The following is a 72089-nucleotide window of genomic DNA, read 5'->3' as shown; positions in this document are numbered from 1 at the left end:
TTGCCGGCAACCCCTTCTCAGTGAAAAAATTCAAAAGTTGCCTCCATCTCTCTCAGGGAACTTATAAAAAAAATTGGCTAGGAAGGTTGTTGATAACTCCATGTTTAGTGAAAAAAAAATTTAGAGAGGACTTCTGAAAAAAAATTTCGCAAAGAAAGGGTTGTTGACAACCCCCTGTTCGGTGGAAAAAAATTTCACAAGTCCCCTCAAAGAAATGATGGAGGAGACTTGTGAAAAAAAAAATCATCTCAAAAAGGGGTTGCAAGCAATCCTCTTCTAAAACATGCTAGCAACCCCCTTCTTGACCCAAAAAAAGTCAAAGCAAGACTCTCTCTCTCTCTCTCTCTGATTGTCTTTATGAGCAGGTTTCCTTTGTTGGGACAGCCCTCGACTCCTTGAGCTCCATGGATGCTATGGATAGCCCTATTCATGATGACTTGGATTCCTTGTCATCTTGTACAGGTTCTTCAATTAGATGTTGTATGCTTCCATTGTGGAAAGCTTGGGCATGTTAAAAGAAAATGTTTTAGATGAATTAGAGAGCAACAGAAATAGAGACGGACTTAACATAAGCAGAGAGTCAATGATGCAATAGGTGTTACCACTCTTTCTAGTGGTGAGGTACATGTGATTACCCATGATGATGCATTAGAGCATGTACTCTTGTCATCTTGTTTCCCTACAACTTACTTGCTCTCAATGATCAAACCTATGCCTTTGATTGGCTTTTGGACTCTATGGCATCTTATCATGTTACCCCTCATAGAGCATGGTTCTCTTCTTACAGGGAGGTTGTGGATGTATTGATTTGGGCCTTGAGCAGACTTATGCTATTGTTGGTACAAGGGACATACACCTAGCTTTGCCTAATGGGACTTCCCTTATGCTCAGGGATGTTCGGCATGTTCCTAGGCTCAAGAAGAGCATGATTTCTATCAATCAGTTGCATGATGTAGGTTACTCTGTTTCTCTTTAGGATAGTTCATGGAAGATATGTCGTGGTTGCTTGGTTTTGGCCAAAGGTTCTAGAGTTGGTTCTCATTACCCAGTGCATGTCTCCCATGTGGGAGATTCTATGGTTGCAATTATTTGGATACCACATGCATTGTTATGGAATTATTGCCTAGGCCATATGCACCACAGAGAGATGGAGATCTTGTCTCGTTTAGACTCCATACTGCCTCCTTTGTCACATGCAGATCTTGATGCTTGCCCTGATTGTACTTATGGTCCTTGCAGAGCCCCTTTGGCTCATGGAGATTGTGAGAGGCATGATCCTCTAGATCTTGTCCATTGTGTAGTATATGGACCTATGCCTTCCCAATCACTTGGTGGAGCATCATACTTTATGACCTTTATGGATCATGCTACCCATTGTGTTTGGGATTTTCCCTTGGTGTACAGATTGAAGCGCATCACAAAATCTTTATCCAAATCCCACAAAATCCTCTAAAAGAACCCTAGTGAAAAGCTCAGTTGATTAGAGGGAAAGCATGAGAAGAAGCAGAATCCGGCTCGCACTTTGAAACATTTGATGAGGAGGAGACAAGTGGGTAGAGATCTGTGATTAGGTTATAGGCTAGGAAGGATATGAAGAAGCTCGAGGAGAGAATAGTGCAATCCATCAAAGAGCTCCTAATTAGAAAATAACAAGAGAGAGCAAGGATAGAAAAGGACAAAGAAAAGATTGGTGAAGGCACACAAAATGTCAAAGTAACCACACTGCAGAACCTCATAACAACCATAGAAGGATTGCAATTTGAGGTTGTGGACTTGACCAAAAGCAAAGACCATGGAAGAAACTCCTAAAAATACCAAATATGGGCAAGCTCCCAAAGATGAGCTCACCAAACCTCAAGGTCAAATACAAAAATAGTGTGATTACGTATCAAGATAGCTAAAAGCATAGTAGAAAAATGGGCAGGGCAACTTAATATAGAAGCCTTTAAGAAATCTTGTCAAGCCATAGGAGGCAAAAGTAGATATCTTACCATGAAACCATGGGAAGCCTGGCTAGGAAAATTGGAATGAAGATACCCCATCCTAGAAAATGGCAATATGGCTTGGTAGGCCTTTGTCTACTAAAGTGACATCGCAAATGTAAACCCGCTCCAGCTTATAATAAGGTCTTGGAGACCCATCGCGGCACCATTCGTTGATGTCGGTAGTTTCATCTCGGCCTTCTAGGTTTCAACTGGGGTTCCTAGCCTTGTAGGGTCATATGAGTCTGCTCCTAGGGTGGTGGGCCTTGATGTTTAGGTATCCATGGAAGCTTTGGTTTATAGGCCTCATCTTTGGCTTTTTCTTGTCTTGAGGTTTGGTAGGTTGTGATGGGTCATGGCTCCCCTCCTTAGACTTGACAGTGGGTTTCTCTACCAGTGGCTTTGCGGACTTTGAAGGAGTCGTGCAGCCCTTGCTGAAAGCGGTGACTATATGTATGTTGCCTATGGCGTGGTGAATACGCAGAGTCTTGTAGTCAACATTGCAATGAGCTTGCTTTTTGAATGTGCATCCTAACAACGATTCCATACCTATATCTTTAGTGTTTGGAAACATATAGAATATCATTGGTATGCTCTCAGACTCGATAGAGATTGCTACTTTGTACTTTCCCAAAAGTGCATATGATCGACCCCCAAATGGGCTAAGTTTGGCATTAGTGGACTATAACTGCGGTTTGCCAATTTGGGTCCAATGATCATGAGTGAGGATGCTAAAGTCAGCTCTCTCATCGATCAGTGCATTGAGAGTGGACGCGTAATTGTTGGCAGTGACTGTTATGCTTAGGTAAGCTGGGTCTATTGCTTCCTTATCCTCATCTTCAATCTCCATAATTGTGGCCACTCCTACGTTGACATGGGACTCTAGCATTGGAGGCTTATGTAATGGGTGTAGGGGAGGGTAGTACTTCTTAATGCGAGTGCCATTGAGGAAGCATATGCCCTCTCCCTCTTGGGTTTCGAGTTCCACATTACCAGTTCTGTTGATGGTGTGGACTCTGAAAGGCCCTAGCCCTCTAAACTTCATATTCTATTTATGACCCTTGACTAAGTACAAGAGTACTAAGTCTCCCTATTCAAAATCTCCCTGCTTGACATGCTTGTCAAACCAGCTTTTGTGTCTTGCCTTCTCACATATCAATGTGTGGGTGGCTAGAAGTCGAGTTTCTCATAGGCATTCAAGCTCAATTAGGTTCTCTGTTCATGCTTCCTTTCCATTTCATCTCTCTTGAAGAACTTGGCAGTGGTCTTAGTGTCATGCTTCCAAGTTGCTCATGCTTCAACCCACTTCGTGAGATAATCCATGGTGACGATGATGTAACTGGCTCGTGGATACTGTGCTACACGATTAATTGGCCTAATGAAGTCAATTCCCCACTTCTCGAAAGGCCAACTTGCAATGATAAGGGTTAGCTCCATTTGATTTTTGCAAATCAAGACCTTGGTCCATTGGCACTCGTCGCAGTGTTTTACGAATCATGTTGCATCTTGGAAGAGAGTAGGCCACCACAGTTGAGACTATAGCACCTTGCGGGTTTGAGGTGTGTTGATCGTCTCATCATCTCTTGTAGTTTGGCTAGCTCCATCTTCATCTCCGCTAGCTCCTGACTTGGGTCAGCGCCCTTTCCTTTGTCTTGAGTACTTGGGCCTGATCTTTTGCTTGACCTTGAAGCTCTCTCGGAGTTTTTAGGGTTAGGCTCTTCTCGGCTTGAGCTTCTGGAGCTTCTCTCCTTGAGATGGTCATCCACTCTGATGGCCTCTTCAAAGACCCTAATTAGCGCATCTCGCTGCAAGCTTGAGTTTCCTGCCAAGGCCTTGTAGAGTTTTTCACTCCGTATCCCATTGATGAAGACTGTGGGGACACTACTCTCTCCGTGGGTCATTCGTTCATTGGGATTCTCTTAAAGAGACTCCTCACATGGGTCACATAATCCATGATGTCTTCCTTATCTCTCCATTTCACGTTCATGAGTCGTACAATCAGGTTGTCTGGGTACCCACCAGCCTCCGAGAATCTCTTAATGAAGAGATTCTTGAGGTTATTGAAGTCATTGCGCTCTGCGGCATCTAGGCTGGTGTACCAAGTCCTTCCCTTATCGCCTATTTTTAGGTTGAAAGCTTGTGATCGCTGAGCGAGATTGGTGAGGCCATTGGCTTCACAGACCTACTCGAATTGCTCTATGAAGTTGTAGGGATAATTGTCTAGCTGGTATTTATCTAGTTACTTCTCTACTACTCTGGGACTTTAGATTAGCTCTTGGAGCCTTGGGTAATTTTTTATCATGCAAAAGCAACGAGGTTGCCATTACAGCGGCACTTTGCTCGACAAAAGTGTTGTCTAGAAGTTGCTTCATGAGAAGCTCACTCAGCATAAGATCTCCTTTCAATGCTCTTTCCCTCTCTACATCAAGGCTTGTCCTATTTCTGTTTGCTAGGGCTAGCACTCCCTGAATCTCGCGCATTTCTATGCTCTGTTGCAAGCTCCTGACTTGCTGTTCCTAATTGTAGGTCACTAGGCCATGCAAAGCTTCCCGTACTAGTCTCCTTTCCTCTTCGAGGTCTACTATGATATCCTCAGATGTCCTACAGTGGTGGTCTATCTTGGTCTATAGATCATAATTGGCGACTAGCCTCTAGATTTCTGTCGAGAGACCCCCTAGGTCGAGCTCTTCATCCTATCCATGGTTAGTGCTTGTCTCTGCCATGTAAGCGGTCTCTCTCTCCACTAGGTTGTCGATGAGATTGATTAGATCGGGTAGATCCACTTCTCCAATTGTGTCTGTCCTTGCTGTGTCTAGCTTCTCTGTTGCGTCTTCCACTTGGTCCTACGCTTGGGGTTTCGATCACCCGACTATGTTTCAGGGTCTTCTCCTACTGGTGGGTTCGTTCTAGGGTTATGTTTGAGTGCATTCCTTGTTAATTACAAACAATCCTCAATTTACAATTGTAAGTTTGATTTTTGGCTTCCGTTCTCACCGGTCCTAGGGTCTATGCTGTGTCATTCAGCTGGATCGAGATCTTTTTGGGGATCTATGACTGAGTTTGGTGCTACTAGCGGCTTGGACTGCTAGCTAGTTGGCTAGAGTCGCTTTTAAGTCCGCGTTTCACTGATTTTCCTATTTCTTGCGCTAGAAATGTGTTTTAAGCATCTTATGGCCTTCGGGGGTTCGCACGGTAGTGGTCAGGGTAAGTCTCAGGGTCTATGTGTTAAAAATTTAAAAAAATCCAAATTCGGTCCAACAGCTTCGAACTGTAGGGGCCGAATGTCTGATTCGGCACGTCCAAATGGCTAAGGGCCGAGTGAGAAAGGGCTGAATGCAATTGGTTCAAATGTCAAACTCGGCCAATCCAAATGTGGTTGTTCGGGCCGAATGGCCCAATGGCCAAGGGCCAAGTTAGGTGGGCCAAATAGTTGATTTGACCGGGCCGAGTCCTAAGCGTTCGAATGGTGGGTGACAAAATGGCTGTTCGATTGAATGGCCGAACACAAGAGAGCCGATGGCCGATTTTGGGGTTTAGCCCAGAATCGTGGTCACTTGAACGGGCCGAATGTGGCGCAATTTTGGTAGGTACGACGACGAATTGATCAAATCGCACGATTTAGGTCACGACATATAGCATGCACCTCCAAATCAAAGCTATGGATAGAGGGGAAGAGTTGTATATACCTACAATACGCAAAAGACTCCTGGGTGAAGCAATTGATCCAACATGGGCAATGGGTCTCTCTCTCTCTCTCTTTCAATGCCACAGCTACAAATGAGCTCTCCCTTGGCCTCTTGGGTTATAAACCCTTCCCTAGCTAAGGCTGTTGAGATATCGAGCTCCACTCGTGATATGCCAGGGTGACCATTGTGTATTTATGTCACCGACTTGTCAGTTGCAGACGCGGTTGGTACACTGCCCATGAATAATAGCTACATGATAGCTATCCTTATCTACTCTAGTTCGTGGCTCAGTTAGTATGCCACCTTAGTTAGTTGAGTTTGGTTTGAGACCCATATATAGGGTTCTTCTATTTCTTTGTATGAGAGTTCTTTTTGGCTTACACAACTAAGAAGAGGAAAACTGTTTTTTTGGCCTCCACCCTTGTGTGTATTCCCCCATTGTGCAAGCAAGAAAGCTTCAAGTGAGACTCCTTCCTTCTCTCCCACAATCTTGACATGGTATCAGAGCCTTGTTCGTGGTAAGGAGCTCAAGAAAGCAAGCCAAGCTCGCGGTGTTCTGGTAAGAGGAGCAGTGTTGCTTTCATTTTCTGTTTTGGGAGCAGATCTCTGCAGGTAGCACAGCTGGAAATTGCAAGAGTGCATTGTCTCAGGTTGAGACGCCCTTCGTGGTGAAGCAAGAGGGCAGTATATGCTGCGGGTAAGGGCTTCAACCCTTGGCGACCTTGTTTTTTTTATTTGAGGCCATTTCGGGGCCTGTTTTGCAGACGGAAGTTTTTTGCGCGCACTCAGGAAAAGGCTCAGTTTTATGCTGTGCAGCCACTGTTCTACAGGTCGGTGAAAAGTTATTGTAGAAATTGCATCGTATGCTTGTGCGCAGAGACATTGGGAGTTTCAGAATCATCCTTGGTTCCTGTTTATGCAAAATCGTCACTAGGAAGTGACTGTGTGGTCAAATACCACTTTCGCCAGTTTTGCAAATTTGCCCTTGTGAGGGTGAAGCTGAGTTTTTGCAGTGACAGAATTTTTCGCAGTGTTCTGTAATGGCGTCTGATTCTCTTTCACAGATTGTAACTGAAAAGCTTGACAAGAACAACTTCCAGGCATGGAAGTTTAGAATGACGAATTTCCTTATGGGAAAAGGATATTGGGAATTTGTTGCAGGAAATGAAGAAGAACCAGTTCTTCCTGATGTTCCCAATCAACAGCAAATGCAGGCATTCAAAGCATGGCATGAGAGAGCCAGGAAAGTTATGTACTGGCTGTCTATCAGCATTTCAGACTCTATGATTGTGCATATTCAGGATGCAAGTACGCCAAAGGAGGTATGGGATACTCTGTCAAAGATGTATAGCACAAATACGCAAGCCAGGAAAATGCAGCTCAAGCAAGAGTTGCACAATGTGCAAAGAGAAAATATGAGCATCAATGACTACCACATGAAGGTAAAGAAGATTGTAGATGCACTTGCTTCCATTGGGTCGCCAGTGGAAGATGATGATTTAGTTTCTGTGACCTTGAATGGTCTAGGAAAGGATTATGCACAGTTTCGGACATCCATTTCAGTTCGTGAAAGATTTCCTGATTTTGAGGAGTTGATTGCTCTTCTAATTTCTGAGGAGCAGAGAAATGGTGGTGCATCTTCTTCAGGAGGAACTTCAAAAGAAACTGTCTTCTACTCAAATGCTGGAAGAGGTAGAGGCAGAGGTAGAGGAGGCCGATTTGGAGGCCGTGGAAGAAATCAGAATATGCAGCAAACTCAAGAAAACCAGTCCTATGGAGGAGGACGTGGTAATTCTAGAGGCAGGGGGAGCCAAAGAGGTCGTGGTGGATGGCAAAGAGGCCAAAATGCAAACAGTAATGTTGAATGCTACTATTGTGGTAAAATGGGTCATATGGCTAAAGACTGCTATAAAAAGCAGAATGACATCATGAATGGAAAACTGCAACAAGGAAATTATGCATCTTCTAGTAGACAGGGTGATGACACAAATGAGCATTTGTTTATGGTGCAGCACATGAACAATTCTGTGACAAGTGCAGAAGAATGCAACGATGTGTGGTATGTTAACTCAGGTGCATCAAACCACATGATAGGTCATGCAGAATGGATGGAGGATGCAAAGAAAATGGAAAAACCAGGATTTGTGGAGACTAGTGATGATACTGCACATCCGATTGTGCAGATTGGAAAAATTCCTTTGTCTATGCAGGATGGGAAAAAGAAATACCTGTCCGATGTATTTCATGTCCTGAATATCACCAAGAATCTGGTTTCTGTTGGTCAAATGGTTGAACAGGGCTTGCAGGTCAGATTTAATCCTCATGGATGCTTTGTTGAGGATATGAAAAATAAAGGTCGCTTGATAGCAAAAGGAAAGAAGAAGGGCAGAATGTTTACGTTGGATGCAGACATGTCTGAATTGATTGGAGCAATGTTTGCACATGGGACCGATGTAGTTGCAGATATTGATATCTGGCATAAACGCATTGGTCATGTTAATGTACAGCGACTTAAATCAATGTAGGCCCAAAATATTGTTGCAGGATTGCCTAGATTCAAGGTTGCAGAAATGCATAAGGTATGTGAAGCCTGTCAGTTTGGAAAACAGGCAAGGAAACCATTTCCTAGACATGTTCAAGAGAGTAAGAAGCCATTGGAATTAATCCACTCTGATGTGTGGACTACTAAAGTTGCATCTCTTGGAGGCTGTCATTATTTTGTTACTTTTATTGATGACTATAGCAGAAAAGTTTGGGTGTATTTTATGAAAAAGAAAAGTGAAGTTTTTGGGCATTTCAAAACTCTTAAAGCTATGGTTGAAAAAGAAACAGGCCTGCAAATAAAATGCCTAAGGTCAGATGGAGGGGGAGAGTACCTCTCAAATGAGTTTGCAAGGTTCCTGCAGGAGCATGGCATAAAGCAGCAATATTCATGCAGTCATACCCCACAACAAAATGGAATTGCAGAAAGGAAAAACAGTCATATTGGAGAGGTATCTCGTGCCATGCTCAATGAAAAAGACTTGCCAGATTTTTATTGGGCTGAAGCAGTTGCTACAGCAGTCTACATAATGAACATGACTCCCACTGCAGTAATACATGGAATGACTCCAGAGGAGAGGTATACTGGTAGGAAACCAGATATTTCTCATTTGAAAATTTTTGGTTGCATTGCCTATGTACATGTGCCAGATGAGTTGAGATCCAAGTTGGATCCAAAAGCTGAGAAGTGCATCTTTATTGGTTACTCTTTGCAGCAAAAAGGGTATAAAGCTTTCCGTATCATTTGATTTAGCCTTCTTCATCTTGTTTGGTTAGTATTGCCCTTGGGCTCTTTTCACATAACCTTGGAAGTTTCCCTTACCCTGACTATTTTTGTTCCAAATGTTTGCATTCCTTATCCTTTGTTCGATCTCCTGAACTATTGGAGCTTTTGGAATCAATGCATCTTGTAAATCCGATGGCCTCATTAATTCAAGATGCTTTTCAGGGGTGGATTTAGACCACTGCAAAATTTGGATACTTGCTGTGAAACATCCATCATAGGTGCATATTTTAGAAGTGTTCTAAATTTTGGAGTAGTAGGCTTCTAGACTTAGGCTTAACTGCTTTAGATTGAATAACTCATTCATCTTCTGGGCTTGATATGTGGGAAGAAGATATAGATGCTATAACCCTTCTACTCGTAAGTTTACAGTGAGCAGAGATGTTGTTTTTGATGAGATGAGTAGCTGGTATAAACCAGTAAATGTGATTGATGATGTAGATGCACAAAATGGTAATGCTGCACAGAATTCACAGCAGCAGTCACAAAATATTAGTGGACCTGGAGCGTCCTCTAGCAGTGGTTCACATTCTTCGCCATGGACAGGCAGATTGAGATCAGGAGAATCTTCTCAAAGCAATGCAGATAGTGGTATGCAGGTATCACGAAAAGGAAAAGAGAAGGTTGATCAGCCCATGTTTGATGTGAATGCAGGTCACTCTTATGTGGATGGTGAATCCAGTGGCTCAGAACAGAGCATTGATGATGAGTTAGGTATTCCTTCTATTGTTACACCTGGAGTAAGGAAGACCAGGGATGTTTTGAGAGCACCTGGGAGTGAACCTACTTTGCGCAGGTCTACCAGAGCTAGGTATCCTGTGGATAGGCTGAAATATGATGGATTTATAGCCATTCACTATGCATATATGGTCAAAGTGATACAGGAACCAGAACCCACTTCTTTTGAGCAAGCCATGGGAAAAGAAAAATGGGAGAAAGCCATGGATGAAGAAATGGATGCCTTGGAAGCAAATGCTACATGGGAGTTAGTACCTTTGCCTAAAGGTAAGAATGCAATTGGTTGTAAGTGGGTTTATAAGGTGAAGCACAATGCAGATGGTTCTGTGAATAGATACAAGGCAAGATTAGTAGTCAAGGGGTATGCACAAACATATGGCATTGACTATGAAGAAACTTTTAGTCCGGTTGCAAGGATGGCAACCGTAAGAGCAGTCATTGCTATGGCTGCATCAAAGGGATGGTCTTTACATCAGATGGATGTAAAGAATGCCTTCTTGCATGGTGATTTGCAAGAAGAGGTCTATATGGAGCAGCCACCAGGTTATCTGCATGCTGTTCATCCTGAGTTTGTTTGCAGGTTGAAGAAAGCCTTGTATGGCTTGAAGCAAGCACCTAGAGCATGGTCTTACAAGATAGGACAGTATCTTGTCACTATTGGCTTTCAGATTTCCAAGGCAGATTTCTCACTTTATGTGAGAAAAACAGAGAAAGGTATTATGCTACTTGTCATTTATGTTGATGATTTGATTATGACAGGTGACAGTGATGAAGATATCCATCATGTGAAAATGCTACTGAAGCAGAAGTTTGAGATGAAGGATTTGGGAGAGCTGCGTTATTTCTTGGGCATTGAGGTGATTAGATCACCAAGTGGGATACAGCTCTTGCAGAGGCAGTATGGATTGGACATGCTGTCCAAATATGGGATGACAGGCTGTAAGCCTATTTCAGTTCCTTTGGAGCAGAATGTGAAGCTGAGCACAGATGCAGGTGAGCTTCTAGAAGACCCTACTATGTACAGACGCATAGTAGGAAGTTTGATTTATATGACTATTACCAGGCCAGATTTGAGCTATGCTGTTGGATTGGTAAGTCAGTTTATGCAGGCTTCAAGGAAACCACATTTGGATGCGGCTAGACGCATACTCAGGTATGTGAAGTCCACATTGCATTATGGACTATTTTATGAGACTGGGGTTTAGATACAGTTGCATGGATACACTGATGCTGATTAGGCTGGTAGTATTTCTGATAGACGATCTACCAGTGGATATGTGTTCTCTTTTGGGAGTGCTGCAGTCACTTGGAGCAGCAAGAAACAGCCTACAGTTGCCTTGTCGAGCACAGAGGCTGAGTACAGGGGTGCAGCAATGGCTGCATGTGAGGTAGCTTGGTTGCATAAGCTACTTTATGATATGCATCAGTCTACAGATGGGCCAGTTGTCATTTATTGTGACAACATGAGTAGTATACACTTGGCAAATAACCCAGTCTATCATGCTAGAACAAAGCACATTGAGGTGCATTATCACTATGTGCGAGAGAGGGTTTTACTAGGTCTTATTGATCTAGTTTATGTCAGCACAGAGGATCAGGTAGCTGACATATTCACGAAGGCATTGGGCGCAGAGAAGCTGCGCAAGTTCAGAGACCTGCTTGGTGTGCAGGAATTGGGATTGAGCTCGAGGGGGAGTGTTGAGATATCGAGCTCCACTCGTGATACGCCAGGGTGACCGTTGTGTATTTATGTCACCGACCTGTCAGTTGTAGACGCGGTTGGTACACCGCCTATGAATAATAGCTACATGATAGCTATCATTATCTACTCTAGTTCGTGGCTCAGTTAGTATGCCACCTTAGTTAGTTGAGTTTGGTTTGAGACCCATATATAGGGTTCTTCTATTTCTTTGTATGAGAGTTCTTTTTTACTTACACAACTAAGAAGAGGAAAACTATTTTTTTGGCCTCCACCCTTGTGTGTATTCCCCCATTGTGCAAGCAAGAAAGCTTCAAGTGAGACTCCTTCCTTCTCTCCCACAATCTTGACACTTGACCTCTCCAATCACTCTCTTAGAGACACAAATCCATTCAGGCACTCTTTTTTTCCCTTTTTTCTTGATTTGTGCCCTGTTTGGGCCTATTTTATAGCAGCAATCCTAAAGCTTTCCCACTTTGATTTCTCAATCCTACCTACTCTAAATGCAACAAGAATCAAAAAGTAAAGTATTGTAATGATTTCTCCTACTTGCCTAATCATCAAAACAAAAAATACTTACTTGTTGCAAGGATTAAAAACCCAAAACCTCCTATCTATCTCAAGCTTCGGTACGGGGATGAACCTTTATTTCAATGCTTGAGTTGAGGCACGCAAGCGCTCAAGCTTGAATCCATTGGTCCCAGTAATGGAACCAAAATGTAGAGGGGGCTCACCCCTCAACCGCCAAGACCCACTGGCCGCTTATCCCTTCAAGCGAGTACCTATGGCTATCTCTCACCAAGCCGACGCACCTTCGATCCTACCCGGGTGTAGTGAGCTTATCTCAATGCCTGAATGAGTTGCCTCCTCCCTCAAGCACACTGGTAGCTCCATGATTCATGATGCAAGCTCAAGCATCCTCAAGCCTCCACCTCCACCTCCAAGCTCCATCCTCTATAGCCATGCATGAGACAAGAGAAGAGAAGAGAAGAGAAAAAGAAGAGAGGAGAAGATGGAGAGCTTCACCTCCAAGATCCCTCGCCCTCACACACTCACTCCCTCACTCTCTCACTCTCCCTCTCTCAAGCACACACAAGCAAGCAAAGAAAAGAGAGGAAGAGAAGAAGACGAGTCCACTTTTGCCTCACACCAAAGAATGAGCTTCTCCTTCACTTATTAGGTTTATATACAAGCCCTAAAACTTTTGGGCACCCATTCCCTTTTTACATAACCGACCATCTTGCCAAGGTCCTCTTTTCCTATTCCCTTCTATTCCACCCTATCCCTTCACTTACGCCCGTTTAGATTTTACAATTTGCACAAGAGGGAGCATGGCGCTCTTATACAAAATTTCAGGGACACCTTGCATTTAAACATATGCCTTCCGCCTTTTGCACTTGCCTTGGATTTCTGGGGGTTATCCTTACACTTCTTCACCATTTCTTTTGTCGTGTTCGCATTTTTAGATTTTTCTTGTATTTTATCATGCCTTCTTTTTCTTTGCGTTGCGCTAGGTTTAACATCTAGAATAATTTACCAATTGAAGGTTTAGATAGTTGACTACCTAATTGTAGTACCACACATAGATCCTCACAAAGCTAGGGTAAAACAATAACCTCCAACGGACTCCGCGTCCACCATATGTTTTGAGGGCTATAAACATTTATATTATGACACATTGAGTTGGAGACCTGCATATCAAGAATTGTCCATGAAATCGATGCTTCCAAAAATGCCACTCAACCTATCTAACTATTTCAATGTCAAGTTTTTGGATTTTTGTATGCATTTTTCAGATGTAAGAAAAGCTATTTACTTTTTAGCATTGTTTTTTGGTCTACAACAATATGTCAATTTGGTTTCTAACGCAACACACCATACAACAAGAGCAAAATATTGTAACCATGGCCCTTACAATTTATTGATAATGATCTTATAACCATTAACTCCTACCATGAGGGACTAACTTATATAATATTAACAACTTTACTTATTTGAGGGGTGTAAGGCGACTTAAGTCTCTAAGTTTCAAGAGCACAATCTTAACACCCTAGAAGGAGAGTAGAGGGGTTTAAGTGACATATTGAAGAGTAAACTCAAACCTACACTTTTTTGGCTTATGGGAAGTTAGAATGTATTATCATTGAAGTAGAGATGCTAATCTTGTAATCTAGAGAACTTTGCTCTTGCTCTGAGTGAAAAGTACATTCAATGAATCTAGATCCAACAATTTTGTCATATAATATAATTGAAGGATATCCCAAGTCTAAATCGCATCATACACGACATGCTTAGAGCACTTCCAAAGCTTTACAAAATTGAAAGGTTAATGATAGTCTTTAAATCCAAGAACTTATAAAGTGCACCTCCTAAAAAGGAAGTATCGTGTTTCACCATTAGAGCTCACACTCAAGCTAGTTTTTGGATGGTGGAGGAGGATGCACATGGTGATCACACACACACACACACACACATGTTTTCATTAACCTTTCCTTCCAGATGTTCCTAGTGCTTGCCTTTTCAAATTGAGATATCCAAAGCATAGTTGACATTGCTAGGTAGATCCTTTGCTTCTTTTAGATCATTTGTCCCTTGAAATTTCTAGTTTCTTTTTAAATGTTTCCCTCAAACATTTCAATTTCTTTTCAAATGTTGCGCTCTAAATAAGGATACTTTGAAACCTTGGAGAAGAGAGGTAGGATGGGAGACGATGATTATACTCCGAAGGCATGACACCTATGTGCTTGAAAGCTCAGTTCTTGCAATCTCACATACTGTTAGCTTCACTAAAACGAGCTACCACCAGTCAAAGTGTCTAGCGATAGCTTGTGGGTATACACTTCTCTTATGAGCTAATGTCTACGATGGCCATGGCACTCCTTATGCAAGAACTCGTTGCAATAAAGTGTTTTATTGGGTGAGGGTTGGGGTGATCTTTTCTTAAGTCCCGTGTTCCCTGAGCTCCTAAATGGGGCGCATAGTGCCTATCCCTGCGAGCATAATGCTGGTCTCTTGGAGCCCTCGACGATCGAAGGGAGTGGAAATGGAGCCTAATCTGACGAAACCAGCAGCTTAAGAGCGAGCTTGCACAACCTGGTTGCCCATTCCGAACTCTCAGAGCGGTAGGATCTTCTACACTAACTTTGTAAGCTTGGAGAGGGAAGACGGAAACCAACCAAAGAGTGTAAGCAAGCTTGGACAGAAGAAGAGATAGCGATGTGATATGCTTCCAAGTAATGTTAGTATCTCTGGGCGCGGAGAGGAAAGATGGAAGCTGCATTGTTAACCCCTTCGGTCTCCCATCCCTGTGTTTTCCCTCACCGTGTTCCTGTGCCCCGCCCTTTCTGCCTCAAATTGGCCACCTCAAGAAGCTTGCTTCGCATCGTCAACAATTCCTCGGACTTCCTTCAGGTCTGATTGCCTTGCGACCCTCTGTTTTCTAATAAGCCACAATACGTTGGTTTCGTGCCATCATTCCATTGATTATCAGGTTGAAGGGGTCTGCTACCGTCCCCCAGGCACGACAGTGAATCTGCTTGACCGTGTCTCCTTTAGCCTTCCAGAGAAAAGGTTTGTAAATTTTACTTCTGATTTCACTCCTAGCCAATTGCAGTTTTTGTTTCTACAGAATCTTCCATTAGCACAAGACGTCGAAGGTTTTGGACAGCTTAATCTGGATGAGGTTTTTTACTTGTTAGGACTCGGGATAACAAACTGAATTTCCAAATCTCTGAATTCCATATATGTTTGCGTATGATGTGCAGCTTAGGCTTGATCTTTGGCCGTAGCGGGAGTGGAAAAACGACTCTGCTCCAGGTGTGCCTCTGTCCAGACTTGTTATGTGTTCGCGCACATGTGATTGTCCGCAATATATTTTTCCTAATTGGAATCTTGCACGCTTAAGCGATCATTCTAGGTAAATTCTGAACATGAAAACATTTGAATTGTTTAGGTTCTTGCGGGCTTAGCCAAGCCAAGTGAAGGGTCCATAATCATAAACAAACAAGAAGGATACATAAACAACATTGGATTGGCTCCTGGGAGCACTGGCATAGTGTTTCAATTTCCTGAAAGGTATGCTGCAGTTCTCAAATGTGCAACCTTGGCTCCTTTATCTTAAACGAGGGTACAATTCCCTTTCTTAATGAGTTTCTTTCGAAATTTTTGGTGACCTCTTAGAAGGGATGGTGTTGGGGTACTTGTATTGTGCTCTTGTAAGAGTGTTTGTAAGTTGCTGCTAGGCCTTAATCTTGTCATGAAATTAGTTTTCAATATGCCTCCTCTCTACAGCCAGCATACAACCGAATTCTCAGCCTGATAATGCGGGGGATGCCCATGCCTCTTAGAAGGGATGGTGTTGGGGTATTTGTATTGCACTCTTGTAAGAGTGTTCGTATAGTTGCTGCTAGGCCTTAATCTTGTCATGAAATTAGTTTGCAATATGCCTTCTGTCTACAGCCAGCATACAACCGAATTCTCAGCCTGATAATGCGGGGGATGGCAACATGGGAGCAAGGAAGTAGGATCGTTGGCATGCTTTTAAGCTGCCTCAGAATTAGTCTAAAGTGAATATCAGACTATGGGCTTTTTTTTTGGTGGGGGAGAACGGGGAGTTTCTCTTGTACAGCCAAAAAGAAGTGTAGATAAAACTTATTCCAAATGTGAAACTAGAAAGTTTTCTGACGGGAAAAGTGGCTTAAAAAGTTCTATAGAAAAGCATCTAGTGTGTGACCACTCTTTTCATCCTAAAGCATATCCTGCACCCTTGCATGTGCCATCAGAATCCATCTCGTTGCTAGAATAATGTGGAGCAATGGAATAAAGGAATAAGAACACATGAATTCAGAATTAAGGAACTCGAGAAATGGAATCTATATACCAAAGTACGAGAGTGTCTATAAAGGCACAAGCTGTGGTCAACTAGCAAAGTTCCCAATCTCCCTCTCTCCAGCAGGGTGTAGTGTGCATGTATCGCATGATTGTGAGACGGAGGAAAGGCAGCCTTTATATAGGCTGAAATATTATAGAGAACAATAAATAGATTGGCTAGCATTTAATGAGGCCATTAATGTAGGTTGGCCGTGTCAGAAGTGGAGCAGCGGTGGAAGCATAAACATGTGCTGAAATAAACTGCTGAAACACAAGACAAAAAGAGAAAAGAACACGATACAGATGAGAACTCAGATGTATGCACGGGAAATGGAATCCATATATCTGAACACGAGACAGTCGCATACAACAGTGAGTCACTGGCTGCGTGGGCACTGGCACTGGCACTGGTACTGGCTCCTCTCTCCACAGAGTCTGCAGATGGTGAAGATGATGATGATGATAATGACTGAGGAGGAGCACTGAGTATAAATAGGCTGAAAAAGTGGGGAGCAATAATGCTGGTCGGACAGCATTAATGCTGGCCGACTGGCGCATAAAAATGCTCCACTGGCATAAAATGCCACAACAGAAAATACCTAAAATACCTAATAAAAATGCCCAGCCCAGATCAAGCTCAGACTCACACATGAGCTGACAAATACTCTGCTAACACCCTCTCTCAGATCATGGGTGATCTGATACAATACAATAGTACAAGGAAAAGGGATTAGAAACTATACAACATAGAACCACCAAGTAGAACCATGGATACCCAAGTAGTGGGTGATCAAGCCACCACCAAGGTGCCTCGGAGAGAACCTGATGTCGATGTCGATCGTACCAAACACCTGAAAATAGAGAAGATCATAGCATGTCTCTGTGTCCGTTACCAATGTCTCGCAGTAGCATACAAGACCATCCTGTCAAAAATGCCCCTGAATATAGGTGACCATGGATTCCCCGCCTTTGGCCAGACCGCCAAAGTGTCCCCTCATGTGAGCTCTAGACGAAAGCCTCCCGCTCTGTGTCAGAGAACCAACTCATCATGAACCTGGATGTCAATCCCAGCTCTAGGATTTGATTCCGCCAGACTGAAGTCGATGCGTCAGGGACGTCCCTCTCTGGAACCTGTGCACCTGTATAAAAGTATAGATGAGGCGTAGCTGCCCCATCTGAACACCCGCTCACACTCCCTCTCTGGCACAAGAGAGTCGTGAGGGATGACCTCATCACCATCACTAGAAAGCAGCCGAGGAAGGGGCCACCAAGCCCTTCCCGCGATCCGAAGAAGAGGATCCCTTCCACGCCTTGGACTTCACCTTGGTCGGAGGATCTGAGTCGGAGTCTGATGAAGGAGAGGACTCATCGGTAGAGTCAACATCCCGCTTCTTCTTCTGCTCCTTCTTCCTGGAAGCCGCTAACGTCTTGCAGTCCTTCCACAAATGTCCCTTCTTGCCACAGTGATAACACTGGGCCTTCGACTTCTTCTTCCCGTCACCCCTCTTTGAAGCTACATAAGCCTCACCTCCATAATGTGCCGGAAGCCGCTCCTGTAATCTCAAGGATGTCTCATGCTCAAGAAGCATCGAGGTCATATGTGTAAAACTGACAGGAGTCGATGATGTCTGCACCCGCAAAGCATTGGCCACTCCATCAAACTCCGGGGGGAGCTTGTAGAGGACTGTCCTGACGAGATGCGCCTCGGGAAGAGCAGACTGCATGTGCCAAAGCTGGTCCTGTACGTGCGTAGTACGAAGAAGAAAAGACTGAATAGTATCTTTCGGCTCAAACTTCATCTGTTGGAGCTGGCCATAAAGTGTGACGGCCCGCATGGTGGAAGGTGCCTCGTACATCTGCTGCAACTTCTGCCATACTTCAGGAGATGTCCTACAGGAGGTAACCACCGGTAAGACCGCTTTAGAAATACACCGAAACAATGCCGAGTAAGCACGGGCATCGTCCGAGTCCCATGTGAGCACCGCTTCCTCATGGTTGTCCTCATCAAAGGCTTCAGGAAGAGGAAAAGGATGGAGAGGACGAGGAGTAGCTCCACAGACGATGTACCATAACCGCTTCTGCACAAACTAAGCTTTCATGACAGCACTCCATGTGAGATAATCAGGTCCATGTAACTTATCATCAGTGGAAGTGCACGGAGGAGCCATATGGAGAGGATAAGAAGAGAAGTAGAGAAGAGATGGAATTTAGAGAGGAAACACAGCCAAAACACAAGCACAGACTGCAGAAAATGAGAGTTCACATGCAATATAACCCAAAATCTGATCAATAGAAGACAAAATCTGCTGCAGAAAGTCAAAAAATCAGTCAAAAACTGCCAAAAACAGCAAAAACGGCCTGAATTAACAGTCACCCAGCCACGAGAGACGCTGATTCAGCAAAACGCAGGCTGTAAACTGGAGAAAAACAGGTAGAAAACTGTCGCCAGCAGCTGCAGATGAAAAACGTAGGCAGTAGAGGGTGCGTCGGCAGCAGACGATGGCAAAACTACAAAAAACGCAGGCTGAAAACAGCCCCAAAACAGGTTGCCTGGCTGCGACAGCAGTCGTCTGATCAGCAGGGGTACAAAACAATCCTGAAATCAGCAATAAAACACAGCAGAAACACAAATCCTGAAAACTGATACCATGTCAGAAGTGGAGCAGCGGTGGAAGCATAAACATGTGCTGAAATAAACTGCTGAAACACAAGACAAAAAGAGAAAAGAACACGATACAGATGAGAACTCAGATGTATGCACGGGAAATGGAATCCATATATCTGAACACAAGACAGTCGCATACAACAGTGAGTCACTGGCTGCGTGGGCACTGGCACTGGTACTTGCTCCTCTCTCCACAGAGTCTGCAGATGGTGAAGATGATGATGATGATAATGACTGAGGAGGAGCACTGAGTATAAATAGGCTGAAAAAGTGGGGAGCAATAATGCTGGTCGGACAGCATTAATGCTGGCCGACTGGCGCATAAAAATGCTCCACTGGCATAAAATGCCACAACAGAAAATACCTAAAATACCTAATAAAAATGCCCAGCCCAGATCAAGCTCAGACTCGCACATGAGCTGACAAATACTTTGCGAACAGGCCGACCATAATTATGGCACTTGCTCAGAAATGAAATGTACTTGAATAGTATGCCCATACAACCACATCGCCAACACCCTCTCTCAAATCATTTGTAATGAGTACAAGAAATCATACAATGACGAAAGACACACCATAGTAGTATAGTATAAACAAGAAGACCATCACTAGGGCCATAGATACCCAATTTGTGGTTGTTAAAGCCACACCAAGTTGCTTTAGAAAGACACTAATGTCGATGTCAATCATACCAATCCTTGATTATAGAGAGTAGGAATGGTTGAATCTTGATGCCTGTCATGAACTAGCTTTGCATTAAGCATATCACAACTAAGGCTTCCTTGCCTTTGGCCAAACTATCGAAGTGTCACCTCATGTGGAAAGTTGAAATAGATTGGGAGAAAAGATTACTCGTCATACCTTCTTTTTGAAGGAGGGGACAACTGCTCCTGTTCCTGGAGAAAGGAGGCTCTTGCCTCGTGCAAAAACAGCATATTCCACACAGCTGTACTTGAATCAGAAGAAAAGCCCTTGATTCTGCAGCATAACCGTACTGTCAGGGAGAGAGAGAGAGAGTAGGAAGCAAACTCAGCCCTCTGTGCATCATAGACAAGGTAGACCAGCTCTCAAGAGCTCTCCATCTGCAGCAATCCATTTCCCTTTTACAAAATGAGCCCCCCATGCATTGAAACTCGTTTTTGTGTTGTCCTCTCTCTCTCTTTTGGGAATTTATGCCCAAATTGTGACACATGGCATACATGTAACAATTTTCTTGTTTAAACATTTCGGTCTAAAATTCTCCATCCTCGGTTCAAAATTTGACCTCGGCACAGACCAGAGGATTAATCCTCGTACAAAAACGAAGTTAATGACGCGAACAGATTCTGAGGTCCAAAAATAGTAACTCCCTAAATTTTAGGAGTTGCTTCCATTGCATCCCCACTAGTCTTCTGACCATCTTTGCAGACTATGGCTACATCCAAATTTACAATGTAGCTCAACTGAAAGTGAATTTCCACTGATGACCCCACATGGACTAATCTCTTGGAGATTTGACCATCTTCACTTTGAACTAGTCTCTTCCAGGCTAGTTCTTCAACACACTTGTCCATATACACTTTCACAAGTCTCTTCCAGGCTTGTCAATCTACAGTGCCATCAGTCTCTTTCAGACTTGTACTGGACCTTAACTGTCCAGTCTTGACTCACTAGACATTCCCGTTTGTTTCACATGCTGGCCATGCAACTCAGGCGTTTAGATTTCAAAAGGGATCCTTCCAAAAAGAAAAACCAAATAAAGTATGTAATAAAGAAATCAACAAAAAGGTAATAGTTGTCACAGTCTTGTGATACTAAGAATGCCATGTTTTATGCATGTATCAAACACATAGATATTCAATACCACTTCATTCGACATGTCTTGGATAATGGTCTTGTCATACTGACTAAGGTCAAAACCCAAGATAACCCTGTAGATGTTTTCACTAAGAGTCTTGCAAAGACTCAGCATGAGCATTGCATCCGATTAGTGGGAGTTGGCTAGCTTAAATGTACCACTTCAGGCTTTAAGTGGGAGGTTGTTGGGTGTAAAGTTGCTTCGGGTGTAAAGTCCCTTAATCTCTGTGTATAAACTTACACAGATGTGAACACACTCTTATTTGTATCCCAACATATAAATACATTCTATTCTTTGTGTACCGAGATGAGTTGGTACACTCATCTTGGGATTCTCTCACTCACACTCAACACTGTTGTTGCTTCACTTCTGTCTTGCATTCTCATTGTGCACACATCCCAACACCTCTAGGTATGCAACGCATGATGCAAGGGGGGGCACATTTGGTTGATATTACAAAAGTAGATGACTGTGATGAGCATGCATTTATGAGTTGACTGTTGGATGATGATGCGCCTTCTTCCTTGGAAGAAGCTCAATAAGATGTACATTGGATGTATGCCATGCAGGATGAGTTAAACTCCATTGCCACTAACTCTACATGGGATCTTTTGGATTTACCACTTGGTAAGAAGGCCATTGGCACAAAATAGGTTTTGAAACTCAAACACAAAGCTGATTGTACTATTGATAGATACAAAGTATGATTTGTAGGAAACGCTATGTGCAAAAGAAGGGCATAGATTATGCGGAAACTTTTGCTCCTACATCTTGTATGAATACAGTGAGGTGTGATTACTATGGCTGCAAATTATGGTTGGAAAGTATATTAGTTGGACATTAAGACAACATTCTTGAATGGGGCTTTACATGAGGATGTTTATGTGTCACAACCTTCAAGGTTTGTGGTTAAAGGGAAAGAGCACATGGTATGCAAGTTGCATAAGGCTCTCTATGATCTCAAATAGGCTCCTCATGCATGGTACTCTAAAATTGATGCTTATTTGGCTAGCAAAGGGTTCAAAAATAATCCAACTGCTCCCACTCTATACATTAAGGATGAAGGGGGGGACTTGTTGATTATCATTCTTTATGTAGATGATATACTGCTATGGTAGCAAATGCTATGTGCAGAAGAAGGGCATAGATTATGAGGAAACTTTTGCTTCTACATCTTGTACGAGTACAGTGAGATGTGTGATTACTATGGCTGCAAATTATGGTTGGAAAGTATATCAGTTGGACATTAAGACATCATTCTTGAATGGGGCTTTACATGAGGATGTTTATGTGTTACAACCTCCAAGGTTTGTCGTTAAATGGAAAGAGCACATGGTATGCAAGCTGCATAAGGCTCTTTATGATCTCAAATAGGCTCCTCATGCATGATACTCTAAAATTGATGCTTATTTGGCTAGGAAAGGGTTTAAAAATAGTCCAATTGCTCCCACTCTATACATTAAGAATGAAGGGGGGGACTTGCTGATTATCATTCTTTATGTAGATATCATACTGCTCACTAGACCTATAGAGGGAGAAATTGTAGATTTTAAGGCTGAATTAAATTATGCATTTGCTGTGTCATGTAGGGGCTGTCTACACTATTATTTGGGGATTCAATTTATCCAAAATCAGCATGGTATCATCATGTCACAGTCACAGTAAGTGGATAAGCTATTACATAGGTTTAATATGCAAGATTGCAAACCTATGTGCACTCCTATGAAGCTAGGCTTAAAGTTGTCTATGCATGACGGTGAAGAGATGTTTGATGTTACAATATATAGCCAAGTTGTCGGTTGACTTATTTATCTTTGTAGCACACACCCTGACATTTAGTATGAAGTATCTTAGGTGATTAGGTATATGCACAGTCCACGGACTATATATTTGTAAGCTGTTAAGTGGATCTTCAAATATTTGAAAGGTACTTAATCACTTGCATTATTATTTCTGAGGGGGAGAGGAGACTTGCATCTGCAAGCTTATAGTGATTCAAATTAGGTTGGTGATGCAGACACTAGGCAGTCTACCAGTGGATAGATATCTTTCTAGGCCATTCATGCATTTCATGGTTGAGCAAGAAAGGGCCTACAATGCCTACCTCATGTTGCGAGGTTGAGTACAAGGTAGCCTTTACCGCAATAGTGGAATGTGTATGGATATGTAGATTGTTGGCTAATCTATAGATTTCTTTGGAGAGTCCTACATCCATTCTTTTTGATATTCAGAGTGCTATTGTAGTGGCACGGAACCGTGTGTTTCCTGCTTGCACGAAACACATTGAAGTACATTACCATTATGTTAGAGAGAGAGGCTATGCAAGAGAGATCAATTTGATATATGCCCCTACATAAGAGAATGTTACAAACATTTTCATCAAAGCACTTTCTTGTGAGAAGTTTGAGGCTTTTTAAATGTCTTTGAACTTGCTACTCTTTGGTGATTGATATTCCTATACTTGTATCACATTGGCACTAAAGGGGGGTGTTAGAATTTGCCAATTCTATAGGCAGTGCCCAATGTTTTAGTTAGTTGGTTTGTAGGGTGAACGCAACCACTTCAATAAGTTGTGCCACCACTTCTAGAGTTAAATGAACTCTAGAAAAGTTAGGGATAGATCTAACTTAAGACCTATTGTACTTTCACTCTATCATTTCAGCACTTGCATCTTTTGAGTGTGGGACTGCTGAACACTCTTGCTCATTGTCTTGTGATCTACTCTCTTTCTCTCTTCCTCCATTTCCAATAAAAAGAATAGGTATTGTCAACATTGTTAAAAGGCTGGCCATTCGACGATGAGTGTCAATCAAAGGCAAGAGGCACATAGCCAAAATCAAAGGCTTGTGCCCAATGAACACTCTTGCTCATTGTCTTGTGCTCTACTCTCTTTCTCTCTTCCTCCATTTCCAATAAAAAGAATAGGTATTGTCTGTGAGAGTGCGCAACGGAAGAAGAACACGAACACACAGGAGAGGAGAGAGAAAGCAGAGAATGAAGGAAGAAAGTCTGCACTGACTGAGATGAATGTTGAATACACTGAAATGGACAGAGCAGTCCCTGCACGCAGCCCGGAGCGTCAGTGAGGGGACCAGGACAGACTGGAAGCAATGGCAGCACCAATGCCGGAGACGGAGATGACGGAGGCAGTGCTGAACCTGCAGAGCACAATGCTGGAATGACTGGGGGGGCTGCTATATATAGCCCCCAGGCCAGAAAACTGGCCGACCTGCCAAATCTGGCCGACCTGGCCAGATTTGGCCGACCAGCCAGATCTGGCCGACTTCTGGCCGACCTGCCCAGAAAATGGGCCAACTGCAGAAAAACAGCCCAGTTTGGGCTGTATGACACCCACAGGCTGCTGGCTAACCAGGACAGCCACTAAAATGACTAACAGAGCTCCTCTGTCTCCTGTCAGACTCTGACAGGAGCTCACAACCAGGAGATGACAGACTGAGAATGATAAAGAGCAGGCTAACATTGTCAACATTGTTAAAAGGCTGGCCATTCGACGATGAATGTCAATCAAAGGCAAGAGGCACATAGCCAAAATCAAAGGCTTAGACCCTCACCCCTTAGTTGGGCAATCCCTAGCAGGGGAGGTAAGGTGGTGGCAACCAAAATCAGGGCAGTGGCGTGGTTAGACCCACATTGCCAGTGGTCAGCCATCACAATTGACTTCATTCTCACCGTGTAAGGGCTTGTTTGATTGGTTTGTTGAGGTTTCCCTTGTCTCTTCATAAACATCCAAGGATTCAAGTCTCATTCACATCTGCGATTTCTCTCTTGATGAGGTGACTATAGAGACCAAGGCCTAGTCTTCATAAGCGAGTAGTTCCTCTCCAAGCTACACATCACATGACCCCCATCTAGGATATTTTTCATCTTTGCTTGGGTGCTGTTGGTACATAAGGACTCTCTTTATTAGTTATCTCACATACGGATGGTTGACATGTCAGAGATCATAGCCTGTCTTGGAGGGCAGTCGGACCAGCAGCAGCAGTCGGACCTGCAGCAGTCGGACTGCCACGTGGCAATCCGACTGCCTGCAGCGGATTTATTCCAGGCTGCGCCCTATTTCTGGCGCCCCATTCCAGGCAGTTTTTCGGCTATATATTGCCGACGTTTCCAGCAGTTTGGCGATTTTTCTCTGTCGCAGATTACAGACCGGTGCCGTGCAGATTTCTGTCTCTGTTCGCAGATTTTAGACAGCAGACAATGCAGACTGCAGCAGACTTCGAGGTGGACAGCAGGTCGCATCGTCGAGGTGGAGACACGCAGTCCAGCGCACTGCGCCCGTGTATATCTTTGTATTCGGCATTCTTTATACAGCAGATCTTCATTGTACACTGTCTCTTTCTCTCCCTTCTCTCTCTGCGTTCTCTCTCTCTCAGTCCTACGCTTCTGCACCGCTACACTCTGACATGGTATCAGAGCAGTGTTTGAGGGCTGACTGAGCGCAGAATCAACCTGAAGAGGAGTTTCCATCGCGACACAAATTTGCGTTTTTTGCGTTTAAGGGCAGACAGGAGGGCTGCGCCTTGGAACAAGGCTGAAACGAGTGTGGGCGCACAGGAAAGGAGTACAGGTGGTGGATTTGCTGCTGTTTACTGCTGTTTGACGTGGAGAAAGTTTGAGTTTTCAACCTAAAAGTGCAGGTTTTGCTTTTTCATCGCCTTCGGCGGGTGAAGAAGCTTCGGAACGCGGAAGAGCCTTAGCAGGCTGAGTTTACTCAGTCAGAGGGGGCTGCTTTTGCGTTTGAGAAGGCATTACAGGTGAAGATGTCTACAGAGATGGACTTGGAGTTCCAGGCGATTATGGACCGGAAGGTGCCTGTCTTACCGGCTCCTCCTACAGATCAGAAGCTCGACGGCGACAACTACCGCATTTGGCGCGTTATGATGTTGGCCATTCTTGAGTCCTATGATTTGGCGGAGTTGGTACAAGAAGATATTGATCGGCCTTCGGTAAGAGATGAGTCCAAACTCTCTTCCGATGCTCGTGCGGAGTTGGCCAGGGCCCAGTCTCATTGGGACAAACTGAATGCCAGGATTCGATCCTTTCTCTTTCTATCATGCACTACAGCCGTGATCGCTCACATCGAGCACTTGACGGTGGCTCGTGAGATATGGCTGGAGCTTGATCAAATGTACAATCGGATGACCCTGATGAAGAGGGTTTCTTTGGAGGTACAGATGCGGATCTTGTCCATCAATAAGTCTTCTTCGCTAAGGGAACACATTAACAAGCTAAGGCAGCTACAGATGCAGGTTCAGAATGCGGGGAAGCCGATTCCTCCGAAGACATGGCGATTACACTATTGTCCCAGTTGCCGCCACGATTCGGTACATTTTACTCTGCCCTTATTGCTTCGGGGCGAGAGTCTACTCTTCGGTGGGAAGAGTTGGTTCCTATGGTCTTGGACCAAGAGGAACAGTTAAAGGGACAGAATGCTTCCAAGACGGAGGCGTTGACGGGTCAAGTCTCTCAGAAGAAGGGGAAGGACCAAAAGAAGAAGAAGGGGGATAACAAGTCCAAGAAGGACAAGGAGAAGGACAAGGACAAAGACTCCACATGTCATATTTGTGGAAAGACTGGCCATTGGAAGAAGGATTGCCCTGACAAAGACTCGAAGGACACCAAGAAGAAGGAAACCAAGGATTCTGGAGCGGTGGCCGCACCCTCATTAGCTGCATTTCTACATCTAGTTGTCATTGAGGACGCTTCACCGAATGCTTCTGATGCTGCGATGACGGCTCCCCAAGCTCGAGAGTGGATTGTTGATAGTGGTGCCTCACGGCACATGACTCCTTCATCAGATGGTGTTGCCCAGCTGCGCCCTTCACGTGGGCAGGTTCTCATTGGAGATAGCTCTTCAGTTTCTATTGTAGGTCGGGGTAAGATGCAGCTTATTCCGGATGGACGAGGTGGCACCCATACCTCAGAGGTTTTGCATGTACCAGGATTAGGGTACCATCTCCTTTCAGTTCATAAGATTTGCTCCCTTGGTCTTTTGGTGGAGTTTGACAGTTTTACTGTGCGAGTCCTTGATCGTGAATCGAGGAAGGTTCTATCATCTGGATATGAGGAGAACGGCATTTACAAACTGAAGTCTTCCACTGCCCTCTCTACTCTTCTTCTTGCCTCACAGTCACAGTCTGAATTATGGCATGCTAGGTTTGGTCACCTGAACTATGACTATCTTTGGAAGGCGTCACGGGGATAGCTTGTTCGAGGGTTGCCGGATATAGTGGTGAGCCAGCAGCCTTGTGTCTCCTGCATACGGGGGAAGCAGCATAGAGATGCCATTCCCCACACAGCTTCGCGGCGGTCTACTTCACCGATGGAGTTAGTGTCTACGGATCTGTGCGGCCCTATGAGGAATGAGTCCTTGCGTGGGAGCTCGTACTTCATGTTGATTGTGGATGACTATAGCAGGATGACATGGGCCTATTTTTTGGCACTAAAGTCAGAAGCTTTCTCGCACTTCAAGGATTGGCTTCTCTTTGAGGAGAACCGATCAGGCCGGAAGTTGAAGACCTTGCGATCCGACAAGGGAGGTGAATTTGTGTCTAATGAATTTGCTCGGTTTTGTGCAGATAGAGGAATTCACCAGGAGTTTGCCAATACCAATACTCCTCAAGAAAATGGTATTCTAGAACGGAAAAACCGCAGTGTGATCGAGATGGCGCGCACCATGATGGAGCACCAACAGACCCCTCAGGTTCTGTGGGCCGAGGCTGTGGCTACTGCAGTCCACATCCTTAATCGATCCCCTACTTCTGCCGTGGAAGGGATGACTCCATTTGAGGCTTATTTTGGGACGAAGCCAGATGTTTCTTACTTTCGGGTCTTTGGGTGTGATGCCTATGTTCACATTCCCAAGGCTCACCGTGACAAATTTGAAGCGGCTTCCCGCAAACAGGTATTTGTTGGCTACAGCTCCCAGTCCCAAGGCTACCGACTGTATGATCCCGTCAAGCGGGATGTATATACTAGCCGTGATGTGCGGTTTGTGGAGGTTCCGGTTACTTCAATGGGTAAGGAGCATCTCGTTCTTGGAGATCCAGGGGAGAGTTTGGCTCCTTCTACAGTTCCACTGGAGCCTGTGCCTTTTGATTATGATTCTGTTTCTGACACAGAGTCTACTGTTCCACCGGACCCTTCTGAGGAGTTACCCCCGGTGGACATTCCAGAGTCTTCTACTGATGGAGAACGACGAGGGGAGGTTCGGCCTCCTCCTCGCTGGGCCCGTGACACACTCCGTGATTCAGGGATCGAGGGGGTTCCTGAGGAGTGGGGACCGCAGGATGGTCCGCGGCGGTCCCGGCGGCACCAGGCGCATTCTTCCGAGCTTGTTTGCTCCAATTATTGTTTGATGTCCCGTGTTATGCAGGATCGAGAGCCCACCTCCGTGAAGGAGGCTTTACAGTCCGCCCCATGGAAGAAAGCTATGGAAGCTGAGTTGGAGGCTATTGAGAGGAATGACACTTGGTCACTTGTGCCACGCCCCCCGAAGAAGAAGGTGATTGGAGTCAAGTGGGTCTTCAAGACCAAATATCTCAGTGATGGTACTTTGGATAAGCACAAGGCTCGCCTTGTTGCTAAGGGTTTTGCCCAGCGCCCAGGTATTGACTGTCATGACACCTTTGCCCCTACAGCTCGTATGGCAACCATTAGAGCTGTTCTTGCTCTGGCTGGCCATAGGAGATGGCCTGTTTATCAGCTGGATGTGAAGTCGGCCTTCCTGAATGGTGATTTGAAGGAGGAGATCTACGTTGAGCAGCCTCCTGGCTTTGGTTCTTCAGATGGGACAGTCTACAGGTTGAAGAAGGCCCTGTATGGCCTCAAGCAGGCCCCGCGAGCTTGGAACGAGAAGATTGATTCGTTCCTCCAGTCTCAGTTGGGATATCGGCGGTCCAAGGCCGATCCGCAGTTGTATGTTCACACTTCCGAGGATGGTTGTGTGCTGTTTGTATTATATGTTGATGATTTGATTGTCACAGGTGATGATGCACAGCAGGTCCAGGAGACAAAGTCAGCTTTACATCAGACGTTCGAGATGACGGATTTGGGGCTACTCCATTTCTTTTTAGGACATGAGATTTATCAGTCTCAGAGGGGGATTTTTCTCTCCCAACAGAGATATGTACAGGAGCTCTTGGTGTCTTTTGAGATGGAAGATTGTCGGGCCCTCTCTATTCCTATGGATCCGAACTGGAAGGCCACTTCCCATTCAGCTTCTCCTTTGGCGGATGCGTCCCGCTATCGACAGTTGATAGGGTCTTTGATTTGGCTTCTCAACACCAGGGTTGATCTATGTTTTGCTGTTGGGCTCTTGGCAGGGTTCATGAGTGAACCTAAGACGGTGCATTGGCAGGCTGCTCAGAGGATACTTCGGTATCTGAGGGGGACGTCTGATTTGGGGATTCATTACCCCGCAGGGACAGATGGGTCAGATCTTGTACTTGCAGGTTGGAGCGACTCGGATTGGGCCGGTGACGTGGACCACAGGCGGTCTACAACAGGTTACTGCTTTACTTTGGGTGCAGGTGTTATTTCATGGAGTAGCAAGAAGCAGCCCACGGTAGCCCTTTCGTCTACTGAGGCGGAGTATCGGGCCGCGTCTTCCACCACATGCGAGGTTGTGTGGCTTCGGAGATTGTTGGAGGAGCTTGGGTGCCCCCAGACTCGTCCTACATTGCTGCGATGTGACAATGAGAGTTGCATTGCCTTGGCGAGGAACCTTGTTTTTCATGCCCGGACGAAGCACATTGAGATTCAGTACCATTTCATCCGAGAAAAGCTTCTGGATGAGACCATCACTGTGGAGTATTGCAAGACGGAGGACAATCTTGCAGATTTGTTTACGAAGGCGCTTCCTCAGGCTCTACTTCGGCAACATTCCAGATCCCTCAGGCTTCTGCCCTGTCCAGGCTCTGAGAGGGGGTGTCAGAGATCATAGCCTGTCTTGGAGGGCAGTCGGACCAGCAGCAGCAGCCGGACCAGCAGCAGTCGGACTGTGCAGTCGGACTGCCACGTGGCGATCCGACTGCCTGCAGCGGATTTATTCCAGGCTGCGCCCTATTTCTGGCGCCCCATTCCAGGCAGTTTTTCGGCTATATATTGCCGACGTTTCCAGCAGTCTGGCGATTCTTCTCTGTCGCAGATTACAGACCAGTGCCGTGCAGATTTCTGTCTCTGTTCGCAGATTGCAGACAGCAGACAGTGCAGACTGCAGCAGACTTCGAGGTGGACAGCAGGTCGCATCGTCGAGGTGGAGACACGCAGTCCAGCGCACTGCGCCCGTGTATATCTTTGTATTCAGCATTCTTTATACAGCAGATCTTCATTGTACACTGTCTCTTTCTCTCCCTTCTCTCTCTGCGTTCTCTCTCTCTCAGTCCTACGCTTCCGCACCGCTGCACTCTGACATGACAGCCTTCCATGCCTGAAACTATCTAGGGATGTTCGTAAAGCTTGTTGACTAGAAAAATAGCACCGTACTCCATTCCCTCAGTAGTCTAGGATCCAATATGGACACAAGATACGGCACAAACTATATCCATGAACATATAGGGAATGGACATCAAACTCACCTCCCAACTAGAGGCAACAAGCTCACCCCAGAGCCTAGGAGCTAGTAGGTTGTAGCATATTGGGTCACGACCATGTTCCAAGAGCTGGTGTCCCATACTAGCAGCCCACACTATTCCAGTGTACAAATGTGTCGGCCTTTGGGCCAAGAGACCAAGAGTGGTGATCACACAATAATGTGCGCAATAGTGCCTTTGAGTCCTATAAATAGGACTCAGCTTCCCTAACTTTGAAAGTTAAAGTGCTTTCAATGCATTCACACTAAGTCACTTCATGACCATTGTGCCCAATGCTACTAGTGCTTTGATGAGAGAGAGAGAGAGAGAGAGAGAGAGGTTCAAGGCTAGTCTTTGGTCACACCATGGCAGCGAGCTCTCACGTTGTCAAACACATGTATGATCACCCTCTAGTCTTACTATAACATTCCTCTAGCTCATGTCCAGCAGAACCCAAACAGCCAGTAAGAGTTCTCACTGGTCAATACATCAGACCCACTACGTGTATGTCTTCTGTAATTACAGTAAGTTGTCTCGGTTCGCATGATCCTTGGATAGCAAAACTTGCAATGCTTTTAATGCAATAAATGATGAAGAGCAAACAGCTATACAATCTAAATACTGTTCCACTTTGTGAGTTAAGCTCGTTGAGGTGCAAGGTGAAGATAGCCAGCAATTCTTGTTACACACGATTTTTATCTTTTTTTTAGTGTGCAACCTTGTGATTGCACTTAATGGTACTTAAGATAAGGCATTTAGTTTGTGCTTTTAACTGAGTAAAGTTCTCTCTCTCACATTGTGCTTTGTGTGTGCATTTAGATATTTTTTAGGTGATTCCATCTTAGAGGAGTTAACATTTGGATGGCCTACACGATCTCAAGATCCTAGCATCTCACAACAGCTATTTCTGCAGCTGCACCAAGTGGTATTTGCGGTATGGTTGTGTTTCTTAAATATTTTCTCTCACATTACAATTAATTTGACTACCTGAGATATATATACATATATGTATATATAAATAGAAGTTTTGCTTTATGTTGTGCTCTAGGAGACTGTATAATGTTGTGTGGTTAATAGTTATTCACGACATGCCCAAGTGAAAGGAGCTGCATGGGCTGCTGCCACCATGATGTGCAGTAATTGGGAGCTAAGAAGGGGAGGGTGAGGGGAAAGAAGATGGGGACTCAGATCGGTTTCTCTCTATGTACATTCTGTTATGGCTTAGGATCCAAGATTCTGGCACTTTCAATTTGAGTCAGATGGTATGGCATGATAGACCTCCTGATTGGTTATTTGCTTAGGCCTTGTAATAAATTTATTTTTGTGCTATATTTGCTATATCTTAGAAATCCTTTATAGGGCTTATCTTGTACTTTGCCTTCGGATAATTCATTCTGAGGGAGCTTTATATGTATAATTACTCTATTCTCTGAAGAAACAAAATCTCATCAGTAGGAGGGCGAATTGTCTTTTATGCCTTTTGATCCCTTGTGACACAAATTTGTCTTGAAAACCACTAAAGGCGTTATTCTCTATTTTTATGTGAGGTTGATACTGTGATTGCTTGCAAGTCTTTCATGTTACGAATTGTTGCTCTTGCTGGAACTTTTATTGCAGTTCTTTATTGAGTCTTTAATCTGTGGTGATTGCAGGTGGGTTTAACTGGAATACCATGGGATGCCAACCCTCGCTCTCTAAGTGATGGTTACAAGCGGCGCCTTGCTTTGGCAGTTCAGCTGGTAAGACTTCATGACAAGATGTTCTCAAACATCACCATAAGACTGCATGTTCTCATGTTTGCACTTTTTGGTCAGTTCTTACTGTAAGGAAAGTGTGTGGGGTCAATAGCTTATAAACCAATTGGTAAAGGTCTTTCAGGTTGAAGGAAACATCCTGAGCTTGAAGTTTGCCTGTGTCATGATCAAGCTAATAGCTCAATTGCTTAAGATGTTTGATGCTTGAAGGAAAGGTCTTGAATGCAATTGCTGCTGATAAATGTCAAAATGTTAAAAACAATCGTATATTCAAGCCTTTGTGGAGCCCCTGAATCTCAATGAGGAACTAACCCAAGTGTCATTGATCTGGCGACTCCATGACTAGTCTAAGGGAGATGTCTTCTCTAAATAGTGTAAGGGTATTTTGACCAGACACTGCCATAGGCTCTGCATCTGCATATGTAGTGCTCCTCACTCTCCACCTCCTAGTACAGTCTACAAATCCTCTCTGCTCTAGGGATGTGGGCTGCTTGCCCTGTCTTGATCTCCAGCTGGTGAGAAGAGACCCTGAGCTGGCCAATGCCTCCTTGCTTCTCTCGTGGCAGAGAGAGAGAGAGAGAGAGAGAGAGAGAGAGATCTCTTAGCAGTCCATATGGCCCCTTGTTTATCTGAACACTTTTTTAATCCAACACCCTGTGGGGAGGGAGGGAAGGGGGCCGTGGGGGGTGGGGGGGGGGGGGGGAGACAGAGAGTGTGTGTGTGTGTACATCTGGATATTTTTTCATTCAACAACCTTCACAAGGAAAAGCAAGGAAGAGAGAGAGAGTTCCTGTTGATCTTGTGTATGTTCCAGGAGCAATAATTTGTGTTGGTTTTCTTTGAGTAGGTGCGAAAGCCAAACTTGCTGCTATTAGATGAGCCTCTTGCTGGATTAGGTGAATTGTTTCTTCAATGAGCCTACCTTTTGGGTACTTTGGTTCTGTTTGAAGAGATCTTTTATTATATGTAAGATTCTTAACATAATCAAATTTTTGTTGCAGACTGGAAAGCCAGAATTGACGTTGTGAGGATACTTGCAACCTTAAAGAAGGAAATAACACTGCTGGTTGTTAGCCACGATTTGAAGTAAGTTGTTGTTGTTGTGTGTGTGTGTGGTGTTTATATATATATATATATATATATATATATTTGTATGTATGTATGTATGTATAGTGTTACGGATCCCCCTCCGTCCCGGTTACGCGTGTCACGCTGTGGACCATCTCAATACATCATGCCAACTCAATACGGCACTACAACACGACTCGGCATAGCACATCATGGCTCCCCCTTCAGGCCAGGAACCCAACTTGACACGGCATGATATCGCATCATGGCATAGCGCCGATATATATATATATATATATTTGTATGTATGTATGTATGTATAGTGTTACGGATCCCCCTCCGTCCCGGTTACGCGTGTCACGCTGTGGACCATCTCAATACATCATGCCAACTCAATACGGCACTACAACACGACTCGGCATAGCACATCATGGCTCCCCCTTCAGGCCAGGAACCCAACTTGACACGGCATGATATCGCATCATGGCATAGCGCCGATGCGTCACGACAGTCCGCCTTTAGCGAAACCAACCCCCCCCCACAAAAAAAACAGGCAGGGAGTTCACCAGGTCACTTGAACTTTTCTGGTGCTCACGCAAGGAGGCACCCTCCAAACCCTTCACTGTAGCACAACACCCCACTCACTTCTCACCCCACAAAATGGCAATCCATCCCCCTCACAACTCGCTGTATGCACTCACCATCCCCACTCTGATAATCCGGGTGGAAGGCCTGAGCTATATATATATATTGGGGGTGGGGGGGGGGGGGTTTGGTGCCACTAAATGTTTTTTGGTCTGTGTAGACCTTGTGTTTAATCTTTGTCGGCGAAGTTTTTTCTATGTAGGACTAACCATCAATCTTTGTTGTTAAAATTCGTTCTTCTGGCTGCTTTTATTTTATGATCTTTGTGTAGATATTCTGTTATTAAGGAGTTTTTTCGTTTGCACAGAGAACTATCACCTTTGGTGGATAGAGCTTGGCGTATGGAGCTTGGTGGTCGCTTGTGGCCAGACACCACCCCGTTACAGTAGCTAGAATTGCCAGCATTGATACTTATCCTTCAGTGCTGGAAGATTGTTGACACAAGCCATTGCTTGAAGGGTTAGCAACATAGAGGAACTTTACTTTCCAAAGAAAAACCAAATTATTCACAGAGTCAATCCAAGAGATCCCTAAAAGCAAAGCTTGTGACATGTGTGCAGTACTAACAATTGGTTCAAGAGTCAACGGAGTCAAGAGGTGCCCAATCCCATTTTCTTGGGTGAGAGGCAAATGGCCCAAAACCACATGGGGCCTCTTGACCTTTTCATTATGTGTGATACACTTGGTTAAATGATGTTTTGCAAGGCAAAACCATGTAAAAGGTTCAAGATTGCAGGGATTCAAGACAGTTATTACATAACTTGGTCAGTGTATGCAACTGACAAAATTATAGCAACATATGATTTGTTTGTGGTGTAATCATGTGTTGATGTTGTGCTTCTGATATTTCTAAGCACGATTTTTTCTCCTGAACAGACTAGATTTATTTTACTACTGAAATAGATTTTGTGATAGTCTATTTGTTGTAAGTAAATGGGTTTTTTACAACAAATAGATTTTGTGGTCGTCTGTTAGTCTCAAGTAAATGGGTTATGAATGTATGCCTCAAGAGAAGGTAGCCCACAGTTTGATACTTTGTAGTCTTCAAAGGGAAAAATAAAGAGACTAGGGTTTTCAGCCAAAAGAGTACTTAGCAAAATCGTTGTGATGACATTTAATGCTTTGCAATTTGAGACCATTATTGTAGTTTTTTGATTTGAGTTATATGGAGAAAGAAGTCAAATCACAAAATTTGATAGCCGGGCTTGCAAGTAGATGAAGAGGCTAGCTCCTTCTGTAATTTGACGTTGCTAAAGTGCTTACAATGGTAAGACCTTGTGCCTTTGTTGGCTTAAAATCCATGATTCCATAATGGAGGATGTACAATAAAACATCCACTAGACAAAGTTGATATTATGTTGGTCTTCACAAATGGCATTTTGTACATTGTTACATAAATCTTACCATAAAATTATTTATAAGACTTTTCAAAGGCTATGATGTTAGTTCACAAAGAAGTGGCCTCTTATCTCTATTGATTTTTATAACGCTACACTAGTGTTCAGGGAATGAGTTTATGAAAACTAATATAGAAACTTTTAATTGAAATATTTGGTGGGTGCTTGAGGTGAGTGTTAAGGAGTTAAAAGAGTCATTGCTTTCGGAGCACATGCTTGGATTGTAGAGCCTTCATGCTTTGAACTACAATGTGGAAAGGTAGAACTGTAAGTCCACTACATCTTGCTACTAGTGTTATATTCTTTGTTTTTATGGGTTAGGAAAAAGGATACATGGTTAATTTAGAGCAAAGTGTGAGAAGGCTATGTGAGTAGTAGTCAACTCGGAGGTTGAAACTCTTGAAAGAATTGGAGTCCATTGAATTTGTCGATCATTATGCATTTAGCCTAACATCTAGGTTCCATAGACGTGGATGGAATCAATTGATGAGGTTTTGACACTCTTATCGTGTGGCATAATAGGAGGCTTGTCCATGATGCGCTTACTCTGAGACATGCACAACTGGATCAAGAATATTAAATTGATAAGAAAATGGTTTAATTGATTGAGGTAGGATGGAGTTTGTTTAGAGAGGTAGAAAACACAAGACCAAACTCAAAAAAGACTAAACGAACTCAAAAAATGCAAGCCTTTGATGTCTGTTTGCATCTCTACGAGCGGGTAGAGAGGCAAAGTGGGCACACAAGCAAATTGGATATATGGACACTCATCATACAGAAGTGCAATTAGACTTAATTAATTAGATTTATGTGACAACTCATTGAATACACTAGGTTTGATTGTGTAAGACCCAATCTTCGGGATTTAGAAGAGATTAAGGGGAAGAATGGAGTTTCTAAGGTGTGGCTTTTTAAATGCAAGCTTGATGGCTTTTGCTTTTTGCAAGTATTGCATTTGATAGTAGAAAGCTATTGGGTTGTATTAGCATCATGCTAAAGTATTTATATCAATCGTGGACATCAATAGCTTAAAGCAAGTGATTGTGTTCAGAATGAAAACATTGTGATTGTGTGGATTAGGAAGCTGGCATGATAGCAGAAGAGGAAGGAGAAGTGTGCTATTGATTTGGCAAGAGAGGAAAAAGGCATATGCATCATGGTACTTGGTCTCTACTACTACATTATTATGCTTTTATTGTTTGTGCTTTTAAGACACTATGATTACGATTTGTTTATTGAAGAACTATCCTTACAAGTAGTTTTAGACAGAATAAAAAATGCCTATGGAAGGTAGTTTTGGATAATGGTTGACATAAAATAAGTATCTATACAAGATAGTTCTAAATAATAAATACTTGACGAAAAACAAAGTATCTATTCATAGGAACAAAGTACCTAAACACAATAACAAAGTACCTATATAGGTACTTTTGTGTAGAGGGTATACTTTTGGACATAAAAATATCAAAACTTATAGATGGAGAGGAAATCATCACATAATGACATGGCATACAATGTTCCATCTCGATCTACCATTTGGCATATGAATGCTCAAAGAACTATATTCTTGGCCTAACTTTTCTCCATTATCTATTTTTCCTACATTCTAAGACTATATAATACACCTAGCTTTTGGATCAGATTTGAAATGATCTAACTATTGGAGCAAGTTGGCACCTTCTAGGAAGTTGTTCTCCTACTTTATATCCTCGCCACTCGAATTGATTAGATTTTACTCCACCTAGAACAGAATCAACATTTACCAATTTATAGATTGCAAATAGTAAAGTAGTTTGCCACATCACTATTATATATATTGAGCTAGTCTCAATTCATTGTATGGGGGGCGTTGTATAAGCATTGCAAGAGAGTAAGGATGTGTGCGCAGATTAGATTTATCTCTCTATTCATGCAATACTTATCTTGAATCAATATATTATCTTCTTGAGTGATCCAATCACTTCTATTGGTGTTATATTGCTTGCTTCCAACTATAAGACAAATCATAAACTCTTGCCCTTAGAGATGTATTTCTCAACATGTCTTTAGGTGAGGATTCAATAAGAAAGAGCATAATAATTTTCCTAGCAACATTTAAGTAACTTTTGAGACATTACTTAATAGCCTTTAATTGATTATCCATGATCCATCCTATCAAAGGAGATTTCATGTCACAGTTATGTTTTATAAGGTACAAAAACTTAAGAATCAAATCATCAAACATCCATTTTCTTCCTTTAAATTCTAACTATTCATAAAAAGAGAGTGACTTTGAGGCTTCTCTAACTAAGATGCAGTCTACTTGATTGTGAGCTCATTCCAATCAATTGTTTGTACGATCTCCTTATTATCTACTTTCAAGTGATTCAATTGAAGTGTCGAGCATCTCATTTCTTAGAATTTTATGATGGTATTAGAGTTATCATCTTAATTCTTCAACTTAGAATCAATGTTTACTCTATTTTATTCAAATATAGTAAGAAGCTAGAGGCATTCATCCTAACTCTTGGTTAGAGGTTATTCCTATCATATTTTCTCCATATCTCTTTAGAGATTATAGTCTTTTCAAATCTTCACCATTTAAAATGGGTCTTGGTAGTCTCTTCCTCATGTATATGCTCAGTTGTTGATATATATATACATTGTTCTTGTAGATACTGACTCATGCTTGACATGATTTTGTACATTTGGATACCCGATACCAATCATTGTTAGTGGTTGTCAATGGTGGATTCTTGACATGCATTGGTTGTATGCATCTATGTAATTGGCACTCCATATGCATTGGCAATTGTTGGTACTTGGTTGTTGCACTGCTAGTTACATTCTAAAGAACCCAGATTGCTATTTGAATATTCCTAGAAATGGAATCTTACTCTTTTGGTCATTCGCCTACTGATATATGCTCATTTACTACAATTTTATGAATGGCAAGTGACATCTCCTTGCTTGATGAGGCAAGCAAGCTTGACAAAAACAACTTTAGTGCGTGGAAGTTCAAGGTGAAAATTCTATTAATGATTGAGAACATGGAAGATTGTTATAGGTGAAGAAGAAAGACCAACTCATGGAGGTAAACAAAGAAATGATTAGGATAGAAGAGTAGAACAAGCTCAAGGCTTTATCAACATTAATGTAAGTGATACCATGGTTGGCTACATTCAGAATGCAACAAGTGCGGCAAAAGTGACATGGCACATCTGAGCAAAGACGCAGGAGAGTAAAGCACCATTAGAGTAATGCATTTGAAGTATAAGTTAAATGAAACAATTAAAATTCAAATAAAATTTTACACAATTATTTGCTAAATCTTAAAGACATTGAGAATGAACTAATTGCATTGGGTGAGGATGTTAAAGAGGAAGACATCTCATAGGTTATTCTCAATGGTGTGAAGAAAGAGTATAAACACTTTGTCACTTGCATTTCCATGAGGGAAAAAGTTCCTTCACTTGAAGACCTCAATGGTCTTCTTATTCAAGAAAAAGAAAGGTTGAGACCCACTTCAACAACAATAACTCAAGATTTCAAAATTGGAAAAAAAAATTTCAGTAAAAATTAGCACACATCAATCACCAACTAACTACAAAGAGGAAAACAACAATATGTGAGTAAGAGAAGGATGATCCTCTCCAGTAAGACAAGGCCAATGCAACTATTGTGGTTATTAAGGCCATTGGGAAAGAGAGTGTAAAAAGAAGATGGTAAATCAACAGCAAGGAAAAAGGCCACTACTAAAAAATGGATCACCCAATGGAAGAGTTTCAAATACCAACACTGCATCCACCTCAAATCAACCCAATAATGGTGGAGAGAAAATATTAATATCCACTTGCATGAGCCACTCAAATAAATTAGCATGTGGATATCAATACTTATTGCAATTTTTGGGCTGATTTGGAATGAATGCCATGTGATTGGTATTTGAAACTCTTCCATTGGGTGGTACATCTTGAGCTGGGGACCTCCTTCCTTGTTTTTGATTAGCCATATTCTTTTCATTGTCTCTTTCCTTATGTCCTTCATAGCCACAATAGTTACATTGACCTTGTCTTCTTGGTGAGTATCCTCCTCCTGTTGTTCACATATAGTTGTTTCTTTCTCTTTGTAAGTAGTTGGTGGTTGACATGCGCTAATTTGTTGAATATTTTTATTTATTCATATCCACTTACAAAAGCCAGGTCAAACCAACAATTTGAACATGATTGGTACATGGACTTTAGAGCCTCTAATCACATGACTCATCATTCGAAATGGTTCAGTTTGGTTCAACCTCTCAATACAATAGTTAGCACAAGAGATGATTCATAGCATACTATTGAAGGAGAATATACTATGCCCATTCAACTCTCCTCATGTTAGGTAAAATGCATGTCTAATGTTCTTTTAGTTCTTAGCATTACTAAGAATCTACTTTCAATTGGTCAGATTGTTGAGCAAGGACACAAAGTTAGATTTAATCAAAATGGATGTTTTGTATAAGAGTTCAAAGAGAATGGAAAACTATATACACAAGGAGAGAAGATTGGAAGGTTGTTCAAAATGAAGACAATTACATCTCATCAAGTAAACTACTCCAGTAAGACTCTCTCTACCTCAAATATATTATGGCATAAAAGATTGGGATACATGAATACCAGAAGTATCATGCATTTGAAGATAGAGAAGTTGGTTGAAGGGCAACATGTACTCCAATTCAATCAAGACAACCATACATGTTCCTTATGCTACTTTGGGAAGGAATAAAGAACCAAGTTTGAGAAGAGTACCTATAGAGAAAAGTAAAGATTTGTAATTTTCCATATGGACATATATGGGGACTATCCCAAACAACATCTTTAGGAGGCTATAGATATATCAACTATGTTGATGACTTATTAAGGAAGGCATGGATCTATCCCATAAAGTTGAAATCTGGAGCATTTTCTAAATTTCTAGAGTTGAAAGCAATGATAAAGAAGGAATGTAATGCATATCAAGGTTTTAAGATTCGATATGGGGAGGGAGTTTATATCAAATAAATTTGAAGAATTTTATTTAAAAAATGACATAAGAAAGCATTACATTTGAAGGTATACACCTAAGCAAAATGGGGTTGCATAGAGGAAGAATTTAGTTATTGTTGAGCATCCTAGGTGTATGTTAAATGATGCTAATCTTCCAAATGCTTACTGGGATGGAGTTGTAAATACTTTAGTGTACATCATGAATAGAGCCTCACATAAGCACTTATTAATCTTACTCCAAAAGATGTATATACATGCAAAAAACCAAATGTGACTCAGAGTGTTTCATTGTGTTGCATACATGCATACTGATGATGAGTTGAGAAGAAAGCTTGACCCTAAATATCTAAGATGCATCTTTATAGGTTACTCAATCCAATATAATGGTTATAGATTGCATGACGAGTTGAGAAGAAAGCTTGATTCTGAATCTTAAAGATGCATATTTAATGGTTAGTCAATCCAATCCAAAGGTTATAGATTGTATGATCCAAACTCTAGGAAGTTTTTGTCTCAAGAGATGTTGCTTTTGATGAAGATGACATCTAATCTTCAGCCCCTCCAAGTTTTTAAAAAAGATGAGCCACGTGGTGGTAGAGATATTGTAGAAAATGCAACTTCTACTTTAGTTCATGTAAATGTTGATGTCTAGTTGAGAGTATAGTTGGAAATTCAACACAACTAGCCCTCAAAAGATCTACAATAGTCTCTTATAATCTTAGAGGCTTACCTACACTACCGATCTTTCTACTACACATGTAGCATTTATGTCAAAAATCTCTTACTCATTCATATAGTATCTACCAAATAGATGGTCAATATTATGATGAAACCTTTTCTCCAATTGTAAAGATGACAAGTGCTAGACTTGGGAATGCCCTTATTAGTCACTATAGATGGCCTATACACTGAATAGATATTAAAAATACTTTCTTGAATGGATATTTTCAAAAAGAAGTTTATGCATAACAATCACCAGGATATATAGATGCCAAGTATCCACACGAGTTGTGCAAGTTAAAGAAGTCACTATATCGGATGAAGCAAGCCCCTAGAACTTGGTACACCAAGATAAATACTACTTGCAAGCTCATGTATTTTGGGATAGCAATGTTGATCCTAATCTCTACATAAACTAGGAAGATAAGGATACCACATTGATCATTCTCTATGCTAACAATATTATAGTTACATATAGTAGACTTGCAAGCATGGATGCTATCAAACATCAATTGAAAATGGAATATGATATGAAAAGTCATACTAAATTATAATATTCTCTTGGGTTTGAAGCCTTAAGGGATGTAAATCCAAGTTTTCTTTTGTCAACACAAGTATGCTAATGAGATCCATTTAACATGTAGTCTTGTAAACCGACCTTTACTCTAATGAAAGTCAATCTTCAACTTGTAAAAGATGATGGATCTAAACTTGTAGGTGCAAATATATATAGGTAATTAGTTGGTTGGCTAATCTAATTAAACATTACATGGACAACTTTCATTGAATTCATGCATAAACCAAAGCAAACTTGCTATATTGTAGCCAAGTGAATACTTAGATATGTTAAAGATACTTCAGAATTTGGATTGCATTATGATGCTCCTTCATCCTTGAAGTTATTTGGACACATGGATGCTAATTGGGATGTGAATATTGAGGATAGAAAGTCTATTTTTGGATATTGGTGTTCGTTGGAAAGTACTAACTAGTTAGGGTTAGGCCTCTTATGTAGGATGCTCAATTTTTGTTTTAGGGTTTTCATAACTATGAATTAGGGTTTGTTCTTTCTTTTGGGCATCTTGACCACTTTATGGAATCTAAGATAGTCATTGCTTGATGCATGCTTCTACCTTAGCCTAGATTTTTTTGATTACAAAGTCATGTGAGTAACCCATACAATAGTTGTAGGTGCAACAAATACAACTATGGGTGTGGGTGATAGTACAATGTGCATGGGAGTAGGCCTGGTCTCACAAAATAATACAAGTATAATAAGGTGATGCTGTTGAAGTTTCACTAATAATACAAGTGTCCCCAAAATAATACAAAGAATCTTTTAAAAATAATATCTACCAAAAAATAATGTTGGCACGTGCTTTCATTGTCTTTGACCTTCTTTGATTGTAGACTTCCACATTTCCTTTTAAAATTACCCCCTTCAAGATGAGTGCTAGTCATGTGAAACTCATGTAAAAGGTAACATGTTGTAGCTTGCACCAAAGATGCAGAATGCTAGGACAATCTATGAGGAACTAGTCTTAATGGAGGAGTAATGAACATTAAAGATGGAGAAATTGGCACTGATGAAGATGATGTTCCTAATGGTGTTGTAGATAGCAAATGGTACTTTGATAGGTGATATCTACAAAGATGTGGCTCAATGATGAAAATATGAGAGCTACAAAAAGGATCACTAGTAGCACTGCAAAAGAAGAGTAATAGATCATGGAATGATGGTGACACAAATGCCATTGCTATTAATGGATCTTTAGATGCTCTTTCTCAAAAAAACATGAGAGCCAACATGTGCTCTCCCTAAAGGACATGTCTTACTTACTTGTGTAGTGAGTTATGTACGTGTGGGTGTAATTGGGAGATGGGTTGAACTCTAGGCAAAAGTTACAACTATCGTCCCATACTTGAGGACCATGTTAGTGAAAAGTTCTTGTGCGGTGTAAAGCTCTTAGGGTGATAGATCATCCGAGCAAGCTCAAGATGTCTTGTCCTTTATGTATCTTGAGATTGTGTAGCGAGGGAAGGGGAAGGGGTGAGAGACAAAACCAACCGACAAAAGCTACTAGACATAGCTTGAGGACCCCTAGATGTAGTGAAATGTGAGTGGACCTAGCTAGCTTGAAGCTTTTGCACTATTTTTCTTCTTTTTTTCCATTTCTTTTCTTATTTTTCTTTTTTTGAATTAATAAATGAATGATACAAGTGATTCACTCCTCAAGGAGTGGTCGCAAGGTGCATGAAAGACACCCTTTAATAAGAAGATATGGCTCGAGCAATTTAATTGAATGGATGAATTTGGGTAGAAAGGATGAGTATACCATGCAATTCTATTGTCCACCATGTCCTCCAACAAAGTTAACACAATAAGATGAAGATAGCAGAGCTCACACAAATGAAGTCTCACGATAGCAACACAATCAATCCCAATGTTAATATCAAAGAACATAGATAATAGGCCATCCTTATAGGGAGTCGATGGCTATTGTAGGAGCTTGACTATTAGATGGAGATAGTTGTAAAAAATAATGAAATTAGGATCTGGATACTTTGTGCATCATTTAAGGAAACTGTTGAAGGATGGTTGTAAATCATGCAATTAGAAGATATAAATTTTGCTTCCTTATGGAGCATTGACATTAGGAATTTTTGGAAGATTATACCTTCCATGCAATTCAACATCATAGTCACTCCCATGCCTTCTTGGATATGGATAATAAAGCATATCTATTGTTTGAATTGAGTAGCAAAAGGCAAAACAAGCTAGTTCATCTAGTTTGAGGATATAGGATATCTCCAATCTAGTTGAAGCTTCCATACCTCTCTTGAGGATAGGATATCTCCATTCTAGTTGAAGCTTCCATACCTCTTGTGGTTTCTTAGTGAGATATTCTTTTTGGCTCTTCTCCTTGGGAATCTTACAAATAGCCTTAAATGCTGATCTGTCCTCTTTCTCCAACCATTTCCTTGCTATATTCTCTCCCATATGGATGAGTTTCTATTTCTCTCCCATATTCTTCTATTTCTCATGACACTTCTTGATAGGCTCATATAGGTCTTCCCTTAGCCGTTTCTCCTTGCATGTCAACTAGATAATCTAGAACTTTTTGTATGGAAGTCCAAAGTACATGCAACATTCTTTCATAGAGCTCTTGGGTGTCAGGTTTGCCACGTTAGTTTACAGATGGTAAGTCTTATGATTCTACCTTAGCTCTATCCTCAAGTTTATCAAAATCTTGAGGATCCATATGGTTAGAAGGAGGTGCTATGATTTCAAGTGGCTCTGATGCAATAGGTGCTTCCCACCATAGGAGATTGAAGTTGCATGTCACTTGGTTCAAAGGAATTTGGTTGCACTATTCATGTGTCTCTCATCTCTTGATCACTATAGCCAATGTCATGCAAGTGATCAATCATTTGGGATTAGTTTGTGTTTGAGGTCAACAATGTGAGTTTTCTATTAAGGGCAAGATTGGCCAAGGTGCATGTAGCAAGTCCCAAATGAGATTTTAGTGCTTCAACATCCTCTGTGCTTCTGTAGAAGCTATTGTGAATATGGCAGTGCTAGAGCTTTTATTGTAATGAAAGCCACTACATGAAGTTTAACGTAGCTTTCTTTTTGAAGAGTGCATGCAATTAATTGTTGCAACATAGAATCATATTTCAGAGATAGAGTGTATAAGATGCTAATTACTACAAATGCCACGAATGAAGAGGGGTTCTTTCAGTTGCTTTTCTCATACAATTGGACAAAGAAGGGTGTGGTACCAATAATGAAGGAAAAGCTTTATATTCTTGCAATGTCCAAGCTCTGTCTTGGAGGGTATACTATTTGATTACACATGATTAATATTTTCATGGCAATGTGCTTGGGAACTGTATCTAACTCTCTAATGTTTGTAGAAAAAAGGAGACCTTGCACATGCTAATTAGTAGCTAAATCCATTAGGGGAGTTTTGAGGTCTTGAAAATGCCATGTAAGAGATCCTAGAGAGAAAATATTTTAGAAAATAAATTCAATTTTTAGACTTAAAATGTTTTAATATTTGGATAAGTAAATATATAAGAAATCATTAATAAGTCATTGTCATGATATTCTCGTGGTCATATCAAACCTAGAAGTCTTGGCTACCATAAAGGTGATAAAGGTTGTCATAATGAAGATCTTACTCATACTCATTAAATTGAAAACAAATATTCAATTTGAATTTTGTTCGATGTTTGATTACCTCCCTCCATTGTCACTCTCTTCTTTCTTTCCCCTCCTTACTAGTTTCTTCTTCATTTTCCTTCTTGTTTCTAATTCACATAGTTTTTCAATCCAATCTTCTAATCATATCCTTAGCTATGGATTAGTCATTCAATGATCTTTGTAGCTCTAGTAAAAGATCTCTCTATCATCTCCATATTGAGTTGGATAGTGAGTGTGAACCAATAAGAAAGAAAACAAAACCCATTACTATTATAGAGTCTATGAAACAAATACTCATATTTGAAGGAAAGAAGAATCTTTATCTTTGGTTAGATGGTAGGCTATATCCCGAATATCCTAGTAAAAATAGCACTTTGTCTTTCTATAATAGCTCTTCATTGATGAGGTTCGTTAGTGATGGTTATAATGGGTTTCTAGGTTATACACTTAACTTGGTTTGCAGAAAAGGATGCCCTTAGATTGGAGAACCATATTTTATCAAAGCATAACAACAAGTTATTGCAGAAGCTAGAGGATTGTCACTAGAGGATTCATTCATTGAGAAACACATCAAATCTTGTCAATGAAAGCAAACTATTTTAGGTATTCAAAATCGATAAAGGGCTCTTAAAAATATTGAGTCTCAAACAAAGAGGAGGTGGTTGTAGTAAAAGAATCCAAGCAACAATGTACATTTTTTTAACTTTAAAAATATTAAATATGATTTTTTAATAATTAATTGTATTGATTTGTGATGTTAATTTTTCAAAGGTCCTTTCTTCAATCGAATGCAAGTGAAAGAGATTCTTTAAAAGCATCTCAGTTTTATTATTATCTTCTTTCTTCAGTAGTTTCAAAAGATGTTTTGGAGAAGAAGAAATTTAAAAAGGAAAATAAATAATAATTGGAGTCATTTACAAAGGATTATTCTTTGGATACTGAGTTTGTGCATAAGACACTAGATAGTCTTGGTGTTAGTTGAGATGCTTATATGTAACTTTTTCTGCTTTTTCAATCAAATAGAAAGCAAGGACAGCTATGCAATTGCATACTTCCAAGGTCATTTGTGGTTAGAACTATTAGATGACAGAGAGTGAATAACGAAGTGATGGAGGTTCTGGGTGAACCTTTCCATATCAAGGCTAGCTTTAAGGGCAGAAAAAAGGAAGTTGTATTCAATGAATTTAACAATATTTTCCTTGACTTGCCCACCCTACAATGTTTAATGATCAGGTTTGATGACTTGCCATTAGAAGAGGCACAAGGAGTGGTTAGATTTGTGGTTAAACTCAATGAAAGTGAGATTCTAAAATGCACAAAATTAGAGAGAGTCTCTGTAACCTTGATGAATAGAGCACTTTCATTAGGTCATTGTTGCAGTCACTCAATGTCATTTAGTGTTCAATCTGAACACAACATTTGGTGGCTAGGAGCATTCGAAGAAGATATAGAGGATTTTGATATATTGTATTGGGTTTTTTTTTATCAAACATCAATACTTGATGTTATTAAGAGACAACATGCAAGAGAAGAGCTATTTATTGAAGGATTTGGAAACTATAAGACGGAGTGGCACATAGCTGGTGACTTAAAGACACTGAAATGCATGTACAATGTGTCAAAGGGAGCCAACTCTAGATCTCCTTGACTATATTGCATGTCCCCAGCCATAGAGTTTAGCAAATGCCCATATTTGTACGCTTTATACGCTTTGTAGGATAATTAAAAAGCTTGTTCATCTTTATATAGGGTTTGCATAGAAGCTGAAGCCATTATAAGCTAGAACATATGCTATAACAAAAATTGAAAAAGTCTTATCTGCGCAATTGGTTTGAATGGTGGTAATATTGTTATTGAACTAGATCTTCAAAAGTTTAACGATGGCAATTGTGTTCCCAAAAAACTATCTATTGGTGGAGTGAAGGCCATAAGGTTCCTAGGCTTTCATGTGAAACCTGGTAAGATAAACTCTAGGAATGGTCACTCAACTATTAAATACAATAAGTGGAAGTCCCAACATAATGTAGTTAAGGATCATGCTAATAATGGACAAGCTCGGAATAGAAAAGTCAATGTTTGGGAAACACTAGACAAACTATTCTTTTATTGTGATTGATGATGATCTCAAAGACTTCAAAAACCAATTGAACCTTTAAAAAAAGGCAATGACAAAAGCTTGGGGTGATTAACACTTCACTTGACACTATGTGGTAAGAAGTTTGCATATGTATATCTCTTCATTATCTAACTCATATAACGTTTTTAAATTAATTTTCATTATTTATTAACTATGAAACATACTTTATATAATCATGCTCCATATTTTATCAAGAAATATGGATCTCTATCTATTTGGTCAACCCAAGGTATGGAAAAATCATATTATCAAACAAGAACAAAATACTTTAGACACACAAGACATGGAGGTGGAAGATACAAAAAAAAAAAACATTAGAGGTCTTCCAATGGTTCTATAGACAAATTTGGCACAAATTCAAGCTCAAAGACACAACCACATCATGTAATACATCATCTTTGCCAAGGACTATACAAACTCTCACCCAAATAAGAAATAGGGATATTTAAACTCTTGTGCAAAGCAAAGATTTTCAGAATGGTTACAAACTAGACAAAGAGATGGAAAAAGATGGGTTTCAAGAAACCCTTGACATCTTTAGTTTGACTCTATTACAGAAGAGTCTCTAGTTTCAAGAAACTCACTAGGGAGGAATTTTTTGTTTCATCCGACTCAATAAGACCTTTACATTTTAAGAGATGTTGCTTCCTATAGCCTGAAAGGAGTTTCAAATTCTTGGCATCTCCTACATGGGAAAGCAAATAAGAGCCAAGAACTCCAAAGTATCATGCCCTAGATCCACTATATCCGTGCATGAAGCCAAAAACTCTTATAGCTTTTTCCTTCTCTACCAAAATTATTTTATATGATCCTCTATTGAAAACTTAGGATCCAATCACCTTGGAGATAGCTTTCAACGATACCATTGGTAGGCTTGGAGACCTTGACAACCTGCTATGTAAATTACAACTGTTTAATTATTTAAGCTTCCAATATAATGACCAAGGCCTTGACTTTTTTCGAGCTTCAATGGCCTTGAGCCCTTGGCTCTTCCATGAAAGTTATTTGGATCTTAAATTTCTATTTGCACAATAAACCACAATAGTCTAAGATGTTAATGGATAAATATCTTATAGTATTTGTCTATAATGCATAACAAATTCTAATATAAACCTCAATGGATATCTTAAAATTATCTTTCATACCTTAGGGTTTTTTTCTTCTTCGAGAAGACTATCATCATAAAGATTTATTGAACTTTTTGGTTTCTCCTTTGATGGAGACCTTAGTTTCTCTTCATATCCCATGTCTTGTTGAACTTGTGAGAACCCTTTTTCTGTAGCTAGCCCCTCCTTTTCATATTCCACGATCTGATTAATACATGAATGCAAGGCTATAGAGTTGTCTTGGAAATTTCTCCCTTAACATCAAAACTTGCTAGAAATTCTTGTTTATAGCCTATAAAATTCTTCTAAATTTGCCCCATGCTGTAGGGATTGCTAAACAGTAATCTTCTCTGAGATAAAAAATGTATTGAATATCATTTAGCAATACATATCTCTTTTTGTGGATGAGGTAAGTGGCAAATGTTGGGACACTTTTAAGAGGACCTTTTTTCAATCTCTGCACTCAACTCTATCTCCTTTTCTTCCACTTTTGAAATATTCTTACTTTTCAAATCACTACACTAGTTGGTTCTCAACATCCTCCTGAAACATTTCTTCCTTCTCTTCAACCTCTTTGTCTTTACTTGCAATGTCCTCTTTTTTCTCTTGTAAAGAAGAATTTTCCATATACTAAAGATATACAAGAAATCCAACATCCTTGTGGACAAGAAGCCATTGATGTTGATCCTGATGAAAAGGGCAATCCGCTTCCCACTTCTTGAATTCCCATCAATGAGGCTAAACCTTGTTTGCAAAATTCATCTAGCTGCATTTGTAGCTTCCACTACATCATTGTAATGGACAAATCCTTCACTCTCTAAGTCATGCACATGTCTATCATAACACTCCCTATAATCCTTCAGTTTGTCTTCAAGATCCTTCAAGAGCTCTTACAAATCAAAGGGAACATTGAGCATATATTTGATGTAGTTGAATCTGGATAAATTTCTAGTTGCATGGAGGAAATCAAAGAGATTCTCATCACATGTATCCTCTAGATTCTCTTTCTCCATTCGCTCTAAAGAAAGCTTTCTTTTAGTCATCTTGATTCAAAATGAAATTCTAAAACAACAAGACAAGTTTAAGAATACAAATAACCTTGACTTATGAAACACGATTATAGAAGTCTCAGAAGAGCTTTCCAGAGTCTTATCATGTTTGATCAAACAAAATATACCGTACAACAATAAAAAAAAACTAACACAAAGTAAAGATCAACTCCTTGTAATTCAATCATTTCTATTGCTTCCAACGGAATTAAGAATAAATCACAATGCCTGTACATAAGAGAAGTAACCGATAGAAGTTTTTAACCTTAGAAATGCATTGCTTTGTGAGCATGAACTAGTTTCTTCAAGAGCACATATATTCTTGGCTTATGATGATGCACAAGGTGTATGGTTGTGGGAGAGAGAAAAATTTGCGTAGAAGAAAAGTTTGTGTATACAATAGCCTGAATTGGCTTCACAACATGTATTTATTTGCAAATGGTTACCTAGTAACTCACTCAAAAAGTACCATGCACTAATTAGAAAAGGCTATATTTAAACTAAAAAAATAAGGCTAAAAAATCTTCCCTTTCACCCAAAAAATAATGCCATAAAAGTGCCATAATGTTCAGAAAGGTCAATGATACTTGGCATAAGTTTTGAGGTGATATACCTGTCACATATGTGGAGTAAAGTGCTCATTATACTTCTAAAAAAGGTCATTTTAAAAAGAATTTTCGAACCACTAAGAAGATTTTTCTAAAAATGGCTCCTTTCTTACTTTGACTTCACTAGCACCATGCAATTTCATCATAAGTCAAAATTTTCCAATACCCAAAACACAAGGTAAGATTTCATTGCACACATGATGCAAAAAATTCTTTTATTTATTTCTTATAGTTGTCTATAATCTACTGTTGATCAAAACATGATATATTTGTCCCATAGCTTTTCTTCTCCCATTAATTCTTGCTAGTCAAACTTGTGAAATGCGAGAATGGCACTTGGGAAGTCTTTGACAGATTATATTTTGTGTTCCATAGAACTCTTCGCTCTATAATAATTGTGACATATGAAATGTGAAAGGGGAGATTCTCTGCCATATGAATAGGTCTTCATTTTGCATTTCATATGTCAGTTATTTCACAATCTTCTAATTTTGAGTTTTGTTGTTATTTTTGGAGATTTTAGATTGCTAGAACTAAGTCCTACTACAAGAAAGCAAAAAGTTGATCCTAGAGAGGCCTTGCTTCAAAGATCAATCAATCCTCCAAGCCTTCTTAACTTCCAAGGAAATCAAAGCCAAGGAGAAAGTTTTCAGAGCATGTTAGATGTCCGAAAGAGATTAAAATTACAATGAAGGCTCTCAATAATGTAATTCCAAAACTGGCCTTTCAAAGGCTTGTCAGAGAAATTTGTGATAACCACAGTCTCAATAGTTTTAGATGGACAAGGACATCTCTCAATTGCATCCAAGAGGCTTTAGAAGATTTTTTGATTGAGTTTTTTCAAGATTCCTATATATGTGCTGCTCATGTACAGAAGCTTACACTTTTGGACGATAATTCTTAGAAGGTTGAGATACAGTTTTTCAAAGGTCCTTGAGCCAGTCCCCTTTATTGATGAGAAGACTTTCAATATTTTTAGTGTTCCTCCATATAGAAAAAAGAAAGAAGATCCAAGGCCTAAGGTTGAAGATGTTACCATGAAAAAGACACAAGACAACATAAGAAAGAGGAAAATGCCACAAAAGAGCAGGCACATAAATGGAGTATCTTTTGAAAAAGAGCTATCTACCCTTCTTGAAAGGGCTGATCCTAAGGGCTTCAATGTGTCTTGGTTTTTACCTGGTGATATTAACAAAAGATCTGATATGACATTTTTAACTCTGACTATGTTTAGATCCTCAATAATAAAATGAGAGAAGTAAATGACTCTATTCTTCTTGCTGGGATGATGTATAATATACCCATTTTTTTTTTACTTACTATATTTTTCTAGCAATAGGTTTTTCATGTTTATGCTAACTATCTCCATTCCTTTGCTAGGTGTGTAATATATGAGATCCCCTTTGATATACAACAAAAAATTGAGGTTCTTGATCGATCCATCTCACATTATATGAGGAGTGATCTTGATACAAGTGCATTTGATCATTGGTTCAATCCAATCGACTTTGACACTTTGGAGCTCCTTCTAATTCCATAAAATGAAAGTAAGTAATTTGATATTCTATTAAATTTTATGAGAATTTTTTTTGCTAAATTATTGAAATATGATTGTTTTCACTTCTCATTTGAGACTAATTGGAATAGTCTGTGTGGACAAGCAATGTTTTCTCATCAATTCTTTGAAAGGAAGCCATGTAAATGCTAAGTTGTAAGTTATATAATCCATGGTCTCCTTGATATTTTGATCCTTTTTGCAAGTACTTTGAATTTTATTATATTTTTGATACAAAGTTGTAAAAAAAAAAATTGAAGTGTTAGAGAAAATGTTTTCCATACTTGATGATTTACTTGCAACAATGCAATATAGACAAGTTGTGGTAAGGTCTTGATTAATATGGCTGGAATATAATTAAAAAATTATTCTATAAACTACCATAAACAAGTTTCATAGTTTTACTTTGTAATGTTAGTTGTAGTGTCCTTACCAGGATGATAATCATTATTGTGGCTAGAGAGTAATTACAAATTCTAGAAGATTAGTTAAGTTTATTTATCTCAATGATGATAAGCTTGTAAAGGTAATGCGAAAGATACTAAACTTTAAGATTGAGGTTCGTTGTCCATTGTAAAAAGTAACAATGAACTAAAAATCAATGAACTAAAAATCTTTTCTTATAAATGTATGACTGTTTTCAAGGGATTGCTATACAAGTGAGCATGTTTTGTATGTAAGAGCAAAGGTTATGAAGTAGATAATGGTCAATTATATGAAACCAAGAACGGAAAGTCCCACAGGGCTTGGATAGTGAAGGAGAGGAGGACACCTAAGCTAACCAAAGCATCAAAGAAAGGAAAAGGGGCTCCTAAAAAGGATATCCCTTCTCTTAAGAAAAGTCCTCGAAAAATAAAGTAGGTTTGCCATATTGCTTGTAAGCCCTTGTGTAATATTGTTGCATTGCATATTCTTCTATCTCCTCATTGATATTTGCAAAAAACATATTACAAATGTTTGTTAATCAAGAAGTGGAATTAGATATGCACCTAAGTGGATATAATATGATATAATAACTTACTTGTTTGTTATTAAGTTGGAACATGAATGAGCATGTTAGTTCAATATCTTCATTCTATAAATCCATACTCAATGTAGCGTACATGATGATCTAACCTTTAGGATTGCAATAATATCCTCATTGAACCAAACATTAAGATCTACTACAGAATCTTTACTAAAATTATTAAGATTTTGGCCTCAAGCAACCAGACTACCTCCCAACATAATGCCATCTACCATAATAAAAGCTAAGGATGAAATTTTGAGTAGCAACCATATATTTACAAGCTATAGAGTCTTGATCTATCTTATATATAAATTTTCCTTCTATCCCAGTGTCCCATCCTTCATCAACAAATTGTATGACATGATCACATGCTAGTCTCTTCACGAAAAGCATGACCTTTGATATTCTTATCTCAGCATTAGAAAAGAAATCAATAAATATATTAGTAGGCATAAACAAAGTAACTTTGCTTAGCTTACTTGAGATAATAGGTTTCACTGCTCTCTGTATCTTAGAAAACATTTTACATCTATGGCCCTCACTAGTAGCTAGACTTGGCTACTCAAAGCTTGAAAATCTGGAAAAGGAAGTAGGGATATTAATCCCCATTGAATGTGCTGCACGAGGCAATATAAGAACGGTCATAAAAGAATATTCCATTATCTGCAAGCTCTGTCTTCTTTCTACCTTTGTACATTTCTTCTCCAATCAAACCATGCATAACATCAGTAATAGACGCAACCAATTACCATTTCTCAAGATTAGATGGATAGACATCTACACGACAAACAAATGTTACAATGGAAAACCTTAAACCAAGTTCAAGAAAAGAAAGACTTTAAAAATCAAATTCTTACAATTTGGTCTATGCATTAGAAGATTTGAAGTTCGAGGTTCTAAATATAGCTTTCTATGAATAATACATATTGCACTAGGCTACCTCTTCTATGCTATTCTTATTTACTCCAAGCTTGAAATCTCAGATTCTATCCTTCCAAGTAGAGATGAACGAGCTCTCATATCTTCATCCTTTCCCATATTTTGCCTACTATATGGTGATCCAACTACCTTTGCTAATGATAGTAGGAATCCATCTTTCATCTATTTGGAATGAGTTAAACAATGATATGGATGTGATTTGGAAGCTTGGATGCCTTGTTGAAGGTCAAATTTCTGTATCCATGGCGCACGCACGCGCGCGCGCGCGCACACACACACACACACACACACACACACACACACACACACACACACACACACACACACACACACACACACACACACACACACACACACACAGAGGACTAGGCTACCACAAAGGAGAGAAAAACACTAGACGGATAAAAGAAAGGAGAGAAAAAAATGAGTGCCAAGCTTTTTACTAATTTGAATTTAGATTAAATCGATCATCATCATTGATCTAGATATGTCATTAAATAAAAGTGATCGAGTCTATATGCCATTGATCCAAAGAATGTCATAATCACGAATATAGAAGGCTAAAAATAGATATTGATAATGTAAATTTATAATATTGTTATTTATATATCTTTTTATAAAATAATTTTTTATATGTTTTAAAATAGAAGTTTTGTTATGGAGGCTTTGCTCCTATTAGTCTAGAGCACTCTCTCTCTATCTCCTAAAAGGCATTTTCAAGACCTCAAAGCTCCCTAATGCCAAGATACCATAGCTCAAGCTAAGTTTGGTGATAACAAGAGGATGCTTACTTATATTCGTAATGAATTGTATTGGGAGTATATATTGTAGACATGTGAAGGTTTTATTGAGATGTTGCAAGTAGCTACTACCGAGTTACCTTTAGACTTTTGCAAGCACTAAAGGTATGGTCAAAGTGAACATGTAGATGAAGTATTTTATAGTCTATGGAAAGATTTGAGAATAAGTAAGGAAGCAAAGAAACAACCACAACTAGAAGAATCCTCAAGGAGAGTGGTGTACAAGTAGGACTTTGTTTGAGCAATGTATTGTTTGCCCTTGGATATACTAGAGTCCATGTTGGTTTAGGCAAATATAGAGGTGCTAGAGGAATGTATTTGGACTCGTGAAAGGAATGAGAAATCATTGATAGGGAGTGTCCACGATGGTTAGGGTATCTACATGGACATATCCATTCCTCAAAGCAAGCCCTTTGGAAAGGTAAATAATGAAAATGACTATTTGATTATAAGCTAGTGTATCATTTTTTCTCAATAGATAACATGATGTGGTAATGTGTGGAGTAGATTTTCAAGTACCTCAACACAGGAGAGGGGAGGAGAATGTGGATAGTGAAGAAGAGCAAGGGATTGAAGATGTAAGCACACCAAATAGGCTCATACAAATGAAGACTAAGTTAGATTCCACTAGTAGTAAGAGGATGGGGTCCACCTTATATTCCTCAAGATAAGAGTCTTGCACAAAGAGGTGCTTGGATGAGAGAGTGGCCAACTAAGGAAAAAATTAGAGAGGTCTTTAATACTATCGCAAAAGTCCTTGTAGAGGATATAGTAACCATTGTGAAGTGGCCTACCATATGAGTATTTTTAAATTATTTTGATGCTTTCATAACTTTTTTCTATGTCTATATTGAGTGGGTTACATTGTGCAATATTAAGAGAAATGTGGACTCTCTTTTTGGTCCCTTAATAAGGAGTGAATAAACAAAAATAAGCCTAACCAATGAGAGAGTCGGGATTCCAAATTCATGTAACATGAATCTTTTAGCTATACCTTGGCCCAAATCTTCCCTCAACAATAGTAAAATAAGGAAAAATGTGGGGAATACAAGACTATCACTTCCTGAAAGTTTGTGACTCAAATTTTCATTTTCTCATTTTTTAATGTTTGACTTTTCATATCTCCCCTTTTTAGTTTTCCCCTCTTTCTTAGGTAGAACTCAAATTTATCATTTCTCTTTCTTTGCTTCTTCTTTCCTGATGAAATTTTATAACCTCGTTATTGCTTGCCATGTCTGTAACCTTGTGAAATTTCATTGTCTCTATACAAACACAAAGTGAGTTTCACATGTTTTATCAAAGTGGAGCTTATTCTATGAAAGCCTTGAGATTTTTCTAATAAAAAGTTACATGTATATTGTTCTCTTCCATGGATGTTTTATGGTAAAATTTTATCTCGTTTGGAAAAAACCTATGTAAGTTATGTGCACGCTCTGACATAAACTTTCTTTTGTTTTGGTACTCTAGGAGTCTCTCACAGTTAAGAACAATGATATTTTAAACACTCAACTCCTTCTTCAACATATGGAGAAAACATTTACAAATTATACATATTGTAAGTTAAACTACCTTTTGCTATTGTGTCCTAGGTCTCCATCTCAGCGAGATACACCTATTGTCCAAAAATGGACTTCTTTTCTAACATAGGGTTGAGGGCTACAAAGTTTCTTAGGCATATTGGTCTCTATAGTGATTAAATGTAAATTTTTATTTAAGCTATAAGTATTTTTTATGAATTATTATTGTTGATATCTAGTTAGGATCGATGGAAAGAAATATCTAATATAGATTTGAACATTAAATTTGTAACGTTAATCATTTTTGTATCTAGAAATCCACAATTAAAATACTATGAATAAGAAAATGTTTTGTTAGTTTTTGATCTCGTTAGGATAATTTTATTTAGATTATAAAACCATGGAATAGCATGAGATAGCATTAGTGCTGCAGCCTCACAACATTGCATAATATTAGAAATGCATATGTGAAATGACAAAGGGATGCTTGTGCATGAAAATATTGTTAATCTAATGATTCTATATATGGATAAATTCACTTACATGTAATAATAAAAGCACATAGAAACTTGCTAATAGATAAATTTTGTATTTGGTTAATATAGATGTCTTCACAAAGAAAAAACATAAGTAGCATACTTACAATGGAGGTCTTCAAGGAAAGATAGTAGCAGTAATTGGATTTGTGATAGATATTATAAGTTGGATTGGATTTTGATGCATCCAAGTACTCGAGGGAGTTTCAAGGTCAAGCATAAGGGTATTGTAGACCCTAGCAAACATTGGAAAGGTAGAATTTTAGAGTCCAAAAAAGTGTTTAATGGGACAAGTATAGTAATAGAGAAAAGTTAGGTCTCCAAACTCATTTTCACTTTCATTCTCTACTCCTTTATACCTATGCTCTCCTTTGTTCTCTCTCTTTGTGCCATGGATACTACTTTCGCCTTGTTGCATGGATTAGCTCCACATGCTATGTGCCTATAAGAGGTAAGATTTACCCAAGGTTTTGCATGACCTTGAATCTAGAGAGTTCACTTTCCACGATAGATCCTAGCTCTAACATAGTGGCATCATTTTGTGATGAGGTGAACCCTCTCACTTGCTCCATTCTGAACTCTACTCTTAGGTGGATTCAAATAGATTTTTTGTATAGTTTACGTGTTGGATTGAGCCATGCAAAGGTAATAAATTGAGCTCTAGTGTATGTGGGGCAACAACTCTATGCTAGAGATGTACCCACCTCATCCCAGAATCACATCACAATGGATCTCGTTGAGCATGATGCAACCTTTGCCATCTATGTTTTGTGTGCACTGATGTGCAAGAGGATAGTGAGGAAGATATTGATGTACCCTCTTAGCTACACCTACAATATTTTGAGAGGAAGCCCGAGGAAATCACTCTCGATCCAAGCAAAGAGGCAACACAGAGCTTAGCTATTGTACACCCACCTCCTTGCCCTACTGAGATGCTAAGAAATGAGCCACCCCCCTTGCTTCTCTCCATGATGTCACCATCAAGGGGGTTGAATACCTATTCATGCAAGATGTGTTGGAGATTTTGAGTATAAGAGAAGAAGAACCATACTATATTATGGTGCATGATGTACAAGATGATTTTATAGATTTTGATGTATAGGGTGCTCCACCACATGTGGATGAGCTAGCTCAATATGATGGCATGAGCATTGATGATATCTTTGCCCTTGTGATCATCCAAAAGAAAATTGAGGATACAATGCTAGAGTACGACATCTCCAACCAAGACTTTGAGTGCTTGTAGGAAAGCCTTTTTGGTCCTTGATCCAACTACATGATACCTTCCCCTAGGAGAGAGATGAGGGCGGCCCAATTTTATAGGAGAAGACTTGGATGGTCCATTATATGAGGGCGGCCTGATTTTAGGAGCAGACTTGGATGCTCCATTATAGTGGTGAAAAATAGATGACACGGAGAAGATAATGTTTTTTATTTTTAGTGCAAATTCACACAAGTCTTCAACTAGGGCTCTTGCAGGGGTCCGATCCTGGTCAAATTTCATGTTGTAGGTCCACAAGCCCTGGAGACTCTATGGGTGAAGTTGCACACAAGAATGAATTATATATCTTTAACACTCCATCCATAGTGAGTCTGAGACTGAACTTGTGTGATGCAGGATATTATCTATATAGATGAGTTTTCATCTAGGCAAGGTGGGCAATCTGGTGGCTAAGGAAGGGTGCAAGAGTCAGCATTGAAAGAGCATATTGGCCAACTTGTCAGCGACATAGTAGTATTTCATAAGACATGTTCTCTTGCTTTCATTGAGAACTTCCTGAAGCTGAGGACACTAATGAAGACTTGCCCTTCAAGACCATCCCTTCCAACTCTAGTAGCTTGAGAAAATAGTGTTGCTTTGATGTTCGAAGCTGCTCTACTTGCTCACAAGTACTAGGTCTAGTCCACTTTTCTCCATAGTGGTCCGTGGTATGGTTGTTGAAGTTGAAGATTTCACTACTATTGGGCAGAAACTTCTAGGACAAAATGTATTTTTTCCTATGATAAAGAGCAGCTCTAACCATGGGGAGCCTAGCTCTAAGAAGCTTAGGATAGATTAGATATACTTATTACCTAAATGATGTCTTTTTTGCAATGTAATGCAAATTGTAATCTTCTCTTGTATTAATGAAAATTGATGTTGTTGGATTTGCATGCAATGTAATTTGTGATAAGTGTAATTTATTATTGTTTCTTATTTTAATTTAATGCTAAATTATCAAATTTATACTTAAAATGATTCATTATCTGGAGACTCACATATGGGGCCTTGAATTTGGAAAATTAGGACCCCACACGTAAGCCTCTAGCTAGGTGTCCCAGAGGTTTCTGACGGGGCCAATTTTTTAGTTTTCATGAGTTCTTATGATGCCTAGCATATGTGTGAAGTTTCATTGGATTCTGATTTGTAAAATTGACGAGTGAATTGTTTTTGGAAAATGCATTAATTGGATTGTACTTGATTAAGAACAAAAAAATTCATCAAGTGTGCGTAATTGTGTATTAAATGTATTCTTGACCAAACGATGTGTGACATTGGAACAAATCATATATTAGATATAGTATTGGCAAATCATAAAATACATTAAAGATATAGTGCATCGACCTATGTACAACTGTTCACTAATGTGTGCATGATTGCACATTAAATTTATCCTCAATGAAATTACTTACAAAATTGGAAACTTAAAAATTCACACAATGCAAATCATGGGAAAAATAGAATATAGCATATCGGATATAGCATTACAAAACCACAAAATACATGATAGATAGTACATCGCACCAAGTACAACTAGAGTTGGATAAAATTTAGCTTTGTTTTGAAGGCCACTGCTATTAAATACTTAAAGGTCTACTAGAAGGATAACCAGAAACTAAGCTCCATAAAATCTAGAACCAGACTTGAGCTAAACATAGATCCATTTACAAGGTAGCTTCTTAAAGCATGTTGTTGACATTAAGATTAAATGCATCATTGTTATTGCAAATCCTACAAATGAGAACCAAATCTATGGGCTTAATAGTGATACATCATGTATGAACAGCTAGAAGTTGACCATCACTCACATGAGATCAATCAAGTAGTTTTCATCTTGCCTCTAGGAGAGCAAGAAAGGCTTGGCTTGACCATCGCTCTACATTCCTTGCATGGTCCCTTGAAAAAAACTTGTGATGATGCCCTGACTGTAGATTTTGTAGTATTTCTCACACCAACCTAGAGAATGGTGCCATAGGAATAATTAAGTTGGCAAGCTTCTAGAATTTCCTTATCTCATGTAGAGCATATATGATTGGTCTCCATCTTTGCTTCTTATGTGTTGGAGGACATGTATTACTAGCTCGAGCAGTAGTGGGAACTAGAGCAACTGGAGCACATAGACAACCATTTTTGGACAATGGTGGACCATCGTTCTCATAGATGGGCCATCATTATTGACCACACTAGGGCCACCATTGTTGGCCATAGTAGTGCTACCATTATTAGCTATAGTAGGGCCACGATTTTGTTAGCTACCAAGGTGCTATTATCACTCATAATACACTTACTAAATTTGGAAGAGTATTGAGCTCTTGCTCTTGCATGTGCCTTCTTGATAGGAAGCTTGGAACATACCATAGTTGTGATGACGTAAAATAGAAAAGTGGAGGGTAGAGTGAAGAGTAATGGAGAAAAATGGAAGGAGAAACTTGACTTAAATACGAAACTTTTAAACTTATTGTAGTATAAATGAACTTTAAAATCACTTTAGTATAAGTAAATTTTCAAACTTACTATAGTATAAACAAAAATCTCTCTCTCTCTCTCTCTCTCTCTCTCTCTCTCTCTCTCTCTCTCTCCACCCCACCCCTCTCTCGCTTTGTCTCTTGCTACCCCCCTCATGCCCCTCTCTCTCTCTAGGCTAGTGAATGTTCCAAGGTTTAAAATTCTCAAATCTTTATCTTAGAATTTTGAAATTGAATTTTCATAATTTAAATTTAAAATTTTAAAAGTTTCAACAATATTGTGTATCTAAAGTTAAATAAAGGACTCAAGTAGATATAACCTTAAACTTCACTCTCTAAGATAGGCATTGTTACATTATCCCTTCTCCCAAGAAGTGTGGTTGAAGATTAATAGACCCAAAAGATAGAGCAATTGATATCAAAACTTTGAAAAAATAGTTCAAACCTTTGAAATCTTAATTTTTTTAAATACAAAATGCTCTTTTAGCCAAATTCAAATAGACAAACTATCAAAAGCATAAGATAGGAGTGTTAAAGACATCTCATGCTTAAAATAGGAGTATTGATGAGTCATATCCTTAGTACCTGTACTCTCTCTTGGACTCTAAATGCATTAAAATTGTACTCTTTATCTAGGTCTCCATTTCTTGCCGATGCATTCAATAAACCAAGCATACACCTCATTATTTTTAAATCACTTGCAAGATGCCATTCAACTTGATAGTCCCCAAATCCTTCAACACTCCATTTTATTTTGTTGTTGAATAACATTGGGTATATTAGTGAGCTTTAAAAAAACTTTAAGTACTTCATGGTTCTTCTTTGGCATTTCAAATGTTACAAGCCACCATATTTCATTCTTTGATCGCACAATGAAGTAATATACATATATTCATGAGTGACCCCCACGAGAGGGAGAGAGAGAGAGATGGAGAGGTTGAAGAAAAAATAAAAATAATAAAAAGGGAGACATGGAGAGAAGAGATGAGGAGGCAGAAGAGAGCAGAGATGAAGATAGGAAAAGAGAAAGAGGGAAAGAGAGAGAAAGGAACAGAGAGGAGGAGAAAATAATTAAAAATATTGGAAAATAAAGAGAGGTAGAGGGGACTCGATAGAGAGGGGAAAGAGAGAGAGATAAGAAAATTCCTCAATATATCTTACTCCCCTAAGTCTAGAATCAATTGATAGTTGTGGCCTAATAGTATGTAAGCATGAACATGCTACATTTGGTAGCTAAGTGCTTAATACAAGAATATCCCACAAAACCAATGTATAACAATATAGCTATAAACATGCATAGTGCCCCACATTGGATTTATAAGGGTGTTGAGTGTCTAGATGGATAGTGTCATCAATGATCTACTAGATGCAATATCCTAGGTTAATAAACTAGGATCTAGTTATAATATGGTTGGACTATAGAGATATTTTTTGCAATGCTTATTACTAATCCTAGAATTGATTTTTTGAACACTCAAAGACCAATGCTAGATGAACCAATAGTTGACATTAGCCTACTCTAAATACTTAGATTCATGTCAATCCTTGTATACTACAATTGGAAGCTTCCTTTGTTGAGTGGACTCAAGAAAAGCTAGGTGACAAACTACATGTTATTCTAAGGAGTATTAGGTGGAATCACTAAGGAATATCTCTTGATGGGCCACTAAAATTGTGTTACTGAGGGCTTCTCAATTGGGCATGTTACAGTGTATCCCATATTCTTGTACTCAGTGCAAGTTTGCAATTCTCTAAAAATGTATTTTGTTCATGGACCATGTGTGACACTAGAGTGAGTTTCATCCAAAAATCATTGATAAAGCAATCTTTGACTATGAGTTAGTGGTCAGTGAAGTATGCACTATTTGTGTTGTATTATCAAGCTTTAATAGAGATATTCTTTAGTAATATTGTTTGTCTATGAAAATCTACAAAGAGGGATGGCAGTACATTGCAAACAATGGATGTTTTGCATATGATAAGAAGAGTTTGTGAGCATACCAAATAAGGAGCACTTGAGGAGATGCATCCTCTTCAAGGTGCATTGCCTAGTGTACTCTCCATTGGAGAAGAGATTGGAGACTAACCAGATTCCCTTAGATATTGGAGTTTTAGATGGAAGTGATGATTGAAGTATTACTACCCAAGGATGTCGAGTCATCTAATCCATTGAAAGATGAAGCATCCATACCATTATATGATGGGGGTTGGTTATCCTGTTTAAAGACACTTCTTGCATTCATGAATATACAAGCAAAGTATGGATAGAGCTATATAAATATAACTAAGCTATTTAGGTAAATATACTCATTTTTAATTATATAAAAATGTTTCAATTTCTTCAATTTTTTTGAAAATTTTAAAAATTTTAAAAATGTCTTATATTACCATCTAAAAACATAATATTAGAGTCTTGAAATGATGCAAGATAAACATTGTAGAAGGTAAGTATGCATTATGATAGCATACATGCCTGTGTTAATGATTATGTGCACTTTTAAGAAGAATATGAATCTATGGCTACATGTTCAAAGTGTGGTGCTTATAGATATTGACAAGACCTACATGGTCAAACACTCTCGTTTTAGTTCCAAATCTATGCAAAGTGCATAATAGGGTTGAATTACCTCATACAAAAAGAGTAAACTGTATCAAAGCAATGCAGAAAATACCTAATACCATATCAAGAAACTCATCAAAAACTCGAAAATAATGACATAAAGACGTAAAACCACACTCTACAACACTCATGATGGCAAATCAACGATAGAAATCAAAGTGTATGCTGAAAATAAGACAAAAACTGATATATGAATCATGGCACCCACTGTTATATTGCATTGATAATCAAGAAAATCTATCATAAAGCCAATTGTGATTGAGAATGATCATCCAAAATGTGAGAAAGACACACAATACCTCTTCAGGTCATGTTTAACAACTATATACTTAATTATAGTTCATGAGGCATACAACTTCATGAGACATTCTAAGTCTACTTTTTTATATAGGAAATAGTAAAGACTAAGGATTTAAACCATGCTAAGGGTAAAGATAACATGTCAAGCCAATGGCTAACACCTAGTAGCATAGACCAAAGGATGGCTGGAACAACCATGAATTGAACCCTTGCATGTCATGTCATAGTGTCAAATGCCTTATCAAAAGACACATATCAAGTGAGATAGTTTATGCCTTATTCACAGCCTTGCACCATGAAGTAAGCCACAAAGAGAAATGGTAAGAGAAATGCCTTATCAAAAGACACATATCAAGTGAGATAGTTTATGCCTTATTCATAGCCTTGCACCATGAAGTAAGCCACAAAGAGAAATGGTAAGTAGAGCCTCTCTAGTAGGATACTTATAACCCTCTACTATAGTTGTTTAAACCACCCAAAAGACAGTCAAGACAAAATAAAGGCATATGTATCATAGTATGATGGAAATACAAAATTTGAGTGGGCTACCAAAGCACCTTATGAGCTAGGTTGCTCATGACCATCATAAGGCTCACTAGTGGACACCACATGAGATAATTCTTGTACATGATGATCATGTGATGTATAATATACAACTTCCATTTGTTGAATTTTTTTTGGGTGATTTCTCTTAACTTAAGTTGTTGACTAATATCTTGCAAAATCTCACTAATATCAAATTTCATAGCATCAACTTCAAAAAACTAATTTTCAGCCTTGACTTGTGGCTTCAAACCTTGAAAACTCAAAAGTATAACAAGCCATTTATCATACTCAACTTGGGAACTTTCCAACTTTGCTTTGATTGAATCCTTCTCATGTAGTAATACTTCCAAATTTTTAGAAATGAAACTTTGATGAATAATGCATATGACCAAGAGATTACTTGGGCCATTCACCTTGCAATAAGATTCCATTGATCACATCTAGAATTATTCAAGGTATTCTTCATAGCATTTTCTTGTGCCGGTATATCAGTCTCATTTTGAAATTGATCATGCATAGTGGCTGTCCACTCCTTGAAAGGTGGTGAATATATCTCACAATTATGAAGCATATGTCCATATTTATCAAATTTCCTTGTTAATGCATCCACTTCATTCTCATATAACTACTTCATTCTCTCCAACTTAACTTCATAGTGTTTGTCTTTGACTTTTTACAAGCCAACAACTTCTGCAATGATTGAACAACTTCAAGTTTAGTCGATCCAACCGCATACATATCTATCATGACACACATGTCTTGATAGAACATGCTTCTCCAAGACTATTAGGCACATAAGCTACAATGCTATTTTCCTTCTTGCACACATAATATCCTGCTATTGCATCAAGTCTAGTGTGTTTTGCATTGTATCCACCTTGACTTTAGAAAACGTGACTTTCTTAACAATTTCATATGGACGTGCCTAATGCAACTTAAGCTTCCTTGGATGTTTGCCAATCTTGGAATTATAGACCATAATGAGGTCTCCTTCCTTAAATATCTTCTTTTTGATATGTCTATTGATCTAGGCTTGCTGACTTGAATGCACTACCACTGGCAGTGTGCAATTATCCTGTCCTCATCAACCTGCATTAACTTTTCTAATCTGGCTTGCACTGAATCCACATGAGGTAACCAATGAGTTACTGCCACTATTAAGTTGGATACTAAAAACTCCATTGGTACAATTGCTTCCATTGCATAAACTAGCTTAAATGGGGTAAGTCATGTGGTCACTTTGTAAGTAGTTCTAAAATACCACAATGTTGAATCTAGTTTAGTATCCCAATCTTTAGGATTATCACTTACTATCTTCTTGAGAATATGTAGCAAAATCTTATTATAGCTCTCTCCTTGTCCATTTGCCTAAGGATAATATGGTTTGAATTTTTATGAAGGATCATATGCTTGCAAGTCAACTCTTGAAATACTTCATTCAAAAAATGTTTACCTCTGTCACTTACTAATTCAATAGGGCATCCAAACTATGTCATGATGTTAAAGGAACTGTTGCAACACTTGCTACGGTATTATCCTGCAAAGCTTTAGCCTCAACCCACTTTGTACAATAATCAATATACACCAAAATATACTGATTTTTGCTCTTGCTAGTTGTTGGTTTAATAGGGCCTACAAAGTCAACGCCCCAATTTTGAAATGGCTCTAGAGGCAACACTGGATGTTCCTGCATCCTATCTCTTGGTTGAAGTTGACCTTCCTGCATACATGTAACATATTCCCTTGCATACTAATAATCATCTTTGAGTATTGTTGGCCATTATAAACCTGCTTTTAGGATCTTATTTTGTATAATTTCACCTGAGAATTGCCTCCTGATAGTTTTGCATGTGCTTCATGGAGTATAATAGGCTCTTCTTCAATAGTAACACACCTTCTCAAGACATTATCAATTCCCTACCTATAGAGTACTCCCATGATTACCTTAAAGTGTCTGCTTTGCAATGCCAAACTTCTTTGCTGATCTCTAGACAACTCTATGGGCATTACTCCATCAAGAAAAAAATTAATTATTTGATCATAGAACGAATTAAAGTTATGTGCCTAAACATTGAATAGATCTCCATTAGGCAATTGATCATTTACCCCTTGTTTAGGGTCTACTGATTCAATTCTACTCAAAAAATTAGCTACAACATCATCTTTACCTAGTGTATGCACTATTTTATAATCAAATGCTTGCAACAAGAGCATCCACCTTGTTAACCTCATGTCCCGTCAACTGTGGTTTATTAATGAGATATAGTAAAGCTTGATAATCCACATGAAAAATAACTATAATGCAAATATCATTCCAAGAGCTTCTCTTTCCATCACTGTATAGTTCTTTTCAGGTTGTTGTAAGCCTTCTACTTCTGTAGTAGACATGTCTAAACCAATTTACAACAAATATCATTCCAAGAATCCGTGAACGGGAGAGGGAATGGGTTAGAGATATTTTCTATAGTCTAGATAGACCATTATCTTGCCATTTTTCTTTGGCACCACCAACTATGGGTGACAACCATGTGACCTCATTCACAAGCTTGATGAAGTCGGCTCTAAGAAATTTGTCGATCTCTTCCTTCACCTATTTAGCATAATTTGGATTCATGCAGTATCTTTTTTAAATTATGGGTTTAGCATCTACCTTCAAATTAATCTTGTGCTGCAAATCCCTTCATGTTAGTATACTCCCAAGCAAAAATATCATGGAATTCTTTTCATAAGTGAATTAGTTGCTACTTGAAGTCTTCCTCCAAAAAAATAATCATCTTGATTGATTTAGAAGTTGAATCAACATCCAAATATGCTTCCTGAACATCATCTTTAAGCACAATTGTTGTTGCTGACTTGCTCATAGTGTGCTCATATTTCAATTCAACATCAATAATGGCTTGTTGATAGGCTCTATCATATATTTTCTTTCCCTTTCTTCTTAACTTTAGAAACTCCTTTTCCTTTTTTAGATTTTTTCTTTCAATATGTTTGCCGCCTCTTTTCTCTCTCATTCTTGGAGTCTTGATTCCGTATTTGAATATGAACCAGATGAGGTATCCTCATCATCGTTGTTGTCCTAAGAATTTGAATCTTTGAGTAGCCTCTACCAACACATCAATTGTAGCATTTGCCTCCTGCAATTCCACATTGGCTATTGCACTCGCAATAATCTTATCCAACCCTTTTATAAAATAAGAGCTTTGCAGATCGAAAGATGGCCTATCTGCAACATCCAATCTCTTCAAAAGATTTTTTTAAACTTTTGTGCATAGTCTTGCACAAGCATTGATTTATCTATTTCAACTTCTTCAAGAAATTTATAGCAATTTTATGCTTCTTGAATTTGCTAAGAAAAGCATCTTTAAGTGCATTATATGTAGTACAATGAGTAGCTTCATAAGTACTATACCAATCCATGGCCTTTCCTTTGAAGGTTGCTACAAATTGCTACTTCTTAACTTGATCCCCATATATGGTACTAAAGCCGCTTGCAATCCGTCGTGTCTCAAATTAAGCCACATGGCAATTCGGGTCTTCTCCCTTCTTGTTAGAAAATTTTGAATCTCATACCTTAGGATTAACTAATTGATTAGGATTCATTTTGTACTACTACTTAGGCTTCTTTAATGGGAATAAGGGACAACTTCACGGACCTCTGTGCAATGCTAGAAGTCTTGTATTCTATAGCAATATTGTCCTCCCAAGCATTATATGTTACAATCTTTCAAAGGCCTATTTAGGGAGGGGTATCCTGATCTTTTGGTAATAATATTGCCTCCTCATCATATGATAAACTTGGTATACTTGAAGGGGTCGGAGGAGTTGTAGGAGATATTGTGGATGTTGCAAGGGATTGGTATACTGTTGCAGTACCTGAGGTACTCGCATCACCATAAGCATCCCTATAATTTGAAAACTATTCTTCATCCAATGTGTTAAGTCCTCTCACTACTCCACTATCATTATTTGCTTCCCCATACTGTTGTTGCTTTGACCAAACTTCTCTGACTAATGCAGGTAATTCTTTGACATATACCCCAAAAGACAAGAACAAGGCCTTAGATTGCATCATGCTACTTTAAGCAGTTGGTTACTCATTTCATGTCTTTACAACAATTCTAGATTTTTGGCATCAAATAAAGATGTGTTTTATCAGTCTTTAAAACCAAAAACAAAGAATAACTAAAGCAAGATTGTAGCATCTTTCTTTTGGAAACGTATTATTGCTTTGTATAGGACATTCAAAATTTTTCCATTAAAGATTGTCATTTTTGCTAGTGTTTTAACACATAGATATAGGGAAGCAATGGCAAGATCGCCAAAGTGTTTCGGCCCCAAATCTATGCAGAGTGCATAATATGAATGAATTGCTCATACAAGAATAGAGTAAAATGCATCACGCAGTGTAGAAAATACCTAATACAATGTCAGGCAACTCATAGGAAACTTAGAAATAATGACATAGAGACATAGAACTACACTCTACAATAGTAATAATGGAAAATTAGAGATAGAAATCAAAGTGCACGTTAATACGACAGAAACAAAGATATGAATCATGGAACCCACTATCATATTGCATTGATAATTTTAAAAATCCATCATACAACTAGTCATAACCTAGAATGATAATTCAAAACATGAGAAAGACACACAATACCTCTTTAGATTATGCTTAATAATTACCTACTTAATTGTACTTCATGAGACATTCTATGTCTACTTCATACAGGAAATAGTAAAGACTAAGGCTCTAAACCATGCTAAGGGTAAAGATAATGCATCAAGACAATGGCTAACGAATCCCTCATAAGGGTCTCATACACTTTTTGCTCATACCACATGTTTGTCACATGTTTCAAATATCAAGCATGCAAGCTTGATAACATGGTATGTGCAAAATAGATCCACGAATGGTATCTTACCAACCAACTTACAAGCATGGCCGCACATTGATTTCATGTTTTTGGACTTTGCAAGAGAGATTGAATCTTTGGTTTGGTCTTACTATGGATGGTGTGAATCCATTTGGATGCACTCAACCTCTTATAATGTGTGGCTAGTAGTCCTTATTCTACGACATTGGAAAGGAGATTGATACTTAGCTTACTCATGCTTAGATGCTACAAAATTAAGAATATGGAAGTCTACATCCATCCATTGGTTGATGAGCTTAAGATGTTGTGGGAAGGAGGAGGTAAGTTACTCTCCATTCTCATTGCTTTCTCTAATATCATACTTTTATATTCATGTTGACTAGATACAATGGTTGTGACAAGGTTGGTCACCTCAGGTTACCATGCATGTCCCACATGTGGACCAAAGTTGGACTCTCGAAGGTCTTGGATGATGAAGAAAATAGTTTATTAGGAGCATATAACTTTCTTGATAAAGAGTCATGATTTGAGAGAAGGATTCCTTGAGATGACATCTTATAATGATGAATACCCAAAGTTGTTGTGAGTGGAAGATGGTCCATGAAGAGTTGCTTTCAAGTAAAATGCAATAGTTCTTAGTTTTTTATGAGTCACTATATTGGACTCATTTGTAGATCAATCATATTTTGGATGCCATGGATCTTTTCAAGAATATTGGGAGCAGATACTCTAGGGGCAAGGATGGACTTAAAAGAGAGAGGTAAGATGGAGGTGTATTGGCCACAAACAAGCTTTGATGGTCATGTAAAACTATCTCGTGCTCCTTGGGTTCTATCCACTAAAGAAGAGTACATGGTGAAGCAAATCATCAAGTCTATCTATATGCCGATAGGTGTGATGTGCTCTCTTAGGTCCACTTTTTCTAAAGATGACCAACTAATAAGACTCAAATCCCATTATTAGCATAAGATATGCAACATTTGTGCTGGCCAAGATAGTCACTAACTTGATTAAATGTTCCTTGTATTTTCTATTTTACATTGATTTGTAATATATAATGTGTTAAATTTATGAAAGTTTATACTACAAATCACGATTGCAAGTTATCTTACTATAGAGATATATTCGACCACTTATAAGTTGCTAAACTTAGTGCAATGGATCTCACAGAAAGAGATAAGGACATATTCATTTGAATCGGGAAGGTAAGGAACAATGGAGATAGTTTGTCCCTTTGAAAAGTACTTACCCATGAGTATTCTTATGATATATACCCACTGCCTAGTACATCTTGTGAATGATATGGAGGTTGCAGGACCGATACATAGCTGATGGATGTTCTCTTTGAAGCACTTCATGAAAATCCGAAAGGCTTTATGTGACAACTAGCTCGTCCAAAGTGTAGCATGGTTGAAGGCTTGCTAGTGTTAGAGGATTTTATATATGTTTTTGAGTGGCTTGCGATGGTCAACACAAATAATAGAATGCTCTGGATCTTGAAGAACAATGACACATCTACAAGTCATTATGCAGTTGATACAAAGGAGAAGGCCACATTGCCAAAGTCTAGTCCCTATGAAGGCAGATACCACCACTACCAACAACCAACAAAAGATCCAAGAACCTGCCTCCAACCTAGTAGAACTAGAATTTGCCGTAGTTACATGTGCCAAGAAAAGAGAACCAAAAGTTCCAAAAGAGAATGTTCCCCTTGCCAAATCTGTGAAGTTGAAGCTTCCAACAAAGCCACAAAGCAGTATAGTATAGAGTAGTCCAATGCCATAGAAGGATACAAAGATAGTTATAGAAGTAGGACTAGAGGTCCAAGAGACAAAAGAGGTGGATGTATCCCCTATGATAGAATAAGTTTTGATGTAATCCTTGCGTGAAGAAAGAGAAAAAATGAAAGTGGGTATAGTACCATTCCCTAGTCAATTGGAAAGGCTAGTGGATCCAATAAAGAAATATGACTTGGTCAAGGACCTAGATACCTTCCATCCTAACTTGAAATTCTATGGACTGTTGATGTTGTCCTCTTACTAAAAAAGGTTTAAAAGTATTCTCATGCAATGATGCAGTCTAAGAATTGCCAACCCTGCAACTATTACAAAACCCAACAGAGCTTTAGAGCCTATAAAAGAAGTGGACATGGACAATGCCTTCTTGGATCCTAGCACATCAGAGTTTGGCATTTGGATAGAAGGTTGTTTCATTTTGAATGCATTGATAGATGGAGGTTTTCCAATGAACATCATGATGGATGTGATGATGAAACATCTAGGCTTGCAAGGCATGCAACTTATCTAGTGGCTTATTAGACCTATAGATTAGACCTGCATCAAGCCCTTAGGCATCCTCCCATACATCAAGACTACTGTTTCTCATAGAGATTACAAGATGACATACTTGGTGGTGAAGCCAAACTCTTATGGTACATCTTACCCTTTGTTACTCGAAATATCATGGCTGTTTGAAGCAAGAGCAAGAACTAATTAGTTCAAAGGAACCCTAACCCTAGGCAAGGGACCATATTAAGTAGCATTGAAACTACATGGTGCTCAAAAGGGATATTGATCCACCTCCATAGAAGTCCCATCTAACTCTTCCAATGAAATAGAGGATGAAACATCAGTCGAAGACGACTTTGTCAAACAAATTTTCCTAAAGAAACCAATAGCACAGTCCCTGATAGTGGGCATTGAAAGCCAACTCCCAAAAGATGAAAAGTCATTGTTGATGGGGGAAGACCTCCTAACGAAACTTAGAATGACTTTTGAAATTACCTCTGACAGTGAGATAGAGGCATGGATGTATTGCTCTCCTCTTATTACATGGCCACAACATAGCTTGAGTCAGAAGCACAAGCAGAAGTAGAAGATGCAACAAAGAGCATGTTCTTCTCTTACAGAGGCCTTATAGAGGCAAAGAGAGTCCAAAGAGGATGATGATAAAAGTTAAGGTGCAAATAATGAAAGTGATGTGGAAGAAGCTATCCAACCAGAAGAGGATACTAATGAGGAGGATGTCTCAAAGGCCACAGAAACTGAAGATCCCATGCTGTGGGACAGAATGACTATGATATCCTTTAGAATAGTAAATGAATCTCATCATAGGTAAAAGATTCATATGAAGTGGAAGAAGCAAAATAACTTTTCCTTTAGCAGTGTCTCTTATGGCCCTAAACTATCCTTCTCGAGAAAGGATGATCTAGATGATGCACCTTGTCAAAATAAGCACCAGTCTTGTAGCCCAAACAATACTTAGATGGTCCATATTATGCGACATTCCTAGATGCATCCTCATCAAAAGATTAGTTCTCAAGTCACGAAGTTACTAATTCTAAACAAAAATAGAAACAATAGCCTTGATACCATTTCAACATTCCAAGGAGCTAGATGAGTCCCCACTAAAGGTTGAAGCTGGTTTTAGCTGAGCATCAGATGAGGACACCACTCCCTCGAAGGGGTCGAGCCTGTATCAAAAAGCAATCCATGGGATCTTCATTCAAGAAGTGGAAGATAAAAAACAACTAACTTTCATGGATGCAGGTGGCACAAAAAGACATCTCAAAGT

The 72089-nt window shown here is 39.5% G+C and overlaps 1 protein-coding gene across 1 annotated transcript; it reads left to right on the top strand.

The window, feature by feature from the left end:
- The first annotated feature begins 14317 nt into the window (after positions 1-14317).
- On the top strand, positions 14318-34755 carry LOC148036512 (ABC transporter I family member 11, chloroplastic-like). Its single transcript, XM_087678502.1, has 9 exons — positions 14318-14841; positions 14921-15000; positions 15195-15246; positions 15383-15504; positions 31214-31328; positions 32047-32133; positions 32996-33044; positions 33150-33234; positions 34169-34755. Exons 1-9 carry the CDS (start codon positions 14698-14700, stop codon positions 34248-34250), a joined length of 816 nt encoding a protein of 271 aa, XP_087534628.1. The 5' UTR covers positions 14318-14697; the 3' UTR covers positions 34251-34755.
- Positions 34756-72089: the final 37334 nt, after the last annotated feature.

This window comes from Lygodium microphyllum, chromosome 5, assembly GCF_053477565.2.
Source record: "Lygodium microphyllum isolate KBCC chromosome 5, Lygodium_microphyllum_v1.1.10, whole genome shotgun sequence".
Classification (NCBI taxonomy): Eukaryota; Viridiplantae; Streptophyta; class Polypodiopsida; order Schizaeales; family Lygodiaceae; genus Lygodium; species Lygodium microphyllum.
Note: the sequence above shows the minus strand (reverse complement) of the source record. Positions and strands in the feature narration are given on the sequence as shown.

What these genes read in the sequence shown, in the direction of transcription:
- LOC148036512 (XM_087678502.1), top strand. Translation starts at nt 14,698, where the DNA reads ATGGAAGCTGCATTGTTAACCCCTTCGGTCTCCCATCCCTGTGTTTTC. An exon ending in GAAAAACGACTCTGCTCCAG is followed by an intron (nt 15,247 to 15,382) that starts GTGTGCCTCTGT and finishes TGAATTGTTTAG; the next exon opens with GTTCTTGCGGGCTTAGCCAA. An exon ending in TGAGCCTCTTGCTGGATTAG is followed by an intron (nt 33,045 to 33,149) that starts GTGAATTGTTTC and finishes TTTTTGTTGCAG; the next exon opens with ACTGGAAAGCCAGAATTGAC.